The sequence below is a fragment of the Podarcis muralis genome, chromosome 9, assembly GCF_964188315.1.
Source record: "Podarcis muralis chromosome 9, rPodMur119.hap1.1, whole genome shotgun sequence".
Taxonomy (NCBI): domain Eukaryota; kingdom Metazoa; phylum Chordata; class Lepidosauria; order Squamata; family Lacertidae; genus Podarcis; species Podarcis muralis.
The window spans coordinates 63,565,366-63,637,454 of NC_135663.1; positions in this window are offsets into that span (position 1 = coordinate 63,565,366).

Genomic DNA, 72,089 nt, shown 5'->3' on the forward strand with positions numbered 1-72,089 from the left:
AAACAAATGGTTGCAACATACATTTCTAAGATTACAAGCTATCCAATATTGAAGCATGTGGGATGCCAGCGAAATATGCAAATATTTAGTAAATAGGACCATTAAATTACAGGACAAACAAATCTTCCTCACACCATGATACTCATGAAGTTCGCAGTATGCCATATTCCTCTGTTAATACTAATATGTTTGGGTAGTGGGTTTTTGATCAACCACAGCAGGGGAAGGGGGGGGGGAGCATTTGACAATCACGCATACTCTATCAGTGCTTACTGATACCTCACTTTAAGATTAGCACAATTGAATAAAGGCCCTCTGAGCATCACTGGTGTTGCTTTATAGCAATGTTCAGAATCAAGCATTTCAAAAGAGCGTGTTTATTAACACCAGGCAGGTACCTTCATTGGTTTCTTTCTGGCCCCTGCTTAAAACCCGTTTGCTTCGGCAAACTTATCCAGGCACGTAGAGGTTGACATACTTTAATCTCTCTCTTTTAGTTTCCTGCTGATTTAAATTCTTTTAAAAATGTGTTCATCTTTATCGATAAGATAAGTGGTTTAGTTACAATCAAGCAGCAGGCAAATGTATATAAAATGTATATAAAATAAATAAAGAATTTTATTTATATATTTATTTATTTATTTATTTATTTATTTATTGATTGATTGAATTTGTATACTGCCCTGTCTGGGATGTGGGTGGCGCTGTGGGTTAAACCACAGAGCCTAGGACTTGCCAATCAGAAGGTCGGTGGTTCGGATCCCCGCAATAGGGTGAGCTCCCGTTGCACTGTCCCTGCTCCTGCCAACCTAGCAGTTTGAAAGCAAGTCAAAGTGCAAGTAGATAAATAGGTAGCACTCCGGTGGGAAGGTAAACGGCGTTTCCGTGCGCTGCTCTGCTTCACCAGAAGCGGCTTAGTCATGCTGGCCACATGACCCGGAAGCTGTACGCCGGCTCCCTCGGCCAATGAAGTGAGATGAGCGCCGCAACCCCAGAGTCAGTCACGACTGGACCTAATGTTCAGGGGTCCCTTTACCTTTACTTTTATATTGCCCTATACCAGGTGGCCTCATGGCGGTTCACAGAAAAAGATCACAATATATAGAATCAAAATAAGAACAATGACCCAGTAACACCCCCCCCCAAAAGAGTCACATTTTAAAAGGGTGCCCAAAGGTGTATAATGAAGGTGCCAGGCAAACATCCCTGGGGAGAGCATTCCACAGACAGGGAGCTACTGCAGAGAAGGCCCCCTTCTTGTGTTGCCGCCCTCTGGACCTCTCGAGGAGGCGGCACACGAAGGAGGGCCTCAGAAGATGATTTCAAGGTCCAGGTAGGTTCATATGGGAAGGGGTGGTCCTTGAGGTATTGCGGTCCTGAGCCATTTAAGGCTTTATAGGTCAAAACCAGCACTTTGAATTGGGCCACATCTCTCACTCACTCCTCAAACTAACTCTACAGCAATTCTAGCTGCTGACTATTAAGTCTACAAATGCTATGATCACATGAGGGTGGAATCATTCTGTGACATTTCCTACCTTCCCAAAGAAAACATGGCAGACAGAACGTTTGGTGACCCAGGCTTATTTGCAGAGCTATTTTTGCTCCTGTTTGCAAGCAGCCTTGTAGAAGATGATGAAGAAGAAGAGTTTGGATTTGATATCCCACTTTATCACTACCCGAAGGAGTCTCAAAGTGGCTAACATTCTCCTTTCCCTTCCTTCCCCACAACAAACACTCTGTGAGGTGAGTGGGGCTGAGAGACTTCAGAGAAGTGTGACTAGCCTAAGGTCACCCAGCAGCTGCATGAGGAGGAGCGGGGACGCGAACCCAGTTCACCAGATTACGAGTCTACCGCTCTTAACCACTACACCACACTGGCACATGAGCAAGGCTTGGAACTGAACAGCAGAAGAAGGGATGGCGATAGGGAGGAAAAATAAGAGTAATTTAACTATCCTCTTAGTAGTATTTCATCACTTCCCAAAATCAAGCGAAGTTTTGAAGTGACATAAAACAAGAGTAAAAATACAATACATGTCCATTAAAACATCACTACATACTAAAATCATATGTAGTGATCAATTACTAAAGGAAATATCTATCACACACACACAATGGGTGAACCACCAAAACCAAAATAATATCATTTCCACACTGCCTATTAGAGTAAAAATGTCTTCTGGTCTTGAAAAGATGCCATGCCTGGTGAACTTCACTGAAAGGAGTACTCCACAGACAGGCGGCTACCCCTGAAAAGGTCATTTATCCGAAGGATTGCCAACCTTTTGGGGCACGTCTAGAATTTAGAGAAAGTGCAATGAGTGCAGGTCACAACATGGCTCCATAAAATGGATGGGGCAGGGGGAAGCTCCCAGCCCTAGCACCCAATGAAATGCAAGCATCTTGAAGGGTGCACATTCAATGTAGGAGAGGCTAAGCTAGTGTAATGAGGTACTGAGCAAGAAGAGCAAACAGCCTCTTGTATGTCGCAGGGAATATTTACTGATACTTTTCACACATGTTACAGGACATACTAATGGGCACACTGGCTCTCACAGGTGCAATGTTGGCATCCCCTGCTTTAGCCTCCTCCCCTGCTCTTTTCCACATTCACACATTTTCCACATTCACACATTATGAGGATACATTCCCACGAAATAATTTTAAAAAAGTTGAAATTCGGTGCTGCTGGGGAAGTTGGGAATGTAGAAATGCTTCCATTCTGTGAGCCCTGTTTACTCGTACAAATATATGACATTTATTACTTTGCAAATGCAATGAGAAGTTCAATAGTCCACCAAGCAAAATCTAATATGGCATTTCCCAGATGCCATTAAAGACAACAGCACAGTCTGCAGGTGAAATCTCTCTCTCTCTCTCTCTCTCTCTCTCTCTCTCTCTCTCTCTGTGTGTGTGTGTGTGTGTGCAGGGAACCCATTGTTAATTTTACCATACTGCCTGTCCCTTTAGGAACAAGATTGAAAGTAAAAGACAATAACGCCAGGAATCCATCTGTGCTTCACTTACCTCATTCAGCCATAATTAAATAATTATATCTGCCAAAATGATTCCTGTACAGTGCATCAAAAAGTAGTAAATATTTAACAGCTGGGCACTAAATTAATTGTTTGTCACATCTGTAGCAGCTGTGATATCTGAGCTGGAAATGGAATGGAAATAAAAGGAAACAATGGAACATCTTGTCACTTGCTCAGTGGGCTTGTTCCTTTGCACCTTATGAAAAATCAGCAGGCATATGGTGTGTGTCGGATAGGGCACAGGAATGCCATGTACGCAGATTCCCAAATCTGCTGTGCTGTGCAGATATTCCTGTAACCCCATGGCCACTGGTCCCATCACCTCCTGGCAAATAGAAGGGGAAGAAATGGAGGCAGTGAGAGATTTTACTTTCTTGGGCTCCATGATCACTGCAGATGGTGACAGCAGTCATGAAATTAAAAGACGCCTGCTTCTTGGGAGAAAAGCAATGACAAACCTAGACAGCATATTAAAAAGCAGAGAAATCACCTTGCCAACAAAGGTCCGTATAGTTAAAGCTATGGTTTTCCCAGTAGTGATATATGGAAGTGAGAGCTGGACCATAAAGAAGGCTGATCACCGAAGAATTGATGCTTTTGAACTATGGTGCTGGAGGAGACTCTTGAGAGTCCCATGGACTGCAAGAAGATCAAACCTCTCCATTCTGAAGGAAATCAGCCCTGAGTGCTCACTGGAAGGACAGATCCTGAAGCTGAGACTCCAATACTTTGGCCACCTCATGAGAAGAGAAGACTCCCTGGAAAAGACCCTGATGTTGGGAAAGATGGAGGGCACAAGGAGAAGGGGACGACCGAGGACGAGATGGTTGGACAGTGTTCTCGAAGCTACCAACATGAGTTTGACCAAACTGCGGGAGGCAGTTGAAGACAGGAGTGCCTGGCATGCTTTGGTCCATGGGGTCACAAAGAGTCGGACATGACTAAACGACTTAACAACATGGCATGTGTCGGATAGGGCACAGGAATGCCATGTACACAGATTCCCAAATCTGCTGTGCTGTGCAGATATTCCTGTCACCCCCCACATGTCTAGGGGCTTGGCGAGAGGAAAGAGAAGCAAGGAGTGGGGGTAACAAACTACCCCCTGTGAAGAATGACCCACCTCCCTGGGATATTATGTCAATCATGCTTGGGCTATATTTGCACATTGTATTATTCTTGGTCCACTTTTTAAAGGTCTATCCATTAGAGAGCCATATTGTGCTTTGCTTCAGGCAGTGAAAGGTCTTGCACCAGCTTCAATGCTGAGAAAACCCTGCATTCTTATCTCCCAGTTTTGCATATAGGCATATATTGTATACATCCTGTTATTCATTGACAAACGTGCACTTCAATAATAAGGAATCAAGTTTGCATGAGTCAAGAGTGTTACAGAATGTTGGAAAGTACCTTTACTTGAGTTGTTGCTTTCCCCCCACACCTTTGGGACAGTTCTTTCAGCTTTCTTAAATCTGAAATCTTGCCCATTCACTAGAAATTGCCACACACACCCCTCTTGTGCATAGGGCAAATTGTTCTACAAAAGTGTATTTGGCCCCTCTTTCATGTATGTAAGATTGCAGGAGCAATGGGCCAAGCTAAAAGCCTCCCTGAACTCTAGAAGACATCCCAGAATCCTCTGCAAAACAACCTGGAAAATATTTTAGAGATCCTCCGTAGAAAATCTGAGATGAAAGTATTCCCCAAGGGCAAAAAGTTTTGGGATGTACTGGCCTAGCATAAATGCATTCAGGAACTTTGAAGCAACAGTTTCAAAATGTAAGGTAAAAATGAATTTGTCGGCTGAATTTGAGGCTCCATACAGGGCAGAAATCTGCCTCACTCGGCTTATACTTTTGATGGCCTTGTTTTTCTTCCCTTTTACGTAATGGCAATGTGTTGAGGCAATGATTCTCCCCTGCTAGCAAAGGCACTGCCCCATACTGTGTTTGGAGAGAAAACTGATGACAAAAGAACAGCAATAAGTCAAGGGAATATCCTTTGCCATCAGCCTACAACCCTATTCACTTTGTACTAATGGTTTCTTAATGCCATGTTTTCTACAGGTCAGATTTTTCTGCAGAGAAATCAGACTTAAAAAGACAACAAATAATGACATTCCCTAAGCTCCAGAGACCCTCTTTTTCCTCCAGATTCGAGGACCTATTAATAAACTTAGTGCTAAGTTGGCAAAATAGTGAGTGTTAACAAGATTAGGAGGTGCTTGGCTGCCAGAAACATTATCAGCCCTGGTGCTTAGAGATAAGAGTCCTGGGGGTGTCGTAGGATAAGAAAAGTATTTCAGATTGTTCTGGACATAAAAAAGCAAGATGCTTTCCCCAAAGTTGAAAGGACAGGTTTTTATCAATTTTATTTCCCTTGCAATCCTCTAGTTTATCCTCTCCACTTCTGTTGGAAAGTTTTTGTTTCTTTTTTGGTGCCTGGGAAAAAACCCCACTTTAACAACTTGAAGTGATTTTGAGAAGAAGAAGAAAATACCCCAAAATATATAATCAGCTAAATAGTACTGTGGCAGTGATGGTTATCCATCACCTCTGCAGGGCTGTTTAACAGTATGAATAAGACATGATAAAAGCCTGTATTCTTGAATAGCATGTTGAGTCATCAAATGGAAAGGCAGCGCTTGCAGCTATTGTGGAGTGAGAAGAAATGAGGGCTAAATCATAGTCAAGTGTAGACACAGCCTTTGGGAACATCTTAACACTGCAAAGCTTGCCATCAGAAATAAGAGCTACATCGGCCTATTGTGTCAGTATTATAGGATGGCCTCTCACATCACTGAGAAGTGCCAAAGGATGACATGCCAATAAGGTGTGTGTAAAGGGGTGTAGGAATGTTAGCAGAATCCATTGAAAACTGGTGGTGCTTCCTGAGCATTCATTTGCTAAATAACACTGGTTATTTAATAAGCATCCACTTTTGATTGATTGTGGACAGGCTAGACACCTGTTAAGTTGTGGGTGAACGTATCAGATGACACAGCGATTCTCCAAACAGCTCTTGTTTATTCAGAGGTCAGAACAGAACTGAATTGAAGGGTTCAGCCAGCCTGCTTATACAGAGCTCCAGTACAATGTAACTGTAACAACTTTATGTAACTATCCAATCACTGAACATCACTTTTGATCCCTTATTTGCACATGTGGACCTGAACTATCTACAGTATCCCCCTGCTGGCCCAGGGTGAGAACTTCAGTACAAAACAACACCACTACCCTCACTGCAAGCCATCAGAGTATCCCTGCTTTTTGATGTCTTGAAGATAGCTCAGTTGGTTAGAGCGTGTTGCCGATAAGGCCAAGGTTACAGGTTTGATCCCCATATGGGACAGCTGTGTATTCATACCTTGCAAGGGATAGGACTATTCTAGGATTCATAATATTCCAAAGATGGTTGATAACTGTAGCAGATTCTGCCGAGAGGGTGTCTAATACAGAAGGACAAAAATTATCCCATGAAATGGGTAGGAATTTGGTGAATATGGAAATCATATGTAGTAATGAGCTGCATCAAACATTTTCCAGTTAGGTTGTTTTTTTTTGGGGGGGGGGGTTCATAGTGATAATGCAGTATGGAAGTGAGAGCTGGACCATAAAGAAGGCTGATCGCTGAAGAATTGATGCTTTTGAATTATGGTGCTGGAGGAGACTCTTGAGAGTCCCATGGACTGCAAGAAGATCAAACCAATCCATTCTTAAGGAAATCAGCCCTGAGTGCTCACTGGAAGGACAGATCGTGAAGCTGAGGTTCCAATACTTTGGCCACCTCATGAGAAGAGAAGACTCCCTGGAAAAGACCCTGATGCTGGGAAAGATGGAGGGCACAAGGAGAAGGGGATGACAGAGGACGAGATGGTTGGACAGTGTTCTTGAAGCTACCAGCATGAGTTTGACCAAACTGTGGGAGGCAGTGGAAGACAGGAGTGCCTGGCGTGCTCTGGTCCATGGGGCATGAAGAGTCGGACACGACTAAATGACTAAACAACAACAACAACAGTCAAAGTTATGCCTCTCAGGCATCACATCACCCTTAACTATTGTTAACTAATGTGTATTCTAGCTGGAGCTGATGGCAGTTCAGAGTCCAAGAACATACAGAAGGCTCCATGTTAGCCAACCCCGGGTAAAGAGATGAAAGGAGAAGTGACAATTCCAGTAGGGTGAATAAATTCTCAAAACTCTCCAGGGTAATTTTTTGGGGGTAGGTCACTTACATCTTTTTTCATCCATAAGTAAGGCAGTAGCAGAAGATTTCTTTAATTTAAACTGTTCTCTCCCTCTACAGGTTTTGCTGGAATAGGAAAGTGGTTGTAGCAGTTCTCATGTACAGTGGTACCTTGGTTCTCAAACACCTTGGTACTCAAACAACTTGGAACCCAAACACTGCAAGCCCAGAAGTAAGTGCTCTGGTTTGCAAACTTTTTTCAGAAGCCAAACATGCTCCATTTTGAGTGTGTCTTCCATTTTGAGTGTTAATGCTTCCTATTTGAGTGCCACACTTCAGTTTTGAGTGAGGTCTGTCTGTTTTTGCTATTTATTTTGCATTTTTGTTTTTGCAGCTTTTTTGTTTTGTTTTTGTGACGATGTGGAACCCAGTTCAGCTACTGATTGATTGATTGTGTGACTGCAGTACGTTGTTCATTGTTTTCATTTTATGGATCAATGGTCTTGTTAGATAGTAAAATTCATGTTAGATTGCTGTTTTAGGGGTTGTTTAAAAGTCTGGAACAGATTAATCTGTTTTGCATTACATTGGTACCTCAGGTTACATACGCTTCAGGTTATATACGCTTCAGGTTACAGACTCTGCTAACCCAGAAATAGTGCTTCAGGTTAAGAACTTTGCTTCAGGATGAGAACAAAAATCATGCTCTAGCGGTGCGGCGGCAGCTGGAGGCTCCATTAGCTAAATTGGTGCTTCAGGTTAAGAACAGTTTCAGGTTAAGAATGGACCTCCAGAATGAATTAAGTACTTAACCCGAGGTACCACGGTACTTTCTATGGGAAAGCACGCCTTGGTTTTGGAACGGACTTCCAGAACAGATTAAGTTTGAGAACCAAGGTACCACTGTATTCCACAATGTACCTGAAGAAGGATGCTTAATTATAAGAGCATCCTTTCAGCTGTATTGTGGGGCTTAGGAAGCCACTCCATTTCCACACACCATCTTTCATCAAATGCATCATGGAACAAGAATGGTCACAGATGGAAGGAGGACCACAACCACCTCTTTCCCACATCAGGGAAAAGAAAGTTTATTTATCTTAAAAAGGAGGGGGGGGGGGCGAGAGAAAAGAAGAAGAAGAAGCCTCTGCTACACATTCAATGGCTGCTGAAAATGCAAGTCTCCTGATCCTGGAAGTGTCTCTTGAAGCTGTTATTATTTCTTCACCATGTCCCTAAATGTTCAGAATATGCCTTGCCACCTTTGCAGCCCCAAAGGACTCATCTCCTCAGCGTCTACCATCTTTGATCTCCCTAATACTTCTACTGTAATATATGCATTATAAACTACTGTCACACTGCCCTTTGAAGAGAAACAGCTATGAGCCAGGAGGCCAGTTCCTGGTGTGCTGACTTAGAGAGATGTGGCCTAGCTGGATAGGTTGGTTGGTATTCTGCACTATGTGGGCTCTCAGGCCCCATCATAAATAGTTTGTAGTGTGTTTCTATGTGAAAAGCTGAAGACCACATGCAAAGTGTGGGGTCGGGTCATTGTCCAATATATTACTTCTGTTATTGTTGTTTAGTCGTTTAGTCATTTCCGACTCTTTGTGCAATCAAGAGTCTCCTCTAGCACCATAATTAAAAAAGCATCCATTCTTCGGCGATCAGCCTTCTTTATGGTCCAACTCTCACTTCCATACATCACTACTGGGAAAACCATAGCTTTAACTATACACACCTTTGTCGGCAAGGTGATGTCTCTACTTTTTAAGATGCTGTCAAGGTTTGTCATTGCTTTTCTGCCAAGAAGCAGGCGTCTTTTAATTTCGTGACTGCTGTCACCATCTGCAGTGATCACGGAGCCCAAGAAAGTAAAATATCTCACTTCTTCCCCTTTTATTTGCCAGGAGGTGATGGGACCAGTGGCCATGACCTTAGTTTTTTTGATGTTGAGTTTCAGACCATATTTTGCGCTCTCCTCTTTCACCCTCTTTCACCTTCACTTTCTGCCATCAAGGTTGTGTCTTCTGCATATCTGAGGTTGGTGATATTTCTTCTGGCAATCTTAATTCTGGCTTGATTTTAAATATACCCCGTCAATATACCATTCAAATACACGCTTTCCTGCTGGACTTTAATTTCAGTAAATTAGATTTAAAATATTTTATGATTCATCCCCCCCCTCCTGAAAACACCACCAAATCCTGTTAAATAGATTAGGAATGTTGTGCTGAACAAAGCCTTGGATGTTCCTAAGAATCAAAGTACGTCTTGGAAGATCAACAGTGCCATAGGATGTGATGTTTAACCACAAGATTCATTTTCTAAAACTCTCCGCTTTCAGTGTAACAGCAAGTTTCCAGCCTTTCTGGTTGAAACTATATGGACAGAGCTTGGCTAGTGGGCTCTCAGAAGTCAGAGAAGCTGCTGAATATCAAGATATTTTTTATTGTTGTTGTTCTCCTCTCCTCTTTCCCTTAATGAAGAGAAGCAGAATAAATGCAGAGTTGTAAATGGAGAGTATGCCACATTAGACTGCTTGCTGTGCTTTTTTAAAAAAATATATACTAATAAATACAAATATTGCTCATTTGCTCACAAGCCACAAAATCCAACTTTTGTCCTTCTAGAACTGGTTTATTTTGCCACAGAATAGATACATGTGTGTTTTTCAAAAATATACATAGCAATTCCGATTGGGAAGTGTAAGCATCCTGGCCTCGTTTTTACAGCTAACACTAATGATTAGTTTCAAACCAACACTGATCAAACGTTCCACCACACACTGTATCCCGAAGCAGCAGTTTGCAAGATCTTAAGAGATTTTCATTATTACTCCTGCTGCACTTGGTTAGTATTTTAATCCTGAGAGATGTAAATTGCAGGCTCCTGATGGTACTTCTAGGGTACCCGTGCTGAGAGACAACATCCTACCCAATTTACTGACAGTGTAAGCATCTAGCTCCTTTAATCGAAATGACAGCTGACAATCTGGTAGGAAAGTCAGAGTGATGCATAAGTGCTGGAGTTTCCTCAGTTATTTTAGAATATATATATATATGTGAGCTTCGATGGGTAACTAGCAAACTAAGGGTACAGCTTCTGCTATCAGAAGGTCAAAGTGCATGCCAGACTGGGGTTGGGAGATTGGCATAGCTTTTCATTTCACATTCCTGTTGCTCCTGTGATGAAATAATAATTTCTTCTAGGCCATTTTCATCCACATATTTCTCCATTTCCTCCATGCCACTTGCAAGCAGGACGTTAGTCTAATGAAACCAAGACTTCCTGCAGGGTGATGATTAATGATCCCGCAGTGGCTCTGTTCTCTACCACCTTGTGACCTTTGCTACAGCCTGCCAGCATCATCAAACAAAACAGAGCATTTCCATTTTCAATAAAATAGAATGTAATTTTTTGATGAAGTTTCCCCATGGCACAGGATAAGGCTATGAAAACAAATGAGCTACTGGGGGGGGGGGGGCGGGAAAGTAGACTAGGCATGACTGCATAATTGATTCATTGCTAGTCTGTGGAAACTCAGATCTACAAGGGTGCTGTCCCCATGCTGTGACCAGATATTCCTTTCCTAAGGAAAGCATCTCCAAGATGGCTGAAGCAGGGGCGCCATCTCCTAGAGGCTGAATAATTCCCCCACAATTATTTTTTGGGGAAGGGCCTGCCCCCCCCCATGTCAAAAAGCAAAGGGGGAGATTCAACATGGAGCCGAGTGTGGCATGACTTCAGTGGCCAGCTCCTCCTCCAGCCACGGAGGAGAATGAGACGGAAAGCAATCTTTTAAATCCGGCAATTTTCAGAAATTTGTAAGGTAGTTTCCCTGCCAAAACAATCTCTAGAAAACTGCAAATATGAGCAAATATAACACATAACATTGCATTTCATATGGGAAAGTTGCTTGCAAAAGTGTGTATATTGGTTAAAGCCACAATCCAAAATGGTTTTTTGGGGGAGAAATTTGCATGAAATTTGCACGAAAATGCTGACAAGAGGATTTGTTTAAGTAAACAACAACCCACAGCCAACCCAAATTCCTGGAAAAATAATGTGGAGAACTGAATTTAAGACTGGGAAATATAAAGATAGAAAGAATCCAGAATCAATAGATTTGTCCATTTGTACATATAGGGCAGCCAGGAGGAAATGTCCATTGCAAGAGGTCACAGCAAATTTGGCTTCAAGTGGCAGGCTGCATTAGCATTTGTTTTTGAACATTTACCTCATCTTTTTATAGAACAAAAAGTACAACTTCAGACAATATACTCCAACTTTTATGCATTAAGAAACTCTCCTGACACCCACCCACTTCTTTCAGTGGGAACACTTAAAGCAAATATTGGAAGTTCATAAGTCTGTCTCAGCATCTCTTGAAAGAACAGGGAGAACAAGTTGCACAGATTTTAAAATTCAAATTAAAACCACATAAAATTCATAAGAGTAACTCCCCAGACATGCTTTTTCAACTTGTTATTCTCGGTCTTGAGGGAAGACTTAATAATCTGCTAATTGAATAAAGAGCCAGATCATTTGCTTTGCTTAAACAGCACATGTACACAGGACTCTAATTGTGAAGTTAGCAACAAGAGCAAAACCCTGATATTCAGTTATGAAGGAGGGAAGGAAAGACAGTGCTTTGCCACCATCAACTTATTAATTTATTTAACCTAAACCCTCAACCCAGAGGTTCCCAGCATTTCATTTAAAAATACCCTGTACAATAACATAACATGCTAGTAAAATAACACACCCAAATATAAACAATGCAATGCAAAACCAGCAATACAGCAGGAAGGAGCGGTTATTTAACCCAGGCGCACACATAAGGCCAACAGAAATGATGCATCTTCAGTTGTCCTCAAAACGCGGTCTGCTCAAGGGGCAACTGCATCCCCACCTTCAAACAGAGCCGTCTTTCCCATAGGGCTTAGTGGTGCATCGTGTCAGGGCACCTGCCTCTCAGGGATGTCCCAGCAAGTGGGAGAGCTGTGCGACTTTGCCAGCGGCCTCCCCTTTCCCTGCACACCTGCCAGCTGTGCCCCACGAACCATAAGGCTGGCAGGCGTGCAGCTTCCCTCCCAAGCCTCCTCGGGAGGAGAGCGATCGCAGCAAAGGCTTAGGATGGAAGCTGCGCCCCGCCAAACATATGGCTGGCGGGTGCACAGCTAGCCTCCCAAGCCTCTGTGGGGATTGCTCTCCTCCTGAGGAGGCTTGGGACGGAAGCTGTGCTCTCCTCCCGTGGAGGCAGCGAGGGGCGCAACTTCACTCCCAAGCCTCTGTGGGGATCGCTCTGCCACAGCGGCATGGGTAAGAGTTGCCCCTCCCCCAGATGCCTGTCAGTGCACTGCTATGACCACCCTAACACTATCCATGGCAATTTGGGGGCACTGGGCAGATATTTGCACCCCGGTGCCGCATCTGCTAAAGACGGCCCTGCCTTCAAATATCATTTCGAAAGGCATTCTGGCCATATTTTTCTCTCTACCCACTTCAACAGCAACAAAGCAGTCTGTCGCTATGATAAGATAGCGACAGACATCATTGTTTCCAAATGAAAACAAAATGTGAAATGAGCATCTGAAACAATGTACATGGCTTTCCGTGTGGGTTAGACATTACTTGTGTGGGATTGATCAGCAGTATGGAACAGCACGGGGACGCGGGTGGCGCTGTGGGTTAAAGCCTCAGCGTCTAGGACTTGCCGATCGAAAGGTCGGCGGTTCGAATCCCCGCGGCGGGGTGCGCTCCCATCGTTCGGTCCCAGCGCCTGCCAACCTAGCAGTTCGAAAGCACCTTCGGGTGCAAGTAGATAAATAGGGACCGCTTACCAGCGGGAAGGCAAACGCAGCGGCGTAGCGTGGGTTGTCAGCACCCGGGGCAAGGCAAGTAATTTGTGCCCCCTAACCAATGGATTTGCACCCCCTAACCTGTGGATTTGCGCCCCCTAACCCGTGGATTTGCCCTAACCCCAGATGTTGCGCCCGGTGCGGCCGGCCCCCCCCTGCACCCCCCACGCTACGCCACTGGGTTAAACGGCGTTCCGTGTGCTGTGCTGGCTCGCCAGATGCAGCTTTGTCACGCTGGCCACGTGAACCGGAAGTGTCTGCGGACAGCGCTGGCCCACGGCCTCTTGAATGAGATGGGCACACAACCCCAGAGTCTGTCAAGACTGGCCCGTACGGGCAGGGGTACCTTTACCTTTACCTATGGAACAGCACAGTGAAGCAAGCATTCCTTACTTCCTCCCATGCTTTTACTCTGACACACTACTCCTGATATTTTGCAGAGAAGAACAAAAACCAGTGTGGCAGCCATAAATAAGAAGAACAACAATACTCTGAGCATGTGCAGTTTAACCTTCACAGTTAAATTTAATCATGGTTTCGGCTTGGGCCTGTCATAATCTCTCAGCCTAGCCTACCTAGGCTGAGCTCTTGGATGGAAAGGCAGGATATAATCATGAAGTAGTATCTACAGATAAAAAATACATATAAGACTTGACTAGAAAGAGAGAAAAGAACAGATAGGAAAGCTGGCAAGCCCCACCCTTGCTTTAGCTGCTAAACCCCACAATCAAAGCAAAACAGAGTTTGCCAAAGCAACATTTAAAGAACATAGTATCCTGAACCCCTGGCCTACCTGGCAGCAAGTCAGTATGCCCATTCCAAAATTCCAAGTCCGAGGATCAGTCCATACAAGCCAAATCCAAAGGTCAGGTAATGAGGTTCAGGGTCAATCCAAGTAGCCAGCATCCAGCAGTCAGGGCAATTCAACTCTGAGTCAAACCTGAAGCACAGTCCCTTAAAGTTTAGGACCATCCAAGTCAAGGTCTGTCAACATGGGCAGTTGAGCAGATACAGCACCTCAGCTCTGCAAAGTGCTTTGCATGCTGATTGCAGCATCTGGGCTTGATGAGGGAAGTGACCCTCACCTGTTCCATGCCTACTGCAGCTAAGGAATCACACGCCTCCTCCCAGAGTTAGTGAGCTGGCCTCCCTGGCCAGCTAATGAGTTGGGCTGTGAACCCTTGCCTGCCTCACACTCCTGGAGTTTCCTCGCCTACTGCTCCCTACACCTCAGAGACCTCTGTGTTCATGGAGACAGGGGCCCTTCTGGCTCCAGTGATGGATCCTGCTGCTCTGGTTCCTGTGAACTGCCCCCCCATCCCCTGATCATCCTCTGCCACTCCGTGAGTACTTCCTACACCAACCCCCTTCCCAGCTTGCCCCGGTGTGTCTCAATCCTGGCTACACAACTTGCTGGGACCCTTCTCCTCTTCCCCCTCCTCCTGCCAATTCATGACAACTTGTGAAAGTTTCTTGTTCTGATGAATTTGTGGGCAAGTCTTTTCATTAACAGTCAAAGAATTCCCTCAGAGAAGGGGGTGTCTGCAGCATCCTTGGAGAGAGGCAGCCTATGCCGTATCTTCCAGACGTTGTTGTCCCATCGTCACTGACCGTTGCTGTGTATGTGTGTGTGTGTAAATTTGAAGGGCAACACATTGACTGTCCCACCTCTTGGGTATTGCAACATTTTCCATGCAAAATTTGAAGTGGATCTGGAGATTCCTTGCCAGGAGAAATTCCAAAAGAAGCTTTTAAGAGTATTGACGAGACTACATAGGTTGCTCAGGAGATTGTCAAAGGCTGATGAGCCTTTCATGTGCAAAGCAGGTGTCCGTCTCACAGCTCAATGTTTCCCACCATTTCTGTGTGTGTTGTTTTCCTGTGATGCTTAAAGAATCCTAGCAGCTGGTGGCTGGCTCTTCACAAACACATGCCCAACAATGCCCTCACTCTGAGTGGCTCCATCATGACCGTAACTTCACCATTGAATCTAAGGAACATACTATTTGTTCACTAGTTAGCTTCTGCCTACTGTGGTATACATTGAATTAAGGAATATAATTGTTCTGGACTATTTCCAAATGTTAATAGTAAAACTAAATTTAGATATTGTTGGGTAATGATCCTACAATAAAGATTCCTCATTATGCCATAAAAGAGATACTACATAGTTAACTTTTTATGAGCTCATTAAAAAAGGCGATATTTCTTGAGACTTCATAAAAAATACGGCACAAAATGTAAGCTGTTTGATGTTGGTTATCCCCATAATATTATCGGGTAGATACTAATTCAAATATAACTTATACACTAGATGAAGTCATAGGCCATCTTATAATAGAGATGACTGCAACATATGGGAGAGTTCTCCCAAGTGTATCAGTGACGTCATGACGTCAGTGACTAATTCAAATATAACTTATACACTAGATGAAGTCATAGGCCATCTTATAATAGAGATGACTGCAACATATGGGAGAGTTCTCCCAAGTGTATCAGTGACGTCATGACCACACAAATAGTGCTTCCATGCAATTTTAACCAGGTCATGAATTGAGCGTAAGACCTAACTCCTAGGGGATGAGGTCCCTTCACCTCCCACAATAAAATATTTGAAGGGGGCAGAACCCACCCCCAAAGTTGATGGGCACTGCCATTCAAATCGTGTGCATGCACCATGTCTTGTGATTGACTATGCATGGTGGGGTTTACCTGACCCCCCAGTTTTTATTCAGGTTGCCACTCCTGGAAACCAGAGACACTCTCAGAGATGTTCATAGATATGCGGTCAATGCATTTTCAATCAACCATGAGATTTTGCCAGGCCCCAATGCAATTTAACTTTCTTTAATGAGCCAATGGATTTAACTGGCAATAGAGCCAATTTGAGATTCTCACTGCTGTGCCTGCACCATGCTCAGCTCCCTCTGTTTGCTCTCCCTGCTTTGCTCTTCTGACACAGAGTGTTTGGTAGCCAGGAAAGAAACACAGGCCATGCACCATGCTGGCCACTACTGGATCCAACTGCAAACTGCACTGTTATGTGTAAAACAACAGCCACTCTCCCCCTTGCATCTATTTCTAAAAGCCACTTTATAACATTGCATTCTACTGTGAACAACTCAATGCAGGATGGGGTCATGGGAATTTAGAGGTGGTGGTGGTGGTGATGATGATGATGATAATAAGCTGGGTTTTCCCAGCTACTCTGGGCGGCTTCCAACAGAATTAAAAGCACAATAAAACATCAGACATTAAAAACTTCCCTAAACAGGGATGCCTTCAGATGTCTTCTAAAAGTCAGATAGTTGTTTATTTCCTTGACATCTGATGAGAGGGCATTCTACAGGGTGGGTGCCACCACCGAGAAGGCCCTCTGCCCTGTAACCTCATTTCTCACAGGGAGGGAACTACCAGAAGGCCCTCGGAGCTGGATCTCAGGCTGAACAATGGGGGTGGAGACACTCCTTCAGGTATACTGGGTTGAGGTTGTTTAGGGCTTTAAAGGTCAGCACCAACACTTTGAATTGTGCTTGGAAATGTACTATATATATTGGGAGCCAATGTAGGTCTTTCAGGACCAGTGTTATATGGTCTTCGTGATGGTAATAACAGCTTTCTAGCAGAGGGCAGGTACTATAATGGACAAAAAAAAAAAAAGTACTATAGACTGTTAATTATGAACCCACAACACATATACATAAGCCAGAGACCTGGCAATGAGTTTGGCTTCTTTCCATTCCAAAGTAACCTTTCAAAGCATAACATGGTTACCTGGTGAAGCATGAAAAACTTGAATCATCCATTCATTGTTTCATTTAGTCTTTAATTCAAAGATTACTAAAAATGACCTTTTGCCTTCATTAAAAAAATGGCCTCTTTAAATAAGCATTAGTGCAAAATTCTACCCATTGAATGTCAATTATGGCTAGATTAGGAATGAATTTATTTAGACCACTAGGGAAATTGATCCTCTCCATCTGATCCTGCCTGGTAAAATTCCAACATTTATCTCATTTAAAACAGATGAAGAGTTAGCTAAACAAAGTCTTTTCCACCACCCCACATGAGTCCCCAAAGAATTTCTAATTATACCTGATAAATGGTGTGTGTGTGTGTGTGTAGATACGTGTTTTGATAAAGGCTGAGCTGAATTATTCTCCAATGAATATTTTTTGTGTGAAAAGTGGATAAAGACCCCCCCCCAGCTTACCCTTTCTACATATGTTTGCATTCCCAATTGTATGCTACTTCAAAGCATTTTATAAAAGTCCTTCGTCCTTAATACAAAGCCTTATCTCTTGCCAAAAATATGCTCCTGACTGACTAATATTAGCCATTTTCAGTTATGGCTGTGTGACTTTAAATTGCTGAGTGCAGGTTAAGCTTGCATTGCATTGCTAAGCATATACTAAGCTAGTATACAATAGTGAGCCTAGTGGCTGTTATTGCCCTCGCTCTGCATGAGCTTCATTTATTCTGTGTGATATCATCACAAGAGTCAAACCTGACGTCACAGTTAATAAGGTTTGCAAAGCATGACTGGATGCTTTTTCCAGGACATGTGTTGGGGGGAAACCTGAACGTCTGCTAAAGAGCACCTTCTCTGTTAAGTGCATGCTATGAAAAGAGGTGGGAGTGCAGAAATCCTTCCTCCAACCAGTGAAGTGTATATTTATTATTGTGGAAGTGTCCACAAGTGCACAGAGTTAAATCAATGCATCATTAAGGATGCAATCAATCTGTATTCAACAGTAGGTAGAGCTGTAAGCTTTCTCCCTCTAATTTAAGCCATCTTCTCTCTAACTTCCTGTTCCCATTTCTTTATGCTGAAGTCAAGCTACGTAATGTTGCTTGGTGTCTGTTGTTGTGGAAAAAGGTTTGCTAAAATGCACCTCTGTTGTGTGTGACCGCGGTCACACCAATGCCATGTATGTAATGCACATGGCTTTCCCCAAAGAATCATGGGAACTGCAGCTTGTGAAAGGTGCTGGGCATTATAGCTCTGTGAGGGGGTAAAGTATAGATTCCAGGATCCGTTTCGGGAAAGCCACACGTTTTAAAGGTGCTTTAAATCCCGTTGTTCGGTCCCAGCGCCGCCAACCTAGCAGTTCGAAAGCACCCCCGGGTGCAAGTAGATAAATAGGGACCGCTTACAAGCGGGAAGGTAAACGGCGTTTCCGTGTGCGGCTCTGGCTCGCCAGAGCAGCGATGTCACGCTGGCCACGTGACCCGGAAGTGTCTCCGGACAGCGCTGGCCCTCGGCCTCTTAAGTGAGATAAAGGGCAGATAAACATAATGTTATGTTTATCTGCCCTTTGTACAGTTCAGCCCGTGCTAGTATACTAAACCCCATAATCCAGCCTATGGCTGACAAACCAGTAGACCTACAGCTTGCCTGGGTACTTCAAGATGTGGATCCTTATATTACCCTACAGGTTGCTATATTCCTAACAGCCGTCCTCTCGTACAAGAGACGGAACGGAATGTTAGCTGATTATTGATAGTCATAAGAATTTTCTATAATGACATCAGATATTGTTTTTAGTGTAGTGCCAAAAAAATTTTAATCTTAATCTTAAACTTTTTTTTTTTTAATGAATGGCTAATATCCGTCCTTGTGAGTTATGAACTGTGTTATACTACTTGTGGTTTGTATGAGTCCGCTGTTTTATTTGATTTGTTTTGTTGTGTTGTGCTTCATGATGGGCGTAAAGCCGAATAAACATTTGTTGTTGGTCCCTTTACCTTTACATACCTGTGAGGAAGCTTTATTGAATACAGTAAGATTTTCTTCTGTTGAGGTATGGTTAGAGTTGCAGCCTTAGTTTTGAAGTGTAACTTCCCTCACTGATCAAATAATCCTCTGTGGGTGTATGAGGCAGAGACAATGAGAGAGACCAATGTTGGTGGTGGGTTGTACTCAAATAGTGCACGTACTCTGACCTCAAGTGCGTCCTCCATCAAGTCCCAGGATTAAGGGAAGTGAGCTTCAAGCTTGGATGACTGGCTGCTCAGGCCCATGCATGGACCAGGTGGTTGTGGTGGTGTTTTGGGGAGGATGAAGAATGTAGGACTCAAGATTTCGTTGCGAAGGAGCACTGTGCAGGATTGGAGTCTCTGCTGAAAAGCTCCTCTGCAGGAAAGCTGCTTTCAGCAGAGTTCCCTGCACCGGACAGGATCAATGCCTCTGCCTCCAGAGTCACTTGAAAAAGAAGATCTTGCAGAACTAACCCTCCTGCTCTCAGTAGGGAGTGCAGGGAGGGAGGAAGTGTCCCCTCTCCCTGCTTCCCAATTAAACAGCCTTGCCCCCCCCCCCAATAATTCAGGACCCGGGTGAGTGGTGCGCAGCTGGGTACAGGGTGGGTCACCCTGATCGGGGACTGCAGGATCAGGGCCATGAGTGGATGGGTGGACTGTGTGCAGACACACCATAAGCTAGCTTCCTATGTTAGTTTAAAAACAGATGTAGAAATGTGTCTCCATCCCATGTCTGTGTAGACACACATCTGAAGAAAAGTGGTCCTGTGTGGGAATTTGTGTTTATGGCCTCTCGTTGCCATCACTGCTTCTTGTAATTGGCACATCAGTGTGATGAGATCAAGGTTAGTCCTCCATTTGTCATTCCCAGTTACAGAGCAAGGAGTATGATGACAGGGGTGGTATCATGCTTTGTGTGGAGAAGGTCCTAGATTCGGTCACTGGCATCTCCAGATAGGACTGGGGGACACTTCCATCTGAAATGTTGGAGAGCTACTGCCAGCAAATGCAGACAATTCTGAGAGCTGGGCCAACAGCTGACTCAGTGTACGGCAACTTCCTAGGTGATGGATTCTCCAATCATCATCCATGCTGCTTGGAATGAATGGTCATCAGGAGACAAAGGGGGCAGCCCTAAATTGTTATCCTTAGATCGTTCTCTTTCTTCTTATCATCCTGTGTTTAGCATAACCGGTGTTTAACATAATGCAATATTGATTGGGCTAGCTTTCTTGAGCATGCTAATGGACAAGTGAGATACAAATACACTAAATAAATAAAGGTATATAAGGAATATGACATGTGTGCGAACAAACATCCTTGAACATTTAAGTGTTCCACATTTTGTTCTTACTGCTGTCTGGGGGGAAAAACAAACACAAAGTGCTTCTCTGTAACCCTTCAGTGAACCAAACCTGCGGAGTTCAGAGGGAAAATGCTATGATACAGAACAAATGCGCTGATGGCTCTGGAGTTAAATCATTTAGGCTACAGAGTGCTCTCTCTTCCCGAGGCAACAAACTGTTTTGTACCCACTGTTGTCAGAAAACAGGATCCATTTGTACATTCTTGATTAGTGACACATATTAAGGCTCCATTTATTCTTTGTACTTAAATTGCTTTTTTTGCTGAAGGCAGTCATTAAAGCTAGAGTTCATTAAAGTATGCTATTGCGTCGCACTTTTATTTTTATGTAGCTCAACAAAAGCCGACTTCATTGGAAACCAAAAAGACGTTGAGATACAATTTCATTTAACAATGATACTGTTGTTTGTGGGTGGGTGGGTGGGGGAGCAACAAAGCTGGAAAAATCTCAAAATCAAGAGATCTCAAAATGGGAGCTTGAAAAAGATAGTTTGTTGAAGTACAGGTGTTGATCACATGATTTGACATGGACGTAATGAACCATGAGCCACAGATTTCCAGTTTTCTTTTGTTTGGAAAGAGTATGTTTCCAGCATTTGTAGAACCTGGGATATGGGCCAAAATATGCAGACACTATTCTATTCTTTTCATTTACTTTGTGAGAAACTAGTCTTGATTTTTTTTATTGGGAGTATTTACCTTTCCTCTCACCTCCAGGTTTATTAGCCCACGATACCTTCCTGCAACAAGAAATCTTTGTTTGTTTGACTTTTAGAGTATTTTTGTTGTTGTTGTTGTTCAAAAGGTGCATATATGTTGTGGTCCATATTCTTGGGAAGGGGAGAGATAATCAAAACCATATTACATCAATAACTACAGAGATATAGAACTTCATGGCCGCTTCATCATCTTCTTCTTCTTCTTCTTCTTCTTCTTCTTCTTCTTCTTCTTCTTCTTCTTCTTCTTCCCATCTGACAGGGTTGCCCTAGCCATACTGGAAGACTCCCAACAGAATACCAAAAACACGATAAAACATCAACCATTAAAAACTTCTCTAAATGGGGCTGCCTTCAGATGTCTTCTAAAAGTCAAATTGTTGTTTCTCTGTTTGACATCTGATGGGAGAAGGCCCTCTGTCTGGTTCCCTGTAGCTTCACGTCTCACACTGAGGGAGCTGCTAGAAGGTCCTTGGAGCTGGACCCCAGTGGTGGTGGTGATCTCCCACCTTAATAGCAATTTCACTCCTATGTTAAATTGGAACATCTTTGCATAAACTCAGGACCATGAGTGAATGCAGACAATTATATTCAGCACTGTCTTGAAACTTGTCAGTTTTATTCCCCTGCAGACTTTCCAAAGCCTGAGCCTTTTCATCCTCTGTAAGAGGTGCAAGTGTCATTCAAACCAATTTTATTTTTTTGCTAACCATTCTTCTAAACCTCCTCTAGCTGCTTTGCCAAGTATCAGATTGCACAGATTCCCATTTTGAATCTATGCATGATTTTGCCTTTGGGTAAGGCTCACGCTTCACTCCTGTGCAGTGCAGAGTAGGATATAGTAACTGAGGACTTTGATTTGAAAATTGAGTACTGCAAAACTGATACCCAAGCCTGAGTTTAGGCTATAAATTCATAATTATATGTCAAAAACATATCAAGACATATTAAGCACAGGCTGTTCAACTGTATCTGTACACAAAGCAGCAACTGCTTGTGTTGTCAGTGCCTGGAACATATCCACAATTACAACAAATCAAAACTGACAAAGAGGGTAACATTGCACTGTATGATTTTTATTTTATTTTTATTTTAAATGCTGACTTGCACGCCAAAAATCTAACTTTACAATGATATGCTGTGACACAAAATAACTGGGGGAGGATGTGATGTGTGAAGGGGGGACAGCAGAGACTAAACACCATCCTGAAGAACTCTCAGCAGATTCAAAGTGACTTTCTGACAGTATCTGCTGTGCTAAGCACGAATCAGTTTAACAGCTTCATTCACTGTGCTATTCCCCCCTGCCCCGCTTCCATCAGATTCTGGAAGTTGTGAAATATAATGCCTTAGCACTAGGGATGGAAGGATCTATCAATATCTCTGTTTCTCATGTTCCCTATCTTAGATTGAGTTCTCCACATTCGGCAACAACTTGTGACACACTCTCTCTCTATACAAACATATTTCGGAAAATTCACCAGCATTTTAGTGAGAATTTCTCCTAGCATACACATTTTTATGTGCAGTTTTGACTAATGTACACATTTTTGCATGAAATTCCCGCTACCGTAATGCGTTTTGTATGTTCTTTTTCACTGATAACTTCATTTTTATGCACACTTTCTCATAATATATGTATTTTTGTTTGGACAACTGCATCACAAAATTCAGGTGACTGCAAATTTAAAAAAATAATTGTGTTTCAGGAAGTGTGGATATGATAGATGTAGCTTTAAATGCTCACTGAATCCAATTTCTCCTCCGTCTCACCTTAGTGCCATGGGGAAAACATAATTTTGTACACTGTGAGAGACAAATACTTATTTTTTATTTCAATTATTTATTTTCTTACATTTATATCCATTATAGAATCTAATGCAGCACTGTGGTTTCCAGGCGCACTCCCATCTGAGAACAGAGTGGATTCTGAGCTGCTTAGTTTCTGTTAAGCAATGGGCTGATAAGCCTTCAAACTATACAATATTCATTTTCCTCCTGTACTGGAATATTACAAGATGTTTGATTAGATATTTAAAACTACTACTACTACTACTACTACTACTACTACTACTACTAGACATCTTAAAATATGACGGTTGATTTCAGTCAGGTATGCCAGATAGAGGGAAAAAAGTACAATTTGTCAGTACTGGAAACAGTATGCATTCATAATGCAATATATATCCAAAAGATTGAGAAGTAATTGACTTGTTACTCATACCATGAGAAATCTGGCTGTAAATCTGAAATATATTAGCATTTTAGAGTTATTGTAGCAATTTCCCTAACCTATTAGATACTGTATAATGAACAAAACTCTAAATTTGCAACACCCATCTTTGAATTCACTCTAACTACCATGACAGAAATGTTGTGAAAGATCTGCTCAGTTGAAACGATATTGGAATTAACTCAGAACCTACAACAGGGGCTGTACATTTTACTGGCTTGTAAATTCAGCACAGCCATTTTGGATTCCAAGATGGAGGTTACTGGCCAAATTGGCCGCATGAATTTTCCAACAGAGGTATGAAATGCCATTTGCTGGTTCTGGCAATGAATTTCCAACCACAAAAAAAGCAAGAACTTTGTATTGTTTTTACCGTACTATTGGCAGTTGTTTTTTATTCTTTTAGAAACAGAATGGTGAAAGAAATGGATCTACATTTAGGGCCCTACTTTCAGAAGCCCCGTTTATCCAGCTATAAATAGGAGAGATGAGGGGGAAACAGCAGTAGCTGTAGATGCCAGCATCATATGCCAAGCCTTAATTATTACGGAAGAAATGAAGGTAAGCTAGAAGTAGTTTATGCATCAAGGAAAGCATTTGAAAAGAAGTACTAAGAGTGGGAGTATTACAAGGAGCGCTACTTTAAAGGATAAACGGTAAAAACAAAATCACTAGAGAAAGAATGCAATTATTTAAACATGAAGTATTGCTGCCCATCTTCATTCGGAATTCAATGTATATATCTATTTAAAGTTACCCTGGATTGGGGGGGGGGGGCATATGACTTATAATGGAGTTTTAAAAGGATGAATGTGGGTGGAAATAACACACACTGAAGCTTATCATATGTATGGTTCACTAGACTCAGACAGCATATGCTTTCTCTGCCTCTCCACATTTTAATTGGAGCAAGCCCATTAGCAGTGTTGTTATTTTTAAAGCGTCATGTTTTATTTAAACTTTTGGCTGAAACCTAAGAATTGATCAGCGGTTTTTGCTGCCCAACTCAGAATAAGGATGGATGCACCAGATTATTTCCAGTCCATGTTGCATCTTCATCGAGGTGGGGGGGGGGGCAGGGAAGGTAACGTGTTTGTGTATGTGCAGGACAGAAACAAGACCTGGATAGGCCTGGGTAGCAAGGGCAGAAAACAGCGAGGAAGGGAAACAAAACTTGCTGTGGTAAGTTTGAGGTTGTGGGGGGAGAAAGTTGGCAGTGCCTCACTACATGTTTCTGAGGGCTGTTGGGGGCCTGGACAACTGGGTGGGGTGCAATAGAGAGGAAAGTAAAGTGGGTGGCCATGTTGGAGAAAGGGGTGCATTAGGGCCTGGTCATTTTCATTAGGGGGCAGTTTTCAGGGGGGGTTCAATTTTTTAAATTATTCTTCTGGGACGAGGGGGGGCATTCCTTTCTTTCCCTGGTCAAAGAAGAAGAATCGGCTCTTGGATATTGGGGGGGGGGTTGCTCTGTGTGTGTGTGTGTTTGTGGGGTGTGTGGGGGGGTGTCCTTAAGAAAGCTCAATAACTTTTGGGGTGTTAGGAATGTTACTTTTTGAAATATGGCAAGCCTAACTGAAATATACTCAGAGTCGAGAGTGGATTTCATTCTCTTTATTCAGCTCATAGTGGTGAGGAGGAATGAATGTCCCCTCAAAGTATCTGCTTTATATACATTATTTACACAATGGGCTGCACATGATTGGCTAATTCTGGAATTCTCCTGTAGGCCAATCAGGTTGTGGATTCACTTTCATCTGGAGCCGGATTGGGTGGCTCCTGCAGACCAATCATATTGCTGTATTGTTCTACGACCAATCAGACTGCTGCATTCTGGATCCTATTGTTCTAGGACCAATCAGACTGCCGCATTTTGGATCCTATTCAACTCAGTACATAACACTAACATACGGTAGAGGGACGCAGGTGGTGCTGTGGGTTAAACCACAGAGCCTAGGACTTGCCCATCAGAAGGTTGGCGGTTTGTATCCCCGCGACTGGGTGAGCTCCTGTTGTTCAGTCCCAGCTCCTGCCAATCTAGCAGTTCGAAAGCACATCAAAGTACAAATAGATAAATAGGTACCGCTCCGGCGGAAAGGTAAACGACGTTTTTGTGCGCTGCTCTGGTTCACCATAAGTGGCTTAGTCATGCTGGCCACATGACCCAGAAGCTGTACGCCGGCTCCCTTGGCCAATAAAGCGAGATGAGTGCCACAACCCCAGAGTCGGTCATGACTGGACCTAATGGTCAGGGATCCCTTTACCTTACATTTAACATATGGTAATGACAATCATTCTTCCAATAAGTGGTCCTTGAAATTAGAGTGCAAAGGGATGCTATTTTGGTCCACTACAAGCCATCACCATACATGACCAATTAACCCTCCACAGGCTTTATCCTGGGGCATTTCCATCAATGGCCTTTTCATTCCAGTTGGATATTTCAAATTTCTATTTGTCTAAGTAACCCAACAAAACCATAAGTTGGTTCAAGATCAAATGACCTTTAATACTTGTTCTATTTAGCTAAGGATGCTTGCCCAGGGTCAGATCACATGTGTGCCTCTGTTGCCAGATTTCTTTCAACATTTATTGGAATAATGAATGCCTTCTTATTGGGGTGTGATCCCATCTTGTCATTGCTAATTTGACAAGAAACGACAGTTTTGACACAATAGTTTCTTCAGGAATGTTCCCTGAATAGCAGGTTTTTGTATATGGAATGTGGAATGGGGTATCTTTTTATTGAGTCGGCATATGAGAAATATTAAGTGGTTCAGCTTCAAACACATCCAGTTCATGAGGAAGGATGTTGTTTGCAGTGGCTAATTTGTGACCGCCTTTCAACAAATGATGTATCTATGAACTATATGAAATCCACAGGCCAATGCATTTTTCAGTACATGATAAAAATCTTCCAGATCTCAGCAATTCATATTTGCTATTCATATACGTGCTCACAGATATCATTGTGACACCTGTGTTTTGAAGTGAACAAAAATCCTTCCTTTAAGATACATTGCATCTATGTAGCTTCCTGTGCTAGGAGACACTGTTTCAATTTTCACACAGAAGTTGCTCTGCTGTAGCATTACCTTCACAATATATGCAAAAGCCAGTTACTGCCACACAATAGTAGGACTGTGAAATTGAGACTACGGTAATTTGGGGTGGATCACTCTGTTTCTGGTCCTGTCCATTTCACAAGGACAATATTTGTGCATAAATCCATTCTGTCCTACTTCTACAACAATCTGTGGGCTTTAAAAGAAGTTTTAAAAACCCATAAAATAAAATAAAATAAAATATTGCATTTTTCCAAAATGCACTTTTACCCTAAAATACATATTGCAATGCATTTTGGTGTATTCTGACCCCCCTGCTTTGTCACAAAATTTGAGTCCTGACCCATTTTAGTCCTGGAAGTAAGAATCAGGCTGGCTGGCTTATAAATGCAGAGTGAACAAAATCTGAAATGTAACCAAGTCCCAATTCATATGCTAGTTCAGAAAGTGTGGATCAGGTGACAAAAACCATACAAAAATCAGAGACCAGGTAATTATTATAGATGGATGGTTTAAGAACTTAATTCTTTCTGGAGGTCCGTACTTAACCTGAAACTGTTCTTAACCTGAAGCACCACTTTAGCTAATGGGGCCTCCTGCTGCCGCTGTGCCGCCGGAGCAGGATTTCTGTTCTCATCCTGAAGCAAAGATCTTAACCTGAAGCACTATTTCCAGGTTAGCAGAGTCTGTACCTGAAGCGTATGTAACCTGAAGCATATGTAACCCGAGGTGCCACTGTAATAGTAGTAGTAGTAGTAGTAGTAGTAGTAGTAGTAGTAAATTTATTGTTTATACCCTGCCCATCTGGCTGGGTTTCCCCAGCCACTCTGTGTGGCTTCCAGCAAAATATAATAAATAGTAAATAATTTTCCCTCCCTGCTTCTTGGTGGCCTTCCAATTAGTTTTTAAAGCCTTTGTGGGTTTAACCCTATTAGGGGTTTTAAACCCTATGTGAACCACCCCTAACACACACCTATTCGCCTCTATTTATTGGAGCAATGGTAGAAGACATTTCCCTGGTAGCTAGGAGAAGACTTATAGAAGTGGAACTGTCTCTATGAAGACAGAAAGGGAGATCCACAAAACCTTGTGGCCCTGGGGACACCCTCCTAAAGACCATAGTTTCAAGCGTTTAGCAATGCTTGCTAAATCGAGACTCCAAGTTAATAAACCATGCATCTCTGCTCTGAATACCAAACATGGAGAACAGGGGTTAGTCTTCACAGCATGCCTTACTTGTGAGCCTTGAGTATTTCACTCCATTGATGGAAACAGCTGACCTTGATGGGCAAGGCAATTCCAATTTATTATGTTCCTGTTTTCACATTTACTGAGATGAGGCTCCTGGAGAATAGAATCCAAGCAGGGGTGGATTCAGTTGTGATCATTAATTTGGAGGAGATCGAAAGATAGCTGCACTTCCCTGCTGCCCTGTAAAGAACCTCTAGAATTTATTGAATCACTTATTTTGAACTTGTTACTGGTGTTGACTGTTCAGGTTGAGTGCAACTAGTAGATTTCATATCTTAATCCAGCTCCAGTCCAATAAGGTTGCATTTGTATGATCCCTTATCCAGGCGTAAGTTTCCTTGAACACAATGGGAGTTACTTTTGAGTAGAGATAAATAGAAGCAGACTTTTACAGCAAAACCCTATGCCTGTCAGGGGACAGGTTTCCCATCCTTGTTGTAAATTAAGCCAGTTTGGAAGTATGTGTTCAGTTAGATACTTATCTGTTGTTGTTTTCATTTGCCAGTGTGATGGATACTTAGGTCCCCATACTCTATTGGCCCAGAATTAATACATACTGCTGGGAAGCAAATTAACTTAACTTACTACTAAGGTTTTTAAAAAATGAATGAAAACAGTTGAAGCTCTAGCCATTTGCAACATAAATGCTGCTTCTCTTTAGTGAACAAAACAGCCATAATAGTAAAAGCTAACTACAGAAATGAACGCTGTCGCAGGAGAGAGAGCCAGTTTATTATGGCTGTAAAAAATGTACACATACATATTTTCAGTGCTTTGGGGGGGTGCAGGGGTACGCATACCCCTAAACATTTTGTGAATCTTTGTACTTTTGTCCATTTACTGTATTTATTCTTTCCCTACTTGAGCTATAAAATGGTGATTTTCTTGAGTCAAAATAAGAGTACCCCTAAACATTTTTTAATGGGGGGGGAGCACTGCATATTTTGCATAGCGGAAACGTGACTGACCCCTGTTAGAAAGAACTGGGAAAGGAAAAGAAAGTAACAAATTCAAATTCACAGGTCTGTAAATCCCAATGTTCCCACGGATGCAAATCTACCCGCGGCATGCGAATCATATATTGGTATAATGTTCTCCCCTGATAGGCGAGTATTTCACTTTCCCATAATAGCTGGGGGGGGGGGGATAGTACAAATGAAGGGATAGTTAAGAACACCCAGGGGACATCTCCATGCTGGTACATATCTCATGAACACTTCCTTTGCACTCCTAATAATCAGTTAACAAGTGGAATCAATGTCTGGCAGGTACAATGTTAAAACTAAGAGAGTCACAGCCGCCAGAACTGCAGAGTGGAACTGACCCCTGGGGTTTGGGACAGCTAACACCCTGCCAGCAAGTCTAATTGGGCAGCAGGAGATCCTTGGGATGGAAGATTAATGAGCTTCATTGGCAGAATACACCAGATTCCCCCAGAGGGTGAAGAGCTATAAACTGACATCAGGGAAAAGTGCAAAGGGGAGCAAAGGACATGAAAACTGCAATCCCTAATTTACTTTCTCCTTGGAGAACGTATTGACTCCTTAAAGCTCCCTTTTTCAAAAAAATAAAATAGAAATGCAGCTGCAGGATTATGCATGTCATAGAAAGTTTAAACTTTCTTTTCTTAAAGGAAGACTTTTCTCTCCAAGCAAAGTGCACCATTTTTATTTTTATTTTAAGCCTGCAGATCTTTTCCTTAAGTTTAGAGCAGTGAAACCCTCAGATTTTGGGTATTGCAAAGATGGAGTAGCTAATGATGTCAGCAAAATCCCCCAGACTTGGCTTGAAGAAGAATGCTGTGTGCTTGGAAAGCCTCACCCGAAAAAGAGGCAGGTAGGCCAACCCGCAAAGCCATTTGGGCTTTCTAATTACCAAAATATTTTGTAATCGCCAAAGATTTCAAGATGTGGCGCCAATATTAAAACCACAAATCCTGCTACAAGTCATGACAGTCTGAAAACACAAGGGGTGTTAACTGCAACATTATATTGTGAGGTATAGGGATGCGGGTGGCGCTGTGGGTTAAACCACGGAGCCTAGGACTTGCTGATCAGAAGGTCGGCGGTTCAAATCCCCGCGACGGGGTGAGTTCCTGTTGCTCTGTCCCAGCTCCTGCCAACCCAGCAGTGCAAGTAGATAAATAGGTACTGCTGTGGCAGCAGTAGTTATATTTGCAAGAACAGCACGTCATTGCCTCCCCATAGACATGAATGGCAGCCATTCTCTAGGACACTCAAATACACCCCTGGATTAATCATTTTGTTGTTGTTGTTCCTGGTGGTTAAAGCATCTAGAGCTGTCTTTTTCAACCTTGGGTTCCCATATATTTTTGGAATACAGTTCCCAGCATCCCTAGCTAGCAGAGGCAGTGGCCAGGGATGCTGGGAGTTGTAGGACTAGAAGATTTTGGGATCCCTCCCAACTCTTTGATTCTTTGAAACATATGGGGACCCACAGTCTAGAAAGGCCCTCCACATGCTGCAGCCTCTAGCCCATGCCACTAAAAGGCATATTTCCAACCTTCTCTCCCATTCTGTCCTCAGCAGCTTAATTGTGGGAATTTTATGTTGCTGTTTTACTGCATTGTTTGCTTATAAGCTTTCCAATTGTGAGCTGTTTTGGTTTTGAAAAGTGGCCTGCAAGTTGCAATACAAATAAAATAATCAAAATAATACCAAGATGTAAAATAATGCTGGTCAGTCCCTCCTCACTCCCCCCCCCCCAAAAAAAACCACACCCACCACTTCCTTTGCAAGGGATGGCAGCAGTCAACAGAAGGAAAAGTGGGGGTTTGTTATTAGAATGTGGTGTTGATAGCGTGAAGGTTGCAACTTCAATCCCCAAATTGGATAGCTGCATATTTCTTCATTACAGAAGAGGGATTAGGCTTAATGATCCTCAGGCTCCCTTCCAAATCTACAATTCTATGATTCTAAGTTTTAATTCAATATATGGAAGCAGTAGAAAACATGAGGTACCAGTTACAACAAACACTAGTTTTATGTACACCTCTTTATAAGGCGATACTTTACAATATGAGCAGTTCATACATATTTTAAAATAAGATGCACCCGTTCCTGCCCTCTTTTTACCTTGGAAATTAGAGCATGGAATGAGAGCATTTGAAGTAATATTTACTCAAAAATATTTACTCAAGACTCGAAGCTACTAACATGAGTTTGACCAAACTGCGGGAGGCAGTGGAAGACAGGAGTGCCTGATGTGCTCTGGTCCATGGGGTCACGAAAAGTCGGACACGACTAAACAACAATTTACTCAAGAATAGAAGCCTGGCTTTTCTGTAAATAATCGAAAACAGTAGCATAATTCTGTGAAATACTACTACTACTATTAATAATAATAATAATAATAATAATAATAATAATAACAACAACAACAATGCCATATAATACTTGGAACCACAGTAAGACTTGAATCACTACTCCCTATGCATGGTTATCATACTGATGTATTCCTCCTGGCCGAATATTTAAATTGGTTGGCTAAGACTTGTGGAAAAGCTGACTTTAAACATCAGTTAGAATCTTTGTGTTATTCATGGAGGGGGGAAAAAAATGAAATGTCTGAATTTTTATGTGCCTGTTGAAGTGTGGGCAACTTAGCTGTACGTATTATCCCATTTCCCCACTATTCTCTTGGGGATTATTTTTCTCAGAACACTTTGAGTAATGATACCATTCCTCAGATGGAATTATTGCTGTGTTTGATTTGCACGGGGGTTAAAGAAAATTTAGGTTTTTATAGAGGAAATTTCACTTAGTAAGAGCTTGTACAACTAACTCTGTAACTTGTAAAGAAGCAGTGAACATGGGGACCATCACTGAGTGAGAGGCTGAAAGGTTTGTGGTGATGTGTAGTCAGCATGGTGCATATATTCATCATGAAGTTGTTACAGTAAGTGCCACACTTTTAAAAAACTACAAAAGACGAGGGGCCAGTACTTCCTACCCTTGCGTACTCCCGAAAGAAAGTACTGAGTGTAGTGGTTACAGTGTCAGACTAGGACCCGGGAGACTGGAGTTCAAATCCCAACTGAGCCCTGGAGATAAATGGGTGACCATGAGTCATTCATAGTCTCTCTACCCAAGCTACCTCACAGGGATGCTGTGAGGACTAAAAGGACAGGGGGAAACCCATGTCTGTTGCCTTGAGTTCCTTGAAGGAAAGAAGGGATGAAAATGTAGTACAGTGGTACCTCGGATTACAGACGCTTCAGGTTACAGACTCCACTAACCCAGAAATGGTACCTTGGGTTAAGAACTTTGCTTCAGGATGAGAACAGAAATTGCATGGCAGCGGTGCGGCGGCAGCGGGAGGCCCCATTAGCTAAAGTGGTACCTCAGGTTAAGAACAGTTTCAGGTTAAGAACGGACCTCCGGAACAAATTAAGTTCTTAACCCAAGGTACCACTGTAATAAATCAATACACAATTGGAATCGTCCCAACAAAGAATTCATTCAGGACCATTAACACATTGTAAAAGCTCATGAAGTTAATACTAATCAGAATCCAATCAAGATAGCAATCCCTTCTCTTTGCACAAAATGCATCATATTTCATAAAAATGCCTGATGCTGAGAATAAATGACCAGGCATGCCGTTCATTCACAGTAAACCATAGCTTTTTTTTAAAAAAAAAACTATGGCTTAATTTGGTGTGTGACCCAGATCCCTACGCACATTTATTAATAAGTGCATTTGAATCTGCACAGTAGCCCAAGAGGTGTGAATGAGGTTAGTTCTGTGATAGGAATTTTGAGGTCTTAGATATATGGTAATGTTCATAAGTGTACCAACCAAGCACGTACATAGATCAGCACAGGAAGACCGACCTGAAACCATTTTGATTCCCAAACTGAGCAAATGATTTCCCTGCAAGGTCAAAATGGGAAACCTCCCCATTGCCTTAAATGTCCCCATCGCCTAAGGGCACATTTAAGATATGAATAGGGCGTGAGCCTGACCTGGCTCAGGAACTAAGTATTTATCATTACAAAAGACTGGCCAGGCTCCCCAGGCAATCCAATCAAGTAACCTGCCAAACAGGAGATAAACAATATTCAAAATTTCTGTTTTAGACCGCCTTTTCTGTGATGTATGTATGATGTATGGAGGGGTGGTCTTGAGCTCCAGGGAATTTAAAATGTCTATATAAGGCCTTTTGAATTATGGTGCTGGAGTCCCAAGAAGATCAAACTTCTCCATTCTGAAGGAAATCAGCCCTGAGTGCTCACTGGAAGGACAGATTGTGAAGCTGAGGCTCCAATACTTTGGCCACCTCGTGAGAAGAGGAGACTCCCTCGAAAAGACCCTGATGTTGGGAAAGATGGAGAGCACAAGGAGAAGGGGACGACAGAGGACAAGATGGTTGGATAGTGTTCTCGAAGCTACCAGCATGAGTTGAAGCCTCTGCAAAGTAACAAAAGCACTCTTAATCAAATGTGAAACTACTTACTTAGTTGATGCATGACACTTTCTTGCGAACACCCTTGAAAGCCTGTCAAGGCAGGAACCCAGACCTGGTTTAGGGGAGCTGTACTATTATGAGTTTGTGCATGCCAGACCCCTTTAAATTCCTGGATTTAGCAAAGGTTAAAAAATAAGCCAGGCTAGTTTCTTCAAGAGGTAATTACCTGGGAGATGAGCCATTAGGACAGAAGAAAGGGAAAGGTGATGGGCCATTAAGAAAGCTAAGGAGAGGGGCCTCTAGGCCAGATGGCAAAAGCGTGGAGCCAGCTCTTAGATGGTTAGTTAGCAGACAAAGGCAGGATTCAAAGCAGAGCCTTAGAGCAGAGTTGGCTGTGGTGTGTCCTACAGGGGGAAAGGTTGCAGGCTGGCAAAGATGGTCAGAGCAACAGTTGATGTCTGTGTGAATCCAAGACTGTGGCTATGGAAGAAACAATACCCTATGCAGTACTGATGCTGTAAACTCCTCCATTGTAGGCTCAGGCTGTATATATGTCTAAATAAACCATATATCATAAAGACACCACAGTCTCAACTGTGCCTTGTTTCCAAACAGGCCCAGGGTAAGTACCTGGAACCCATCCAACAGAAAGCTAAGTGCTTGAATGGCTAGTTTGACAACATACTGTCAAGAAATACCCCTTTTTGCTAAAGATTAGGGTGATGATAACACAGGAGCATTCAACATTGCCCACAATGCCATATTGTTCTCAAATTTAACCTGTTTGTGTCTACATTTAACCTGTTTGTGAATACATTATTGTGGTTCCAAGACAATGCTACAGCTAAGGACCTTGCAGTGTTTCCTTCTGCAGAAGAGGGAAAGCAAACACATTTACAGGAAATTGTTAGCAAGGTCACACCAAAACAAGCTATTCTGTTCTCATTCAGAGAGGCTCACATCCTAAGTCCAGAGCAGTGCAAGTGAATAAGTAAAATGCCATTAGCATAAGCCTACAATTTATACCAATAATGGTTACAGCAAAAGCCATCCCTTTGTGCTGCGGTATGCACGCTGTAAATGCCAGCAGCAACAGGAGAGAATAATGTGAGCAAAACACCATGGGAGGTTTCCAGCATTTCTCCACCTTTACAATTAGTTCTGCTAGGGGAGAAATGCTAGAGGACAATTTGACTTTGTGGTCTGTTTACCTGAAGCACTGTTAACAGGAGGCTGAATTTGCAGGAAAGCTAAACAAACATTGCTTGTATTTGAAATGGGAAGGATACAAATCAAAGGAATTTAATGCCGGAGCACGTCTGAGCTGTGGAAAAGAGTGTAGGAGAATACAATACGGCCCATGTTTCAGTAGCTGGGATATGTGAATGCTGCTGTCTCAGTAATGCCAGATTCCTAGCCAATTTATTTTAAGATAACGTAATGTGAAAATGAAAGTTTGATGTGGCTGAGATTAGTTTCCTGCAGTGACTTTTCTCAGTGGTGGGGCCACGGGTGGTGCAACATGGCAGAACCTCATGGCCTGAATTAGTTCTAGCAAAACATCATTCAAGACCTCCATAGTATGAGTCCAAGGTGTAGCTGGCTGCTGAGGGAAGCCAATGGGACTTCAGGAGCATCTGGTTCAGACTCAATCATGCGTAAACAATATGGGTGACAATGTCAGAACAGGACAGGGATACAACTGAGAAAAGAAAAAGCAGGGCATCATGAAGACAAGTCAAAGAGGCCAAAGTACTGTAGGTAAAACGTATACAGTCTTTAGAGAGACACACTGTCTACGTGTTTAGAGGCTAAAACTATGGTTTTCCCAGTAGTGATGTATGGAAGTGAGAGCTGGATCATAAAGAAGGCTGATCGCCGAAGAATTGATGCTTTTGAATTATGGTGCTGGAGGAGACTCTTGAGAGTCCCATGGACTGCAAGAAAATCAAACCTATCCATTCTGAAGGAAATCAGCCCTGAGTGTTCACTGGAAGGATAGATCCTGAAGCTGAGACACCAATACTTTGGCCACCTCATGAGAAGAGAAGACTCCCTGGAAAAGACCCTGATGTTGGGAAAGATGGAGGGCACAAGGAGAAGGGGACGACAGAGGACGAGATGGTTGGACAGTGTTCTCGAAGCTACCAGCATGAGTTTGACCAAACTGTGGGAGGCAGTGGAAGACAGCTTTTACTATACAGACCTTTGTTGGCAAGGTGAAGTCTTTACTTTTTAAGATGCTGTCTAGGTTTGTCATTGCTTTTCTCCCAAGAAGCAGGCATCTTTTAATTTCGTGGCTACATTAACTTGTGCTATATATCACATTAGCTTGTACAGACCACCTGGGGGAAAGCAGAATAAAACAGGTGCCCTTTTTTTGCCTAGGACCCAGTATGAAAACAAACAAAATCTCTTTAGAAGCACTCACTCCTGGGTTTTGGAGGGGGGGGGGGAATCACTCCCTTTCCCTCTCCCTTGGCTGAGTAACCAGAGTTTAAAGCAGCTTTTTTTATTTACTAATCAATACAAAGTAATGAACTTTTTGCTCCCACTAGACAGCAGTGTAATTAAGGAAGCGCACAAATACAATGCTAATGTGCCTGAAAACTCTTTTGAGCTAAGGGAGGCTCCATATATTTTAATCCAGATCAGTGGCCGCCCTCTGAACACACAAAAAGAAGAAAATGAAGAAATGCAAATTCCTTTTCAGAACTGTATTTGCACTTGGAAAGAATAGTAGGAGCACTTTCTGCTAATGTGCTGTGGGGGGAAAAATATATTGCATTGTAGCAACTACTCTCTTGGGTTTTGACTTGTACTGCTTCCAGAAGCTTAACCAAAGGCAGATCAATTATAGGCTGCAACACTGGAGTTAAGGATTCTTTTGCTAACAACAACAAATTGTCCAAGCTAGACTCATACATAACATGTTGTGTTCTGAGTGCTGACCCCACATCGGCATATCAATATCAGGCATTCAGATGGTGCGACAGTTTCATTCTTATGCTCAAAAAAGTATTGGGTTAATTTGTCCCATCTGCACTTCCTGGCTGCCATGGGATTTGTGGCTAATTGTCATTAAATGTTGCAAGGCAAAGATGTTTCAGGTGCTAAGTTAGCTTCATTATGAGAGAAGAGGGCAGGTTAACTTGCTAGGACACAGATAATAGCAGAGTCGTCAGTGGCCGTAGATAGTGGTCAGATCCTAACAAAGCTACTGGGATGACTGCAGGGGAAGAACTGGAGAACATGCCAGTGCCTTAATGAGGAGCCCCATTTCACTTGGACTTGTTCCCAGTTGTGACAGTCACTACATGTACCTACTGATTGAGAGACCCCTTGCAACAAGCCATGGATTGCATGACTACTGCTACCACTAGCCACTCACTTGGGAAGTATGTATAAGAGCCAAATCACTTTTATCTCCATTTTATTGTTGAGTGCATGCCCAAATGGTAGTCATGAAGTGGGACAGATGTATATCTACTCCTATGATTCCCCAACTTGGGTCTCCAACTCTTTTTGGACTACACTTCCCACCATCCCTGACCACTGGTCCTGCTAGCTAGGGATGATGGGACACTGAGGTCTCGTGCTGGCAGTTCCCTCGCTGTAAGAAGCCAAGTAGTGGCTCAGTAGCTGCGCCCGCCCTGTGGAACGCCCTCCCACCAGATGTCAAAGAGAAAAACAACCACCAGACTTTTAGAAGACACCTTGAAGGCAGCCCTGTTTAGGGAAGGTTTTAATGTTTGATGGACTATTGTATTTTAATATTTTGTTGAAAGCCGCCCAGAGTGGCTGGGGAAATAAAATTATTAATAAATAAAAATTAAAAAATATAAATAAAATTCTTGTTGTTGGTGTTGTTGTTGTTATTATCATTATTATCCCAAAACAGCTGGACACTGAAGTTTGGGAAACCCTGATCTAGTCCATCTAGTCCTTTTACTCTATACTCATCTCAAGTGTGTTATCTGATTATCTTTAAGGAACTAAGGATTCATATATGAATTGGGTAAACAGAAATTGGTGGCACAGTTGAAGGTTTGTGGATGCACAACGTGCCAATTTCCAGATTTGAGAGAAAGCTCAGCCAAGGGCAGGTGGTGAGCTCCTTGCTCTGCTGGTACCCCTCCTGGAGAGTTTTCTCTGATAGGTGCATGCTGACGACAGCATCAACATACAGTGCCTTCTTTTGCGTCCTTAATACAATTCAATAAACTTCCCTCTCTCTTGTCACAAAGAGAGAAAGCTCCAATGCAAACATCTTGCTTGTAGCAACATCTCTGAGATTCGAGAACTGACTGAGATGCTGCATTATCAGGTTGCACCTCCCCGCTGAGAGAAATATTGCAGCTCAGGCTTTTGGGATGAATCATCAATTATCCGTATTGAAACGTCCACACTTTTCCTTGCTGCATTTAGCTAGAGACAAACCTCTCTTGCCTAATACAAACCTCTCTGCATAGCATTGTAAATGCAAAGCATTTAAACATAGCATTTTCTGCATAATAAATTTATATCTTTAACAATAAATACTTCAGAACACTAGTTCATCTAGCTCAGTACTCTTTCTAACAAGGTACTTACAATCAATTTCCTCTGGAGGCGGGTTACTCTCAGCAGTGGAAAGAGGGGTGCTTCTATTCCCCCCCTATATTTTGGGGTTCTAAATTACTTGATAATCTGGCTGAGCCAATACATTAGGATTAAAAACAAACAAACCAGGATGGCTCTTTCTCTGTTTTCACATTGTTTTGGAAGGAGAAAATTCTATAGATTCAGCTTTAAACAAAAACTGAATCAAATTTATCCCCCATCCCTAGTCGCAGGGAAGTGATGGTCATGTTACAAGATTTACTCAAATTCAATAATATTATTTAATTGTTAATTAAAACCGGCAGTGTACTTTTGGGTTTCAAATTAATGTGAGCCTATAGTTTTTATTTAAGGGGGAATGTGTCACTGGTATCTGGAGATTTGGAAGCGCTGCTGTAAGCAAAATGGAAGACACGCACACACAGAGAGAGAAAAACACACACACAGCAGACTTATATGCGGCACAGACTAACAATGTCTTTTGAAAGACAATTCCAATGCTGATTACTTCTGGAAAATAATGCCTATTGTTTCTACATGCCGAACCTGGCAAAAAATTGCAGATGCTGCAATTCTCCAGCAGAACAGGCTGAACAGGGGGCAGCTCTAAATCATTGCATTTTCTTCTTACAAAACAGCAAAAGCATTTTTTTAAAAGTAGCCAAATAATATCATTGAGAGTCAGATTTTTATTTTTTTAATATCATATAGCTGATTTGCTTTATACTCAAGGAGCAGCAGGGGGTGTGGGAAGATTCTCTGTTGCATCGCTAATTACAGATTGGATTTTGCATGACAAAGCAAGATTCAGCTTCACTTTCTGAAATGAAAAGGCACTGTGTAGCAGAAAAACCTAATTTTGGTTATGCAAGAGGGATTGTGAGTTTATTAGAAGTTGCTTTCATTTGATGCATCATTTACTAATTATTTTCTCTCTCTAAATCAAGGGTAAGAAACCTGTGGCTCACCAGACGTGGTAGGATTCTGGCCCCCATCATTCCTGACAGGGGCGTACGAAATGGGGTGCGTGGGGTGCGGTCCGCCCCTGGTGTCACCCTGATGGGGTGACAAAATGGTGGGTGGCACTCATCACCATGGGGCCTGCAGCGTGGGTTCCGCATGCCCCGTGGCACACAGTGCCCATTGGGACACCACAGGACAGCACAGAACAGGGCATGCGGCGTCCATAGGGATGGCATGGGATGCTGTGTGCCCCGTTCTGTCCCTATGGGTGCTGTGCACCCCACCCCTATGGGCACCGCACCCTGCCCCTATGGGCGGTTCGCCTCGCCCCGCCCCTGGGCACACCGCCCCAGGTGCCCAAGCGCCATCCTTTGCTGCTGATTCCTGACCATGGGTTGAGATGGCCAAGGCTGATTAGAGCAGAAGTCCAACAGCACGTGTAGGGCCACAGGTTCCCCACCCTAATTCTGGAGTGTGTGGTTGGAACAGGGAGGTGGGAGGTTAAATGGGTACACTGGTGGGAGAGTTTTGGTCCTGCACAGTCCTGGACTACCTCAACCTCACATCCTTGCTTTATGTGGATGCTATTAAATTACATATAGGTAAAGGGTAAAGGGACCCCTGACCATTAGGTCCAGTCATGACCGACTCTGAGGTTGTGGCGCTCATCTTTATTGGCCGAGGGAGCCAGTGTACAGCTTCTGGGTCATGTGGCCGGCATGACTAAGACGCTTCTGGCGAACCAGAGCAACTCACGGAAACACCGTTTACCTTCCCACCCGAGTGGTACCTATTTATCTACTTGCACTTTGACGTGCTTTCGAACTGCTAGGTTGGCAGGAGCAGGGACCGAGCAACGGGAGTTCACCCCGTTGCGCGGATTCGAACCGCCGACCTTCTGATCGGCAAGTCCTAGGCTCTGTGGTTTAACACACAGCGCCACCTGCGTCCCTAAATTACATATATAACAACTACACATTTTCGTGTGTGTGTGTGTGTGTGTGTGTGTGTTGTTGTTGTTGTTGTTGTACGCCAGCCCAATCTCTGAGCAGTGTGAGATTCCAGGGATTCTAGGGAGTGGCCACCGAGACTATATAACACCAGTCCTAAAAAACCTTCATTGGCTCCCAGTACGTTTCTGAGCACAATTCAAAGTGTTGGTGTTGACCTTTAAAGCCCTAAATGGCCTCGGCCCAGTATACCTCCACTCCCATCGTTCAGCTCAGACACTGAGGTCCAGCTCAGAGGGCCTTCTGGCAGTTCCCTCACTGCGAGAAATGAAGTTACAGGGAACCAGGCAGAGGGCCTTCTCAGTAGTGGCATCCACCCTGTGGAATGCACCCAATCAGATGTCTAAGAGATAAACAATTACATGACTTTCCAAAGACATCTGAAGGCATCCCTGTATCAGGAAGTTTTTAATGCTTGATGTTTAGTTGTATTTTTATATTACATTGGAAGCAACCAAAACAAATGGGTGGGGTATTAACAACAACCCCAAAAAACTCTTAACTATATTACACATATATTAGTGATTAATGTTGAAATAGGATGGCATGGACTTAAGAATGAAACCAGCAAAATTGAAATGGACTAGAGATGGTCTGATCCCTTCATCTCCACATAAGAGGATTGTCTTCTTAGCTCAACTTTGGTGTCAGTGGAATGATCTGTGAACTCCATCTCTAGAGAAATCTGGCTGATTGGAATTCTTTCAACTTTCTACAAAATTATTTACATATCATGCCACCACAGCAGAAAATATCCTTACATTGGTTCAGGACTACAAATGTAGTTTGTATGTTATGATTCATACTGGTCAGTCAACTAATGGCTGTATCATGACTTATTGGCCTGAGGACAACTGGAGTAGGAAGGTCTTTTTGTATACACATTTTCTCTTAGGGAAAGTGTGTTTAGACTCTTTGGTGTCACGAGTCTGAATAAACACATTGTCTGGGTTTTATAGTCTTGTGACTATATGTTCTTGCACAAGAATTTCTTTTCTCTCCTCTTTATCACTGAGGCTCATGTGAAGACTGTCTTCCATGTGCTAGTAACCCCCAGGTTAAATTTCTGCAATTCATTCTATGTGGAACTACTCTTGAGGTTGGTCTGAAAGATGTGGCTAGTACAAAATCTGGGGGCTTGACTGGGGTAGGATATCAACACCATGCTATGCCCGCTGCTGAAATAATTTCACAGGTGGGCAATTATCTACTGAAATAAGTTCAAGGAACTGGTTCTGGTGCATAACACATTATACAGCTTGGGGCCAGGATACCTGAACAATCATTTCACTCCTTACATACCCAGTACATTATTGTACTTTGCAGGTGAGGACCTTCTGTTCCACACAATGCAGGAATTGGGTCTTAGGTGCTGTGGCCTCTATCCTTTGGACCTCCTTCCTATTAAGTATTAGAGATGTTCAGGGGCAGCCTGTTCCATTTCCCTAAGGTAAAGGTAAAGGGACACCTGACCATTAGGTCCAGTCACGGATGACTCTGGGGTTGCGGCGCTCAACTCGCTTTACTGGCCGAGGGAGCTGTCGTACAGCTTCTGGGTCATGTGGCCAGCATGACTAAGCCGCTTCTGGAGAACCAGAGCAGTGCATGGAAACGCCGTTTACCTTCCCGCCAGAGTGGTACCTATTTATCTACTTGCACTTTGAGGTGCTTTCGGACCGCTAGGTTGGCAGGAGCAGTGACCAAGCAATGGGAGCTCACCCCGTTGCAGGGATTCGAACCGCCGACCTTCTGATCGGCAAGCCCTAGGCTCTGTGGTTTAACCCACCAGCGCTACCTGTGTCCCTCTTCCATTTCTCTGTCTGAGGTGAAATGGGAATGTTCCCCTTTTACTGCTGAAACAGAGCGAAGAAGATGAGCAGCAATGCCATGCACCAGAATGCCTCACTCTCAACTGCAAGAAGGGGGCGCTCTGGCAGCAGTGGAAGCGACAGGGAGAGCAGGGTACCATCTCTTGTGCTTGCGCTGCCTGAAGCAGGTGCTTCACCCCACCTCATATGTGGGCTAGCTCTGGACAGATTCCATCTCTGTTCTTGTGCTTGGCAATGGATGAAGGCACCTTCCTCTCTTAACAACTGTTTTAAGTAGAGATCTTTCTCAGATTGTATCTATATTGGAATTGTTCCGAGGTGCATTTAACACCCTGGACTCCTTTGGGAGAGAGGGTGGCATATAAACTGAAAAGATGATGGTGATAGAAGCACCCTGTTTCAGTCAATTCTGCCAGGAAAAAGAAGGAAAGAAAGTAAAGGTAAAGGTAAAGGACCCCGGACGGTTAAGTCCAGTCAAAGGCAACTATGGGGTTGTGGTGCTCATCTGGCTTTCAGGCCGAGGGAGCCGGCGTTTGTCCACAGACAGCTTTCCGGGTCATGTGGCCAGCATGACTAAACTGCCTCTGGCGCAACAGAACACCGTGACGGAAACCAGAGCTCACGGAAACGCCATTTACCTTCCCGCCACAGCGGTACCTATTTATCTACTTGCACTGGCGTGCTTTCGAATTGCTAGGTAGGCAGCAGCTGGAACAGAGCAACGGGAGCTCACCCCATTCTGCAGATTCGAACCGCCAACCTTCTGATCGGCAAGCCCAAGAGGCTCAGTGGTTTAGACCACAGTGCCACCCACATCTCTGAAGGAAACAAAAACCCCACCTTTCATAGTAGTTGTGCTGATCCATACTTGTGGTTGTGCAATGCTGGAACACAACCATTGTGCATAACCGAAGCAACTCAAACAAACAAATTGCTAAGTAATTAATAGGGAGCGTGGGAGACCATGAAGATAAGGTGCAACTAAAGTTGATTGTCCCTATGTCTGACTTGTGGGATTTTAGGGCACAAACATTTTTCATAGTTTGGTTAAAGGATAGGGGGTGGGGATAAATTGTTAAACTATGTTCTGCAGTTTCTTATATCACTGAGGTCCCATATTAAATACATTGACAAGAGGAGGAATATGGGAGAATTTAATTTTATTTCTCTGTGAAGCAATGGGGGAAAAGAGAAGTGGAAAATCATCAAGATCAGCTCAGCACAGTACTTTTTTAGTACACTAATTTTCTTGAATATCAGATGGGTTGGCACATAGATTTAATTAAATTTTTTCCAGGCTCCGCAAAGATAAGTCATTTCTGAATGCCAGCTTCCTTTACCTATACGCCCTGCCCTAGCCCTTCCTGTTTAATCTGCAGTCATTTTCATTAGTATGTCCTTTTAATCCACCAAAACTGGTTCATTTAGAAAATAAGGCCAGATAACATCACATACAGCTGATCTGTGATTTATTTGTAAACCCGCTGGATAATCTCAACCTTTAGAGCCTAACACAAATTAAATTAACCTGACCCAATTCAATAATTTCAGAATGTTATATATATGATGACACCTTTTGGAGCAATGGGGGAAGCACCCTGGTTCTCAAAATAACCAGATAAATGACCCCACCAAAAAGTGAGAAAAGAAATCTCAGAAAATGCAGATAGTAATTAAAAAAGGTAGGTAATATTTATGAGATATATTGAACTATGTCAACAGTAGATCGACAAAAATAAATATACCATTGAGTATATTATTATTATTATTATTATTATTATTATTATTATTATTATTCCCTTCATCCAAAGAGCACAAGGTGGATCACAACATAAAAATGCAAAATGCAAACACAAAATACATAATAAAACAAAAACAAACCAATAACCCCATTTCCACAGACACCTTTAAAAGGCCATTGACTGTTTAATCAGCAGAAAGAGGAAAGTTTTTGTCTGGCTCCTAAAGCTATGTAATGAAGGTGACAGGCAAGCATCCCTGGGGAGAGCATTCCACAAACAGGGAGCCATCACATAAAAGGCTCATTCTTGTGGGGAGAGGTGTACCTTGAGTTATTGGGGTCCCAAGCCAATTCAAACCAGCACTTCGAATTGGGCCCAGAAACTAACTGGCAGTCAGCGCAGTCCAGCCAGGATCAGTGTTATATATACTCAAACTGTCTTGCCCCTGTGAGCAACATGGCTGCTGAATTCTGCACCAGGTGAAGTTTCAGAGCCCTCTTCAAAATCATCCCCATGCTGGAATAATGTAACCACAAAGAGCATAGACATTAGGCTATCACTGTATTGATGGGGTGTAGCTGGGCCACCAGCCGAAGATGATAGAAGGCACTCTGTGCCACCAAGACCACTTGAACCTCAAGCCACAGCAAAGGATCCAGGACTAACCCCTCCCAAACTACGTATCTGTTGCTTCATAGCAGACGCTCCAAGGGATCCCCATTTTCTAGGGGCAGTTCTGGGTTTACAGAAGCCACCCCTGTTTCGCGGTCCCAGAATGTTCTGCTTTTCCTTAAAGGGTAAAGGGACCCCTGACCATTAGCTCCAGTTTTGACCAACTCTGGGGTTGCAGTGCTCATCTTGCTTTATTGGCCGAGGGAGCCGGCATACAGCTTCCAGGTCATGTGGCCAGCATTACTAAGCCGCTTCTGGTGAACCAGAGCACGCACGGAAACACCGTTTACCTTCCCGCCGGAGCGGTACCTATTTATGTACTTGCACTTTGACGTGCTTTCAAAATGCTAGGTTGGCAGGAGCAGGGACCGAGCAACGGGAGCTCACCCCGTCACAGGGATTCGAACCACCGACCTTCTGACTGGCAAGTCCTAGGCTCTGTGGTTTAACCCACAGTGCCACCCGTGTCCCTTTTCCTTCAGATGTCCCTATTTTCATCATAGAAACATTGAAGGGTGTGGAGTTATCTGATCTGTGAGCCATCTGAAGGCAGCCCTGTATAGGGAAGGGGTTTTTTTAATGTTTAATGTTTTTCTATACAGTGGACCCCCCAGATACGAATTAAATTTGTTCCGGGGGTCCGCTGCAGCCTGAAAAGTCTGTAGGCAGAGGCGCCGCTTCTGTGCACATGCGCGGCATGATTGAGCTCTTCTGCGGATGCATGCAGAGCGAAACCTGGAAGTATACACTTCTGGGGTTGCCACATTCATAACCCAAAAGTTACATATCCAGAACGGTATGTAACTAGAGGGTCCACTGTATATTGGAAGCTAGGCAGGGCCGGACTTAGGTTTGATGAGGCCCTAAGCTACTGAAGGTAATGGGGCCCTTTATATGCCCAGCTGTCCTTCGTCAACAACAAATTGCCGCTGTTTTTTGTATTGGATATATGCTATATGGTAATTTATGGACCTAATAGGTATCTAAAGTCATTTGCACATGCAGAATGTAGGCATCCTATATATAGAAATGAGCAAACCAGAGATATCTTAGGGAGTAGGCTAGCAGGCTTGCATCAGCGCTCATTAATCATTACCATTACTTACATCATAGGAGCCTACACAACACAATATACTGTTGCTGTATGTAGGTTTTATTTTATTTGCTTTTTTATCTTATATTTTGGAAATGTGCATCCTGGTTTTTTTTCCTTTAAATTTTTTTGGGGGGCCCAAGAGAGTGGGGCCCTAAGCTATAGCTTGTTCGGTTTATACATAAATCTGGCACTGATCCTGGGGCTCCCCAGTCAGATTAGTGAGGTATAAATAGTAAAATTGCTGTTGTTGCTGAATAGGGCACCCATATTTTCATTGGAGAAATGTTGGAGGTTATGTCATAGGGAGTGTAACTCCATCAAGAAGAAGAGTTTGGATTTGATATCCCACTTTATCACTATGCGAAGGAGTCTCATAGCGGCTAACATTCTCCTTTCCCTTCCTCCCCCACAACAAACACTCTGTGAGGTGAGTGGGGCTGAGAGACTTCAAAGAAGTGTGACTGGCCCAAGGTCACCCAGCAGCTGCATGTGGAGGAGCGGAGACGCGAACCCGGTTCCCCAGATTACGAGTCCACCGCTCTTAACCACTACACCACACTGGCTGTGTGAGCAGACCACATCCGATCCATCTGGTCTAGAACCACCCACTAACAGTGCCTCAATTTTATCTAGACTGAGCTTCAGTTTGTTGAATCTCATCCAGTTTATAACCACAACAAGACAATGGCCCAGCACATCCGTTGCCACACCTGCAGATATAATGGAGAAGTAGAAATAATATTAGCTCATTATGTTTTGTTTGTGAATTTTATACATATTACATCATATATGACAACCATTTTGTGCAGAATATTTTCTTTTAACTATTTCTTTTTTTCTTTTCATATTTGCAGTTGAACTTCTTCAACAGTTTGACTGTAAGATGCTAATATGTTTGCTGCTGCTAGAGCTTCTCCTAGAGTGAATCATCTCAGTTCCAGTCAGTGTGACAGCAGCATCCCACCCGTGTAAATTTTTATAGGGCTCTAAATCTGTCTAGCGATAACGCAGAAAGGTAACAACTGCTAGTTAAATCTAACAGCTTCCACTAAATTTGGTTAGCCTCAATGTACCTTGACCCAACTCTGTCAGCAGGATAATTGTTTTTTATTTACATAGGGCAAACTCCGAAGAATCCTGGGAAGCTTAGTTTGTTAATGGTGCTGGAAATCCTATACTTGTAAGGAATAAACTACAGTTGCCAGGATCCTTTGGGGGAAGTCATGTGCTTTAAATGTCTGGTGAGTCATTTGATCAAGCTGATCTCAACGAGGGTGCAGAAATACACACACACACACACACACACACACACACACAGTGTATAAAGAAATATACAGTGGTACCTCGGGTTACATACGCTTCAGGTTACAGACCCAGAAAAATTGCTTCAGGTTAAGAACTTTGCTTCAGGATGAGAACAGAAATTGTGCTCCGGCGGTGTGGCAGCAGCAGGAGGCCCCATTAGCTAAAGTGGTGCTTCAGGTTAAGAACAGTTTCAGGTTAAGTACGGACCTCTGGAACGAATTAAGTGCTTAACCCAAGGTACCACTGTAGTCCCTTTAGTAGAATTGCCATGAAATTTCATCTAAAAGCAAAATGTTGAGGCGGATTTGGAGGTTCTGCATGGCCCAATAAAATGACTAAGAGATTTCAAGGGAAGCCAGAAGTTTCAGTAGGACTAACATAAAATTATCTGGTGGACAAAAGGCATTGTAAAATGAAATGTAGGGTTGTGCTACAAGTTCTATTATACTAATGCTATGCTGTATTCTGCCCTCAGATTTCTTGTTTTCATATCACGAGGGAAAAAGAGGTTGTGGGATTTTCCTGCCTATCAAGACACTTCAGAAATACTTTCATATTATTATTTTTTTGCACTTAGGTTACTTACAATGTATGAGAGAGGCAAGAGTGTCTCCTCTTCCATTGTACAGTGGTACCTCGGGTTACATGCGCTTCAGGTTACATATGCTTCAGGTTACAGAATCCGCTAACCCAGAAATAGTACCTCAGGTTAAGAACTTTGCTTCAGGATGAGAACAGAAATTGTGCTCTGACGGTGCAGCAGCAGCAGGAGGCCCCATTAGCTAAAGTGGTGCTTCAGGTTAAGAACAGTTTCAGGTTAAGTACGGCCCTCTGGAACGAATTAAGTACTCAACCCGAGGTACCACTGTACAATCACCTCTTCATGATCTGCAGCCTTAATAGCTCACACTTCCTCAAAACCTCATGATGTCCTCGGCTCGGCTATCCTGTAACTGTGGACACCCAGGAAGGCTGCAGACCACTGGAGAGAAGAATTGAAGAAGGAAAGGAAGTAAATTCACAAAACACTCCCTTTTTTTTTAAAAAAAAAAAAAAAAGGTAAACAAAAGGAATACCGAACACCTCATTTATGGAAATCTCATTAAAGGCTGATCGCCAAAGAATTGATGCTTTTGAATTAAGGTGCTGCAGGAGACTCTTGAGAGTCCCATGGACTGCAAGAAGATAAAACCTATCCATTCTGAAGGAAATCAGCCCTGAGTGCTCACTGGGAGGACAGATCCTGAAGCTGATGCTCCAATACTTTGGCCACCTCATGAGAAGAGAAGACTCCCTGGAAAAGACCCTGATGTTGGGAAAGATGGAGGGCACAAGGGGAAGGGGACGACAGAGGACGAGATGATTGGATAGTGTTCGCGAAGCTACCAGCATGAGTTTGACCAAACTGCGGGAGGCAGCGGAAGGCAGAAGTGCCTGGCGTGCTCTGGTCCATGGGGTCACGAAGAGTCAGACACGACTAAATGACTAAACAACAACAACATTGAAGAAACCCCACCTGACAATTTTTTTGAATGCCGTTTGCCTCTCATTGACTTCTGTTTATTTCATAGACTCATAGAGTTGGAAGCAACCCTGAGGATCATCTAAATATATAACTGTCCCATATGGGGATCAAACCTGCAACCTTGGCATTAGCAGTATCATGCTCTAACCAACTGAGCTATACACTGCATAATGCCATAGTGTCTGAGCAGTGTATGACAAGAAGACAAGAGACAATAGGAATACAGCATAAAATCAATTTAAAATTAGCCATAAAACCAGAACTTAGGTGGAATGTGATTTTTGTGGAAAAGATACAGGAGAAATTTGCAGCATAGTACTTCATGAAACTCATATGGAAAAGTTTATTTTAAAAAAACAACCATACAAAGTTTTCTTTTCAGATGAGGAATACCACACAACAACAAAAAGCTTGCTTTTCAACCTCCAGCTCATCTTTCTTCATTAATTGGTTCTACCCCTTCTCCCCTTCAGTCTTTTCACCCATCTCTCTTAACAGTCACCAAAGAATACAATATATTGATGCAGCAAAGAGGAAGCCGAGTCAAGTGCTTTAATGAGGTCATTCCACATGGACACAAAAAGATTCTGTGCCGAACATTCTGGAATACAATAGAGTGATTACTGCTTCCTTTGCTGTGTTCGGGTTTTATTTTTTTTCTACCACAGGTAAACTTTGCCTCAAGAGCTTTTTACTTCGTTGAAGTTTTCTATTCTGAAGCTCAGCATCAGGCGATGGGAAGAAAGGTTGCAGATTACTCCTTTTTATTATTTCATCTTGACTCTAACAACTTCTTAAGGCTGCAAGTTTCTCCCCATCTCTCCTCCTCTTTGTTCTCCTCCCAGTAATGTCCACTGAATCTGAGGAAGTGCTTAAATGAAATAAAGTTGCTTCTTTAAAAAAAACAAAACACGCAATAAATAACAATTACAAAAAAGAGAGAAAGGGATACAAAAACAAAATCCCAACTTTAAACAACTTTTATCAGGAGATTATAAACTTCCCATACCTGGAAGCATCGTCTTCCATTCTGCCCTGCATTTGTCTCACACAGAACTGTTTTCACTCTGCTGCAGTTTGTCATTTGTGAGGGAAAAAAAAGAAGAAGAAGAAGAAGAAGAAGAAGAAGAAGAAGAAGAAGAAGAAGAAGAAGTGGAGGAGGAGTTTAGATTTGACATCCCGCCTTTCACGTCCTTTAAGGGGTCTCAAAGTGGCTAACATTCTCCTTTCCCTTCCTCCCCCACAACAAACACTCTGTGAGGTGAGTGGGGCTGAGAGACTTCAAAGAAGTGTGACTAGCCCAAGGTCACCCAACAGCTGCATGTGGAGGAGCGGAGACGCGACCCCAGTTCCCCAGATTACGAGACTACTGCTCTTAACCACTACACCACACTGGCTCTCTATGTTATTCTATTTACTGTGGCAAAATAACATAACTTACATAACTTATTCAGCTTACCTAATTAGTTGTGTAATTAAGTTATGGCTCCACCCCTGTTGTCCATCACTTTTGTCCATCCACAAAAATCTTTATGTGACTCTAATCTGCATGGAGTTTCATGTAATTCCCATCTCAGTCCTTGAACTGCTTGATTCAAGTTTTCCCCCCTCTCAGTCTCATTAAAATATGCATTTTGTTTTACCAATGATTACAACTGTATTAAATGCACACAACATGAGCACAATGCAATGCATACCTTTTGTACATAGTGCAATGTAATTAAAAATTAAAAAAAATAAAAAATTGTCCAGTAGCACTTTATGGACCAACTAAGATTGTGCTGGCATAAGCTTTCGTGTGCATGCACACTCCTTCAGATACCAATAGTGCAATGTAGTTATTATAGACTTTGTTTTTCTATCTACAAAACTGTTCAGTGCCTTCCCTACCTCCTCCTGTTCGCAACAGGTAGCAATTTTACTCCACTCCCTCCGCTTCCAGCCTAGTCTCACTCACAGCATTTAGGATTCCAGGGATCAATGCAGACCTTCATGTTCACTCAGACAGTAGAGCAGACCAGCGGAGTTTTATTTCAAACAAAATTATATGTTATTTCCACTGATGTTGCATTTTGTAAGTCCACTTTACCTTAGTATATGCATTTCTGTATACATTAATTGGCTGGAGAACTGCATCTCAAAATTCTGAGAAGGATAAATTTTGCCTATTGTTCGCCTGAGTACAAATCAGGCAGATTTGACTTTAAATGCAAATTGAATCCAATTTCTGGGCCATCCCTGTTTCCACCTCAGGCCAAATCAACTTTAGAAAGTCCCCTTTAAAAAAATGTAGGCACTGAACAATCTTTGGAATTTTGAAAAGTGTTATATTGCTTGCCCTCTTTCCAATGTTCTTCCCCCAGTCCCAGGAAAGTAGTGAAGACCGCTTTTCTCTCAACTGCCCAATTGAAATACTTGGACATTCTCCCCTCTCTCTTGCTACTCATAGTTTGTTTTTTTAAAAGAGTGAGGGCTGACTCGTGGTCTTTGAGAGTAGAGGGATTTTTGGTCCCTTTTAAAATCCAGATAACAGTACATAAGGAAATGTCATGATGACATGTTGACCTTTTCAAAGTAGATCTTCATGACATTTGAAGTGGTCAGGATGGAAGCAGCCTAAAGCGGAGGCAACAGAAAGTACAGGGAAACATACAAGTTTGTGGTTGTTGTTAAAAAGAAAAGTAATCTTTCAAGCAGACAAATGATTTTTAAGACAAAATAATTGTGTGTGTGTGTAAAGAGAGAGAGAGAGAGAGAGAGAGAGAGAGAGAGAGAGTGAGAGAGTACTTTTAATATTTTTTGCATGTTTTAGACCCAGAGACCTCCCCCCTAAATAAACACACATTTGACTCAAATTTTAGTTTTGGTTTTTGGCAGAATTCAGGCCACAACTTTATTGATTACAGAAAGTGAGTGGTTGCATAGGTTCTGCATTCGACTAGCTCTCTGCACTCTTGCAGGTAGCGCTGACCCAGAGCTCTATCATAGGTCAGCCAAGGGTGAAACCTGAGGTAGGTAGAAAGCCTGGGAACGGACTATTTCCACTCCCCAGATGCTCCCCTGGACTCAGGCATGGGCACAACCCCCTCTCAGGGGTTGACCAAACCAAGTTGAGTCCATGGATTCCTTTAACGGAATACCCTTCACATAGGCGAGACCGTTCTCCCATCCCTATCACATGAACCAGTGCCTATCTGCAACCTTACAAGTTGTGATGATTTGCTACACAGCAGGTGAAACCCAAATGGCAACAGCCAATCAGCCAAGTGCGGAAAATTCCTGCCGTGCCCCTGTCCCAATAACACACGACAGCATAGCAAGGTCAGTCGCAAAATGCCCTATAGAGAGAGGTGGGCGGGTGTTCCGATGCACAAGCCAAAAGAGGAAGCTCTGGGTCACGTGCATAGGCATATATAGGTCCCTCGGCCCGTTTAGACAGATCCCCATTGGCCAGATTAAACCCAGCAATGAGGGAGCTACCAATCGGGTGTTATGGCTGTCCAATATACCCACCCACAACCAAGAGGTCAGTCTTCAAATCTCACTGCAATACATGCCCTCTTTTAGGGAGGACACACTATACCAGCGTACACTGTTTTTCCTTAATCCTCAGACCGTTTCCTAAACCAGAATTGCTAAGTGTTGCAAATAATGTCTAAAATCATATTACAATGAATATCTACTAATCTGCCTGCCTGCAGTGTCTCACCTTAATCCTGCGCCAGTTGGGTGGCTGCTGATACAGAGATAAATATTCTAAGAAGCTTCTGAGTGGAGCAACACAATGGGGAAGAACTTTGTAAGGAAGCACTAGAGATACACTGTATCTATAGTTTTGAGAGACTCTAACAGCTCAGTTTCCATGCCCAGACCTGATATTATCATCCACCAGCTGGAGCTGTTACTGGTGGTGCCTACTAGTGTCCAATAATGATGGTGATGCTCACTAGGCCTCCATTCGAGGTGGTTATGGTTGTGGCCAAAATGAAATGACCTAGAAGTTCAGTAATTCTGTGGCATCGTGTGTAAAAACTATAGCTGTGGTCAAGTTGTTGTGGCAGCTGCCATGTTTGTTTGTTTTAGAAATCTACCATACTAAGGAACAATGGAAGGCATGTAGCACTGTATTTTGGGGAGACTAAAATGGTGGCCTCATTATGACAGGGATGGGAAGCCCATGGGCTATCATCCATACTGTTTGAGGCTCATGGAACTAGTAGTCCAGCAACATCAACATGGCCACATATTCCTCACACCTGATTTAAGGGGTAATTAGAAGCCTGCCAAGGGCTCAAGCAGCCCTGATATAGTTAGTCTAGATCCTAACAATATAGTTGCCATTTTATTGATATTCATTTATTTAGAAAAGTGTTGTTATTTAGTCATTTAGTTGTGTCCGACTCTTCGTGACTCCATGGACCAGAGCATGCCAGGCACTCCTTTTATATGCCTGTTGTCTTTGTCCGTGGAGTTTTCTTGGCAGGGATACTGGAGTGGCTTGCCGGTTCCTGCTCCAGGTGGATCATGTTTGGTCAAAACTCTCCACTATGACCTGTCCATCTTGGGTGTCCCTGCACGGCATAACTCATAGCTTTTCTGAGTTATTCTAGCCCCTTCACCACGACAAGGTGAAGGAGTTAGAAAAGTGTACATACAGCCTAATCAGAAAAATCTCTATGGTATACATAATAAAATGTAGATAAAAATCATCAAATCCCTATAAAACAAAGGCACATAACTACATTTAGTGTCTAGGCAGACTTGCTGAAATAATAATTTTAAAAATTCCTCTCTGTGTTTGTGCCTGTTTAATCTTTTATCATGAAAATAGCCTATAAGGCTTGTTTATTGCAAGTGAATACCTTCTGATACCACAAGCAAATAGTAAAGAATATTAAAGTAATGAATGGGTGAACTGACCCTCTATCAGCCATGTGATATAGGCTAGGATTTCATGAGCTCTTGGAAAAGCTGTAATTTTAACAGGGGAGATCCAACTCATTGCTCATGCTCTTAACCACTACTTAATGCCCACCCTCAATGTCACACAGATTTTTATTTTTTTTAGAAAGCCTTTTTATCCATTGGATAAGCATACTTTTTTTGATTTTTATCTCTTGGTGCTTATATAAATTAAGCTGTTAGTTATAAATCTTTCCCCCAAAAAAGGACACCTGAGAGCATTTTAATATCTGCTATAATCTATTTGATCCTTCCTCCCCCTTTACTATGACCTGTGCATAAAATTAATAACTGAACAGCTACAGTACTTTCATGCACCCTGAGATGTTTGGAATTGAAATTATCTGAAACTTAACACCTTCTTCCTGTATAATTTCTTTTAAGGTACAAGGTCATCCTGACACGAACAACCTACCTTACAAGAGAGGAATTTAAAGAAGCTATTTGCATATTTTCTGACTTCCCCCTGAGTTAAAGGATCTCTGCTTCCAGTCATTTGGAAGTAAGCTGTACATTTTCAAAGGGAAAAGCTCTCCCTTTGTACTATTTTTAAGGATGGATGTAGAAAAATTTCATTAGTGTCAAGTTTTGCTGGGGAAGTGCAGATTAGGAATGAAATGCAGAAAAAGCTCAGGAACAAAAACAACATCAGTTTATATATATATATAATGTATAGAAATAGATTTGAAGCAAGCCTTTTTTTTTTTTTTGCACATGAGACCCTCCCTTAGATATTGACTGTGCAACTATGCTGCTCTCTTTATTGTCTGAGCATCTGTGATGTCATTGAACTGCTGAAGGATCTTTAACATATTAAAATTGCTACAGGAAATTGAAGCCCAGCGTGTGGAAGGCACTAGGTTAGCTAGCCCCAATTTATAGCCTTCATATTTCCAACTAGAGATATTGTAAAAATAAATACTGAAAGGTTCTGTTGGTTAAGAGAGGCCATTCCTGCTCAGTGCAGTTACTAAATCATGTAAAAACATGCATTTATTTTTTATCTTCCAAAATGAGCACAAGAGAAGGTACAATTTCTCCGCCACATCACACTACAAAATGAATTTCATTTTCCAGTGGGTGGGAGTTGTTTAAATTATTTTGTGAACTCCCTGAAATTCCTTCCGAATGTATATCTTTTCACATTTTCATATGTTTAGTAAATGCTAGGGATTTAAATCAATTCACAGCACAGGAAACAATATTGTGTCTTCTCTCAGGGTAAAATACTGCAGGCATTGCTGCGCTAGGAATAAAATATAAAACCAACATGCATATAATATCACCCCTCTACACACACACAGACGTACCACATCTATGCCTGAAATACAGTCAATAAATATCATATAGCTCAGTGGTTCATCTTGGCTCCAGGGTTTGCACACTGAAACACAATATTTTGCATCCATTCTGACACGTCCTTCTCCCAGTCTGCTCCCTCTGACCACTCATTGTTGTCCAACCACCAGTCCCTGGGCTCTGTGCCTTCTTACCTTGGGGGTTCCCCAGCTGGTGTCTCCCACCACTTCCCTTCATCCAGCCAGTCCATGGCAATCAGTGGTGGCACATTCACACATGACAATCAGAGTTTATTGTCTCTTAGGTCCTATCTGGCATCCCACTCCCAGCTGTCCCATCCTCCTTCAGTCCCACTCCCCATGTCACTGATGTGTTCAGGGGAAGATCTCAAAGAAGAAGCCATCCTCAAAGTGAACAGGCTCTCCACATGATTGAGAACCCGACATGATCACAGCTCTGACTCCTCAGGGAGTCAAGCTCCCTTCTTCAGAACAGCAGATGCAACAGTGGAGGAAAGGCCAGTGAAGACGGTCTTGTTCCCCTGTTTGATGTGATGCTAGTGTGTGGTGTACTTGCATGTGTGAATCGGTCTATGTCTTACTGAGTTTTGCAGGGCTTACTCCTCAGTGGCTGTGCATGGAATTGTAGCTTTCAGAGCACAATCATATACGTCTTGAGTTAGTCACATTGAACACAAAGCTTACCTTCTAAGTAAACATACATACGATGGTGCTTTTATGCGTTCAGCTGTTTTGCTCTTATTAGCGCTTGTTAATCCACCTTGAAAAGACCCTGATGTTGGGAAAGATGGAGGGCACAAGGAGAAGGGGATGACAGAGGATGAGATGGTTGGATAGTGTTCTCAAAGCTACCAGCATGAGTTTGACTAAACTGCGGGAGGCAGTGGAAGACAGAAGTGCCTGGCGTGCTCTGGTCCATGGGGTCACGAAGAGTCAGACACGACTAAACGACTAAACAAGAACAACAATCCACCTTGAACATTTTGTAGAAAGACACAAGATAAAATGAGAAATATCTAATCGAAATGCCCATTGATATCAATGGAATGTATATCGACTCAACTCGAACTTAGGATTAAGGGCTTTAAATAGTATATTAGATCCCAGCTTGTCCAAATAAATTGACATTTTTGCTCCAGTTTTTTAAAAAATGTAATTTTAAAACTACAGCCAGTTCTTTGGGATGTCCACTCGCAAAGTTAGTCCGAGTGATTTCCTCAAAGCTTGCTTTATTCTGGCAGGTCTGTCCCTATTCTCAAAGCAGATTTGTTCTTCCCTTAGGAAGCAAAGCATTTTAGTGTTGCAGATTTCATCTGCTGAGCTAAGGATCAGCTGAGTTCTATATAACAGTAAAGGGATTTAGCAGATGTGTTTCTCATGGAGAACCATACTTTGCCTAACACCGTGTGACAAACCAAGCAATTACCTATAAATATATATATATATATATATATATATATATATATATATATATATATTTTTTAAAAAAAAAACAGTCTCCCAAACTAATACCAAAAAGAAACTTTGAATAATGCAATATTTCTATTTTCTTAATAGCTGTCTGCATGGGGTTATTTTTTTGGGGGGGGGGTGGGATGCATTTCCAAGCTGTTAAATTCATAATTATCAGGAGTGAGGTGAATAATATATGTGTGGTTATGTATGTGGTGCCCAGAGCAGTTTCTCATGTTTCCAAATGTGACAGTCCTGCAATATAACATGAGAACCTACACAGGCAAGAGAGGATTTGTTTAAAGCTCAGAGTTTGGAAGTTCTGGGAGAAGAACAACAAGACAGCTCTTCGGTACTGAAAAGATAGCAAGGTAGCACCAACTGAGTCTCTCTCCAGTGGGGTTGCTACAAAGATGTGCCATCACTAAAAAGGCCATGTCCTTGTCACCATCCATCTCACCTCAGGTGGTAGGAGGAGAACTAGACTTGCTCACTTCAATGCACTGACAGGTCCATGTTGGAAGGGACACATATTCTTTCAGATCCCATGGCAAGTGGGCAACCAGCAAAGATCTTTAAGCAATTTTTATTTCCTCATTCTGCCAACTGAAATTCAGACAGTGGGTGCTTGTGTCATGAGGGCATCAGCTCATTTCCATGTCAACAGGATATTTAGAAAAGGACAAGTGATTGACTCCTTTCCCTGTGAGCAGGATATTTCAAAAGGGACAAGTGATTGGCCTCCAAATCAAGGAAAGTATTGAGTTAAGCCTAACTATAAAGCAAACATTTGGAAAGTGCAAAGGATCCTGGTGTCATTTTTATATGCTATTAACACTTTAGGAATCTACAGTTCGTTGCAGCTAATTTAGTGAACTTCCCTGAGACTAATTTAAAAACAATTTCGCGACCTGTTGTTTTATTAAACCTTGGTTATAATTAGATAAACTTGAAATTGTCGTGTCAAGTAATTAAACAAAAGGATATTTGTGATGCTATTCCCAGATTCACCCCAGCTGTCACACAAGCTAAGTTACGCAGGCATGCCTAACAGAACATTTTTAAAGGAGGCTTAATCATTTTTTTTTTTTAATTTTAGTTCAGCTACAATAATAAAAGGTTATTTACTAAGTTGACTCTACATTGTGCAGTGAATGGCTATCATCCTTACCAGAGACCTGCAAGACCGAAATGGAAGCATTAAACTCTTGGAGAGAGAGAGAGAGAGAGAGAGAGAGAGAGAGAGAGAGAGAGATTGGGGGGTGGGAGAGAGAGAGAGGGAGAGAGAGAGAGAGAGAGAGAGAGAGAGAGAGAGAGAGAGAGAGAGAGAGAGAGAGAGAGAGGGGCACATCTTTTTATTGTGACTTCATGTTTCTCAGAATAACCACTCACCTGGGGCTCTGGGTGGGCGATGTTTGCTGCATGACGAGGCTGCAGTCGGTCCATGAAGAAGAAGAAGAAGAAGAAGAAGAAGAAGAAGAAGAAGAAGAAGAAGAAGAAGAAGAAGAAGAAGAGGAGTGGATTTGATATCCCAAAGGAGTCTCAAAACGGCTAACATTCTCCTTTCCCTTCCTCCCCTACAACAAACACTTTGTGAGGTGAGTGAGGCTGAGAGACTTCAAAGAAGTGTGACTAGCCCAAGGTCACCCAGAAGCTGCATGTGGAGGAGCGGAGATGCAAACCCGGTTCACCAGATTACAAGTATACCACTCTTAACCACCACACCACACCATGGAGGCCGCTATCTTCCGGTGCAGCAGGGGAGGGAATGGTCACCTGGTGCCACCCACCTCTGGATGCAATGACCTCATGTGTGGGTGGGCAGTGCCCACAAGGCCAATCAGGGCCAGGGCCTTGGGGGCTGTGCCCAGACCATTCCTGGAGTGGCCAAGTGCAGGCCGCCATATTGGCTGTTCATTGCTCTAATCCTGCTGTTGAAACTAAATTCTGGGGTGAAACTTTAGCACAAAATCAAATTTCAGGGTGATTTAAAGAAAAGGCCAAAGAAGAGCAATCAGTTGCTATAGGCAACTTATTTTTCTTTGACTGTCGTCGGTGTGTTGAGTGTCCTAATGGATTACCTGCCCTTGTTCCGACCTGTTCTTCATACTGACCTTCAATATGAATTGTGTAAAATTATGTAGTCACAATGAACCTCTAACAAAAGGAAGATAGTCTGAAGCAAAAAGGCATTAATAATTCTTATGTATTTTCATTAAGTCATGGGGCTCTTCAAATAGCTTTGGCTTTCCATTCAGTACCTGCCTTTGAAAGAAGTCACTGTTTTCAGATTTGCTTCCTTTCTCCGGTCTGTTTCAATGCTATTTTCACCACCCACTCAATAAGGGTCATAATTTCCCATAACACAAAGTCTGGATCTCTTCCTTAGGTGAAGCACCTGAGAAGGTTTCAAGGAAACCCAAAGAGTGATAAGGGCTATCATCACTTTTCTAGACTACCAGCAAGTTTTGCTTACGCTGAAATGGAAAGTGGTGTTTTTTTCAGTAGCAAAGTATCTGAGAAATTTAAGCACATCTGTGCTATTGATTGTCAGATCCACAAAAGTAATGAGCATCCAAAAGTTGAAAGCCTGCCTCCCCCAATACATATATGCATTTAAAAGCCATGGGGGGAAACAGGATTTATCTGACGTGGGTGGCGCTGTGGTCTAAACCACTGAGCCTCTTGGCCTTGCCAATCAGAAGGTTGGCAGTTTCAATCTGTGACAAGGTGAGCTCCCATTGCTCGGTCCCAGCTCCTGCCAACCTAGCAGTTCAAAAGCACGCCAAAAAGTTCAAGTAGATAAATAGGTACCACTCTGGCAGGAAGGTAAACAGTGTTTCTGTGCACTGCTCTGATTTTGGTGTTCCATTGAGCCAGAAGCGGCTTAGTCATGCTGGCCACATGACCCAGAAAAACTGTCTGCAGACAAACGCCAGCTCCCTCGGCCTGTAAAGCGAGATCAGCACCGCAACCCTAGAGTCGTCTGTGACTGGATTTAACTGTCAGGGGTCCTTCACCTTTACCTTTACCTTTACCTTTACCTTTTATATCTTAGAATGCATGGGTTACAAATACCAAGTGTTATGTGGTTATAAAATTCAGAAGTGTGTTCACCTGCCCATTGGGAAAGGATCTCAGCCTTATTTTGCATGCAAACTCAGAACTAAGCATACCCCTCTGTCTTGGTCCTGACAGAGTGTGAGCAACAGAGAAATGTCAGAATAATATATACCGGTATATACTGTTTGTGGTTTTCGCACTATCACTCATCTAATGCTACAATTTATCCTATTTTGTATTATTAGAATCATTAGTTCTTCCTTTCAGTTTCTATTCATTTAACATCATTATTCAGATACTGAGGATCTAGGCTCAAGATTAGTGTGGTCAGCTGGTTACCATGGCTTTTGCAGAATAAGCTGATCATAGCTGTCAAGTTATTTGGAAGTGATCGCCAGGGTTTCAAACAGATTTGACATTTAATGTGACAGTAATTTTCATTTCTTCCTCTGCTGAGTGAGTCATGCCAGATGATGGACAATTTGCTTTATTTCCCTTGGTCCTGTTGAATTGGGAGGTGGGGGGGGGGGACAATTTGCCTCCTAAAAATACCTGCACAGTAGGAGCTTAAAATGAGCTTCCAGAAATGCTTCCGACTCATGTTCATGAAACTCAGAGCAGCCATGATATTGAGGTTTTTGCTGCTTTACAAACAATGGGCATAACCCAGTAAAAAGGCAGTATTCAAGTGCCATCCATTCCAACATGATATTTGACGTGTGCTTAAACTGTCCCCTTAAATCACTCAAGAGTTCCTAAATTTGCTGGGATCGTGCTCTCTCTGGGTTGCTAGAAAACTGTGCTTATTGATGTCCGTGTTGTGCACATAAACTGTCATAATGTGAGAGCACCACCCATATGGGGAGAGACTGGCACAGAATGCAACAGATCCTTATCTACCTACAGTGGTACCTCGGATTAAGTACTTAATTCATTCTGGAGGTCCGTTCTTAACCTGAAACTGTTCTTAACCTGAAGCACCACTTTAGCTAATGGGGCCTCCTGCTGCCGCTGCACCGCCAGAGCATGATTTCTGTTCTCATCCTGAGGTACACTTCTCAACCTGAGGTACTACTTCCTGGTTAGCGGAGTCTGTAACCTGAAGTGTATGTAACCTGAAGCGTATGTAACCCGAGGTAACACTGTAATTATTAAGCTCTAACTTAAGGTTTTATTTTATTTGGTTTTTTTATCTTATACAGTGGTACCTCGGGTTACATACGCTTCAGGTTACATACGCTTCAGGTTACAGACTCCACTAACCCAGAAATATTACCTCGGGTTAAGATCTTTGCTTCACGATGAGAAAAGAAATCGTGCTCTGGCGGTCTCTTTTTTTTACTTATATCAGCTTCCTTGTAAGTCTTGGCTATTCTTTTAATTATTATGGAAAAGGATGTCCCTATTTTCATTGGAGAAATGTTGGAGGGTATGTGATCTGTGATGCCCATTTGCTTTCCACCTTAGCTGCACACAGGGTAAGTGCTCTTGCTGCCACATGCAAACCCCAACCCAACAGGGGTGCCTCCTGCAGGGTTTAAAAGGAGCAGAGATTGAGGGCTGTGTGCCAGCTTGCCTAGGAGAGCAAACTGCTGCCTTGTGCTGCAACAGGCATTCAGATTGGCCTGTAAGTGAAATCCACTGGTAACAATCACAGTAACCATGTGCATTAATGAAAGTGACAACTGGAGCACCCCAAACGTGTTTTGCTTCCCTCTCAGAGCTCCTGTCATTTCTGGATCCACGTTTTCTTCTCTCCCTCTCACGCTTTCCTAAAAGCATTTGCAGCCAGGCACTGGGCATCCCTCTTAGTCGCAGAGCTTTTAGATTGGTTTCCACAAGAGATGTACATTATCAGGTAAATGCCTATCACTTATAGTGTAATTTGTTTTCACTCTTGATTTCCCCTTTCCCCAAAGTTCCTTTTTTGCCGTTTGCTTTTGTTCATTTCCCTAGACGTTCTCATGCTGCTGATCCAGCACCATGTGGGCAACTAAATAACCATTAAAGGGGATCAGTCTCTTTAAGAAGTGACATTTCTGACATTCTCCATCGATATCACGAGGAGAAAATGAGAGTTAATGAATTAGCACATGGGTTGCAAATCTCTTCCAAGACAGTACTGCTAGAAACCGAACATGTTCCTTCCCTTTAGTGCGGTTTTGGGAGAAGAAAAGAATAAAGTGAAATTATTTGATGAAATGGAATGAGGTTTCACACACACACACACACACACACACACACACACACACACACACAGTATTCTATTAGGACCAGGTCTGGTGTGCTCAGGATTTGAAGAATGATTTGAATAAATAAGGTACAGTGGTACCTCGGGTTAAGAACTTAATTCGTTCCAGAGGTCCATTCTTAACCTGAAACTGTTCTTAACCAGCTAATGGGACATGGGGTGGCACTGTGAGTTAAACCACTATGCTGCTTGGGCTTGCCGATCGAAGGGTCAGCGGTTCAAATCCCCGCAGCGGGGTGAGCTCCCGTTGCTCGGTCCCAGCTCCTGCCAACCTAGAAGTTCAAAAGCACGCAGTGCAAGTAGATAAATAGGTACCGCTCCGGCAAGAAGGTAAACGGCATTTCCATGCTCTGCTCTACTTTCGCCAGAAGCAGCTTAGTCAGGCTGGCCACATGACCTGGAAAAACTGTTTGCGGAAGCAGCAAACACAGGCTCCCTCGGCCTGTAAAGCGAGATGAGTGCTGCAACCCCAGAGTTGTTCACGACTGGACTTAATTGTCAGGGGTCCTTTACTTTTACCACTTTAGCTAATGGGGCCTCCCACTGCCGCTGCACGATTTCTGTTCTCATCCTGAAGCAAAGTTCTTAACCCAAGGTACCATTTATGGATTAGCGGATTCTGTAACCTGAAGCATATGTAACCCGAGGTACCACAGTATGTTATATGCTCCTCACAACTTCACATCTTATCTTCTTTCAAATATCCCAATTACGACACCCCAAATTACATCTAAACAAAGACAATGTGGATCATAGGGATGTGAGGTGGGAAGGTACCCCGAGGGTCATCTAGTCTAACCCCCTACAATGCAGGACTCTCAACTAAACATATGTGATAGACGGCCATCCGACCTCTGCTTATAAACCTCCAAGGAAGGAGAATCTCCTGAGGGAAACCCCATCATAGCACCTGCCAAGTCAGACTCTTGGTCCATCTAGCTCAGTATTGTTGACAAAGCCACTTCCGCCTTCGAAAGGAGGTGGGGTTGCAGGCTTCACGCCCCCACCACGTGCACGGTGGCTGGCTCTCAGCCTCCGCGTGATTGAGGGATTCCCCGGCTGAGTCATCCCCTGGACAGCCAATTGGCTGCCCCGGGGTGTGTGGCCTGCTCCATTTAACGCACGTGCGGCTGGGGATCCTCCTCTTTTGCTGCTTCCAGCTGCTCCAGTTTCCCACCCTCACGCCCTTTAAGGTTTTTGTCTTTGACCTTGCTATGGACCTCGGTTGGTCGCCTTTAAGGGGCCTGGTAGGAGTTTTTTTCACTTGGCAAATTGGCACCAGCCACTTGGTTTTTCGCCTACCTCGTAGCAAATCGTCACAACTTCCTTGGTATTGGCTCTGGTCCATGGGGTCACGAAGAGTCGGACACGACTAAATGACTAAACAACAATTGGTATTGTTATGTAGATGGAAGGGGGGGGAAGAAGCGCCATCACCTCCCCCGTATATTGAAGGGTAGTCCGATAAAGGATTCCGGGGGACGTGGCCCTGTCTGAAGCCTATGGAGGTGAGGGCCTAAGGCACGCCCCCGAGCGGTGACTCCAGGGGAGTTCTGAGTTGATGTGCACCAGCAGGACTCCCTCTACTGGTGGTTAACCCTTCCCGGATTTCAAGCGGATGGGCTGAAGCCGGATAGTTGGTTAGGACCAATGCCTAAGCCAATACCGCTCATCACCTGTAACTGATAAAGTTGTGGCTATATTTAGCCCATTAACCTTAAATAATTGTGTCATGTGTCTTTATTTCCACTGGGGAGAGGGGGGAACCCACCACACAATGATGTGAGGGGGGGGAGCCTTCTAGGGTTCGAGACACTGGAGGCTTTCTCTGTCTATCAAACAGAAGCCAGAGACAGAACCTGGAACTTTTGTTATGCAAAGTGCATGCCTTGCTACTGAGCTGTGGCCCCTTCCCTTCCATGCCCCTTGTCTGACACTGCATGCACAGGCTATTTATCAATAAAAGGAGCTATGCACATTTCACGTTGCAATCAAGAAAAGTAATGCAATAAACTCTATGTCTGATTGCGCCGTATGATAGATTCTACCATTCTCCCTCAATGTTTTAAAGGAACAGATGCATTGTGATCATTATGATCATCATCACTGCAACAAGGCATGGGAACAACTTCAGTTGTTCTGATATATACATAAATGATGTGAAAGCCTCCCATCTCCCATCATGGATTCCAAAGATCTTCAGGGGTTCACTTGCCTTCAGGAAAACACTGCTGATATCTCTGTGTTGAAGCAGTGCTGCTTCCTCATTAATGCTTCTATCATCAGGTGTGCAAATAGCCGTTCCTTCCTTCATTTAACCCTTTCCCTTCTTGACTCACCACTAGTCCCAGCAGTGCTGCTTTTTCCTTCCTCCCATGCTGTGTCCTATGTCACTGTGGCAAGTCTTATCCCTCCCTGAGTTCTTTTCTCTTTCCTTTTTCTGTTACTTCTCCCCTGTTCTTCCTTGCTCGAAACCCTCTCTAAATGTCCTGCCTGCCACATCTTTACACTCTAGCTCAGGCATAGGCAAACTCAGCCCTCCAGCTGTTTTGAGACTACAACTCCCATCACCCCTAGCTAACAGGACCAGTAGTCAGGGATGATGGGAATTGTAGTCCCAAAACATCTGGAGGGCCGAGTTGCCTGTGCCTGATCTAGCTGGTTGAGCTTCTCTCCTTCTCCAGTGGAACACCCTGATCTCTTTGGCTCACCTCCGCAGCCGCCCTTTGGGCAACTGCTTCGCAAGCTGCTCCTGACAGATATGTTGTCATTCAGACCATTGCAGCACCAACTTCTGTGATCTGCAATGCCTCTGGCAGAGTTTTTCTAGACCCTGCTGTCTTGGATCCTTTTAGCTGGAGAGATTGAGGCAGACATACAAAGATGTGCTCTGCAAACAAGTAACTGGCATGCTATTTGTACTCCAGAGCCACTGGGTTCAAGTGACTCTAGGTATTTTGCATATCTTAATAATGATTTACAAAACAACCAATTTTTGTTGAGCAACTGAAGACAATGCTTTATCTCCAAGTCATTTTAATTAACAGCATTATTTTAGGATTTTACATAATCATTTCAACCAAGGCATGAACACGGATCTCAGGCTGCATATTGTCATTCATAATTGCTTTATTTTGCCACTGAGTATTGCATACTGATGTTTTGCAGAACTATATGTTATGTAACTCATAATCCTACATTATGTTTTCCAAAGCATATTTCATAGAATTGTGGTCATTGATTACATTCTGGATATCAAGCACTGAATTTATTTAACTTCATTATTTTCTTTACTAAAAGATACTTTTGTTTTTGTTTATATTGCCAATACATTGAATTGTTGAGCCAAAAATTATAATGGACCTTGACAGAGTGTTTCAGCTAAGCTTACTTTAGCCATATCATGCTGTTTCATGGCTTTGGAGCCAAGTGCTCTAGTGACTACCAACAATTGTAATTTCCACTTTTTCAGATTCCTGAAAGTTATAGAAAGGCTTCAATTTTTTTTTTATTAATCCTGTCCTTTAATTACTTCAAGCTATGAGGAAAATACTTTCAGTAAAGGTCATCTAATAAATTCTGCCAAATAGAATAGCTCTATTTTTTGCTATAATCTGTATGAATACAGAAATTATGTTTTGTTAATTACTTATAACAGTGGTTTTCAACCAGTATGCCATGGCACCCTGGGGTGCCTTGAATGATGGCCAGGGGTGCCATGGACAACACTGGCCTCTGTCCCTTTGTTCCTCCCTCCTCTGATGCCCTCTTGCATCTCTGCCTCCCAAAGGCTTGCACAGCTGTTTATTGCAGCAACCCTGGCTATAAGCTCAACAGGTGAATGGTGCCTCTAGAAGGCACCTCTCTTTGGGGTGGGGCATCTCAGAGACCAGGGACAGCAGCAGCAGCTGCCCGGAGGACTCCCAAGGAGAGGGGAGAGGAGACTGGGGGAGAACTCCACAAGGGTGGGTGCTTGAAAAAGGATGAGAGTCTGCCAGCTCTGCAGGCAAGGGGTGACCATAACTGTGCTCCTGAGCCAAGAGGCAGAGCTAGCTCCAGCACCTGGAGCAGCGTGCATGCTGTGCACCCGTGGATGGGGCCATGGGGGCAGGGCCAGCGTCCCAGGGGAAGAGGAGGAGTTTGGATTTGATATCCCGCTTTATCACTGCCCGAAAGAGTCTCAACCATAGTTAAAGCTATGGTTTTCCCAGTAGTGATGTATGGAAGTGAGAGCTGGACCATAAAGAAGGCTGATCGCCGAAGAATTGATGCTTTTGAATTATGGTGCTGGAGGAGACTCTTGAGAGTCCCATGGACTGCAAGAAGATCAAACATGTCCATTCTTAAGGAAATCAGCCCTGAGTGCTCACTGGAAGGACAGATCGTGAAGCTGAGGCTCCAATACTTTGGCCACCTCACAAGAAGAGAAGATTCCCTGGAAAAGACCCTGATGTTGGTCCATGGGGTCACGAAGAGTCGGACACGATTAAACGACTAAGTAACATTGAGTCTCAAAGTGGCTAACAATCTCCTTTCCCTTCCTCCCCCACAACAAACACTCTGTGAGGTGAGTGAGGCTGAGAGACTTCAGAGAAGTATGACTAGCCCAAGGTCACCCAGCAGCTGCATGTGGAAGAGCAGGGAAGTGAACCCAGTTCACCAGATTACGAGTCTACTGCTCTGAACCACTACACCACACTGGCTTACTGGGGGCAGGGTGAGTGTCCCAGGGGGGCAGAGCAAGCCACCCATGGTGGGTGGAGTGAGCCACCCATGGTGGGCTGTTTTCTGCTCAGTGGGGTTGGGGGGAGCTGTGCAGCTTTGCCAGCAGCCTTCCTCCCTCCCCTCTTCCTTTTGACAGCTCAGGGGAGGCTTCCTCCCCCCCCAGGAAGCAGCCCTGAAGTGAGGGGCAACGCTGGGCCACCTGGGCCCATGACTCCCAAGCCTTCCCCGAGCTGTCAAAATGAAGGGGGAAGAGGGGAAGGCCACTGGCAAGGAGCAGCTCTGCCCCTTCTCCCGACGGCTCGGGGTAGGCTTGGGAGTCACGGGCATGCAGCGCCCCAAACATCTTCCCCCCTCAGTGATGACACCTGGGGTGGAACGACCCCATCGCCCCCCTTCCTCCTCCACTGCCTGAGCCCCACAGGGGTGGTGCGGAAAGAATATAGTTGGTTAAGGGAGCCATGGACTCAAAAAGTTTGAAAACATCTGATTTACACAATGCCTTCAATATACGCAAACTCAATCTTGATAAGACAAGGTTCTGTTGTTTGGTCAACTGACCAAAGAGATAGTTGTTCTATTTCACCCTGGTACATGCATTTTTGAATCATTACCTGACCAGAGAATTGCAGTGCAGGAAAAGGGTTTGGGGGATGTAGTTGGTAGTGTACAATACAGACAGGGATTTCGGGTGGTGGTGCTGGGAATCTGAGAAACGATTTTGCTTCTAAAGAATCTGAGCTTTGTGGGTCTTTGAGCAAAGTAAAACCAAGACCAAGCAAGACCTGGTGACAGCAATCACATTTCTTTAATTTTCCTTCTTTTGAATGATCTAAACCAGCCTTCTATTGCCTTTGCACAACTCATCTTTAAACAGTTAAATATCGCAGCAGATAGTTTGTGGGCAAAATAAAAAATGTATTCAACAACCAGCAACAGGCCAGCAGAGAGGTATCCAGAATCGCTTCACAGGACACAGGATTGGGAGCAGTCACAGAGAATGCTGTATTGCTGTTGGTCATGCTTCAACCCTAGGTAGGATATAGAGAAGATCTCTTTCTATCCCATTAACCTTTAGAGGATGAGGTCTTTTCAAAATGAAAAGGGGCAAATGAGTAAAGGAAACTGAAACGCCCCCCCCCCTTGCATCTCATTGTCTGTCGAACCAGGCAGTTTTATCCTAGACCAAGTAATTTCCAATATTAGACCTTGGCTGCAAAAGGTGTTTTGGTGGTGGGCCACTTTGGGCCTCTTGAACCTGGTAAGTGGTCAGTCAGATTGAAATGAAGCTTCTCCTTCAGGGGTTCAAAATGAATGTGTTTAGGGGGAATGTGTTTAGCCCCACCTGTCTCCTATGAGGCTCTGAAGGAGGCTTGAGGGTATAGAAAGGAAGCTTCAGAACTTCATGTTTGGGTCAAATGTTGAGTCAAAATATGTGGGGGTGATAGGGACAAGACTGGCAAGTGTGCCCCCACCCCTCTTTCCAGTTTAAGTCTTTACATGATCCACAGAGAGCCCAAATAGAAGAAGAAGAGTTTGGATTTGATATCCTGCTTTATCACTACCCAAAGGAGTCTCAAAGCGGCTAACATTCTCATTTCCCTTCCTCGCCCACAACAAACACTTTGTGAGGTAAGTGAGGCTGAGAGACTTCAAAGAAGTGTGACTAGCCCAAGGTCACCCAGCAGCTGCATGCGGGGAAGCGAACCCAGTTCACCAGATTACGAGTCTACCAGTCTTAACCACTACAACACACTGGTTCTTATTATGCCAGTTATTTCACCAGGACAATATTAAACATCATCCAAGCTCGCTATCTGCCAACACCTGATGCATTCAGAGTTATTTGCCCTCCTTTTTTCTTTTGAAACTTTAAGTGGAATGCTTACTCTAGTAGTATCACAGGCATACATTAAAATGGGTAGATTATAGAATAGCCCCTGAGAGGATGGCAGTTGTTGCATGTTGTCACTATGGTGCCATGGCTGTCGATTAGAGTCAGCAAAATAATATTCACAAAAGTTCGGTACAGGAGGCAAATGCATAATAGCAGCAGGCTTTTGTGGTCCAGAAGGCAATTTTCATCTCCATCACTGTCCTGTCCTATTTTTAAAATGCTATAAAAGGAACAGGGCCAATATGGGCTTCTCAGAAATTAAAAAGTGGGAGATTGATATAATAATAATAACCATTAAGCACTGCAGGGTACAGGATGATACATTGGACTCTGGGATTAATGACTCCACAAAGCATGCCCTGTCACATCAAGGCCACTTCATTATGAAATGGCTTCAGAATGCTAGACAACCAGTGAAGTATTTATTTTAACCCCTCGCCCATGTTCACAGCTGCCTCTCGGAAGGTTTTCATGCTCAAGCACAACTCAAAGGCAGCTTGAAGCAATTGATTGAATGCAAGCAATCTCTGCCTAGGGTTTTTTTTGTTGATTTGTTTATATAGCACAATATTTGTGCATGGTGGTGCAGCAAGAACAGGTTGGACAGGACCCCAAATTCCACACTTGAAGACATTTTGCTCCAGAACTCTGGATGTCAGCTAGAGGTGGACAGAGATTTCTAGCCCCGTTTGGACAGCAAATAGAAGACTCATGGGGTGGATGTGTTTCACAATCCATTCTAAGCCTCTTTGCTCATGGCCGGAGTAAATCCTGGAATCCATTCCTGATTCTATAATGCACATTGCAATTTTCGTGGAGCCTCTGTCAACACTCTTCAGACCTTTTGCTTCCTCTAAACAAAAGCAGATCCCACTTTGGGGCAGGATGTGTGATAGGAACACAGCAACACAGGAAGCCTTCTTATACAGAGCCAGACAGTTACTGTATTTTTCGCTCTATAGCGAAATTTCCCCCTCCAGAAATTAAGGGGAAATGTGTGTGTGTGTTATGGAGCGAATGCAGGCTCCTTGGCTTCAGCGATAGCAACGCAAAGCCTCCGAAGCGCAGAGAGAGCGCTCCCTCCGTGCTCTGGAGGCTTTGCGTTGCTTTCGCTGAAGCCTGGAGCGCAAGAGGGGTCGGTGTGCACCTCTTGCTCTCCAGGCTTCAGGGATAGACTCTCCTGGCTTCAGAGAAAGGAACCTGAAGCCTCTGGAGTGCAGCGGGAGGTCCCGTGGTGCTCCAGTGGCTTCGGGTTGCTTTCGCTGAAGCCAGGAAAGCAATACTCTCCTGGCTTCAGCAGAGAGGGAGAGCTGCACAGCGCCCCTTCAGGGAAGCGGGAGGAGAAATGGAAGGGGCTCCGTTTCTCCTGCGGCTTCGCTGAAGGGGCGCTGAGCAGAGAGGGGAAAATTTTTTTTTCTTGTTCTCTCCCTCTAAAACAAGGTGCATCCTATGGTCGGGTGCGTCCTATAGAGCGAAAAATACGGTACTTCCTTTAGCTCGGTATTGTCTACACTGACTGGTCTAGCATTTTCGGGTTTTAGGCAGGAATACCTGTCATCCATACCTGGAGATTCCAGGCACTGAAACTGGGACTTTCTGCATACAAAGAAGATGTTTTACCACTAAAGCAGTGAGATTCAAAAAGGCAATTGATGGGCAAAATCCAACATCACTCTAATATATATTTTTTCTATCAGCTCAAGAATTCCTGCTTGCCAGGTGGAGTGATCTTCCCTCTCCCACTTCTGCATACTGTTCGGAGGTTTCTTCCAAACCAGCAGAGTGGAATTTGGGGGGAGGAGAGAGGGACTGTCCTATTGTGCTGACAGCAGTCATTGCAATAGGTTTTGTGAGTATACCGGGTTAGAATCCAACCTGATGTTTAATCCGTGTTTTAGGTATGTGAAGGCAAGGGGGAGTTTAGTCATTCCATTCATTTTCATTTCTAAAACGTCATTCATTTTTTTTTGTTACCGCTTCATTTGTCTGTGTTATTCCCATTTAATTTTGTTTACTGTTGATTTCAATGGCACACCCAACTGCTGTCCTACTCAGGGCTGGATTTAGGTTTGATGAGCCCTAAACTACTGAAGGTGATGGAGCCCTTTATATAGCAGGTGGGGCCCATTCCTTACTTCATAGGAGCCTACACAACAACGAAAACACTGCTGCTGTATTTAGGTTTTATTTTATTTGTGTTTTTTATCTTATATTTTGGAAATGTACATCCAGTTTTTTTTTTCCTTTAATTTTTTGGTGGCCCCAAAGAGAATGGGGCCCTAAGCTATAGCTTGTTTAGCTTATATGTAAATCTGGCACTGGTCCTGCTTATTGTATCTTCTATGTTTTCATTACTATTAGCAAAATATTTTCTGGCATTCTGCAACTGATTAGACCCTTCAAATTGCAGATACATAGGTGAAAGTCATGCTTTCCCACTCTCTTGCTCTCTCTCCTTAAGAAACAAACAAACACATTTTATTGGGTTTTATAGATAAAACAAAAGCAGCGAATACAAAAAAGCAAAAGCAAAAATAAAGAAAACATCAACCAAATATATGCATGCAATTATATCCCATGGGTACATAATCAGCAGTAATCTATATTGCATTTTACTCATGCATTCCAAATTTCCAAGGATACTGCAGGCAGTTGTTGAAGCAGGTTCACACTGGTAGCTCATATAATGAAGTTCCACCACATAGCGTGAAAAACGTCCGGAGCTTCAATTCCATGTAGAGATCACAAATTATGAATGTTTTTTTTTTTCTTTCTTTCCTAAAATGGCAATGTTCCACACATTTGCCAAATTGCAGTGTTCAAACTATGCAATGTTTCACATCTTTGGGCAATGGTCTGCCTCACAGCAACCAGTAATACTATTTCAGGTTCCTTGGATTTATCTTTCCATATTCAAATATGGGCAATAAAAAAAATAGTGGAGTGCATTGTAAATCTTCCTAGATAATATTACAAATTTCTTTGAACACCTCTTCCCTGAATAGTTTTACTTGAGGACACTCAACTAGAAGTGGTAATAAGCTCCTCTAGTACCACATGTTGGTGCTACGCAAGAGTTGTCCTAGAGTTCTGCACAACTTATGGCATATTGTTTTCCCTTATGTAGGCCCAGTGCTTTTCTTTTCTGGGGAGATGCAGGGGTACGCATACCCCTAAACATTTTGTGAATCTTTGCGTTGTTGTTGTTTAGTCGTTTAGTCTTTTCCAACTCTTCATGACCTCATGGACCAGAGCATGCCAGGTACTCCTGTCTTCCACCGCCTCCCGCAGTTTGGTCAAACTCATGTTAGTAGCTTTGAGAACACTGTCCAACCATCTCATCCTCTGTCATCCCCTTCTCCTTGTGCCCTCAATCTTTCCCAACATCAGGATCTTTTCCAGGGAGTCTTCTCTTCTCATGAGGTATTGGAGCCTCTGCTTCAGGATCTGTCCTTCCAGTGAGCACTCAGGGCTGATTTCCTTCAGAATGGATAGGTTTGATCTTCTTGCAGTCCATGGGACTCTCAAGAGTCTCCTCTAGCACCATAATTCAAAAGCATCAATTCTTTGTCAGTGTGATTTTCTTGAATCAAAATGAGAGTACCCCTAAATCTTTTTTTAAAATTGGGGGGGGGGGAACACTGTATAGGGAAAAACTGACTGCATTGGTTGCATAGCCTATAACACCTCTTCTTTTTCCCATTTAGCTTTACCTCTCTGAAATATCATTTCAAGGAATCTAGGATGTTTGGCTACTGGAACCAAAGGAGAGAATATTGTGAAAGTCTTTGCTGCCTTTTATCTAAAACTTGACATATATAGAGTGTAAATGGGGTTTTTTTGGAGGGGGTGATATAGCTTCAAACGGCCAAGACCAAAATAGTTCTTAGTCAACATTTAATCCTCTATTTCCTCTGCTGAAAACTATTCTTTTCCACCAAGCCTACGCAGGCAATCAGGAGTGGAACACTATGTTTTGCCGCCTGAGGCGAAATGGGAAGGTACATTCCTGCCAGTGCAGTGTCCCTCACCTGGGTCATGTGGTGGCACCTGCAAAGTGGCAGTGATGATGGTGGGTTCTGGTGAGATCTTGCAGAGCGCACAAGATCTCACAAGTTCTCACTGGAAGCCACTGCCGCTGCTGCTTCTCCACCATTTGCTGAGCTAGCTGAGTGGGCTCATGTGGGTGGACCAATGGGGTGAGCCCAGGGCCGGATTTAGGTTTGATGAGGCCCTAAGTTACTGAAGCCCTTTATATGTCCAGCTGTCCTTTGTCAACAACAAGTTGTCACTGTTTTTTGTGTTGAATATATGCTATATGGTAATTTACGGACCTAATAGGTATCTAAAGCCATTTGCACATAACAAAATATGTATTTTATCAAAGTAATTGTTGAACTAAAATACAATTAAGAATAAGTATATAAATAGTGATATACAATTAAGAAGAAGTATATTAATGGTGAAATAATTACCAGTGATATTTGTCAGGAGCACGTGCAGGAACCAGGCCCAGTGACCAGTAGGGCTTTGCAGGACTGGGGCCTTCCTAAGTTTGTTCTGGAGAGGCAAGGTGTGGCTACACAGGTGAAGCCGCTTGGCAACTCACTGCACCTGGTGGTAAGAGCCAGTAAGGGATATAAAGTCAGCATTTGCCTTCGGCTGTTTGCCACAGCAACTTATTTCCTGCCTTGCTGCGTTTGGCTTCTTGCTTCCTGATCCTCGGACCTCGGCTTCTTGACTCCTTGCTTCTCGACCCTCAGACCCTTGA